Below are 69,542 nucleotides of genomic sequence, written 5' to 3'. Positions count from 1 at the left end.
ACTGCCCGACCTCACTAATGCTCTTGTGGCTGAATGGATGCAAAACCCAACAGCGATGTTCTAAAATCTGGCGGAAAGACTTCCCAGAAGAAGAGTGGAGGCTGTTATATCAAAAGGGGGAGGGGGGGCAACTCCATATTAATGCCCATGGTTTTCGAATGAGATGTTCAACAAGCGCATATGTATGTATTCAGGTGTCCATATACTTTTGCCCATGTACTGTATATTCCCAGTAATTTTGTTTAAAGAGACTCGTGATTTTTTTTTTTTAAAGAATAAATACCCCACCTCCAACAAGCATGTGACCCCCATCATTAGGGAGAAACTCGCCCCTGCCAGCTTCTGCATTATGCGCCAGGGTTCACAGTCTGTAGTTTAAATGTAACTTACTGCAAATGCAGGTTGCAACTTATCTCATTTTGTCTCATGCTGCTTAATTTATACAAAAGAAATTCAAAGAAATAAGGTTGAATATACAGCATAAGACATGCCCATACTTATTCTTTGGCAAAAATTATTTTGGTATGCACATGTACCGTCATGTACAGTGCAGTCTTTTGGAAGATATGGGGAACCAATATAAACATGCCTCTGAATGTTATAAACCTTTTTAAAGTGCAATTTATAGTTTATGATGTTGTTTGTAAGTGTGAATATCACATACTAGGAAGCTAGATGGCAGTGTTTATCACTTTAAAGTCAGCCTTACTTTGTTTTATTCTACCCACATACAGTAACTTTACACCAGAACAAAAAGAAAGTTGTCAGCGCTTATCCTTTAATCTGCATATCTGTGTGTATCTAGCAAAATGAAAACATGAGGTATTAGTTCATATTTTGATCAAAAGACTTAAGCCTGTATCCCAACGTCAAGGGTACCTCATTATATGCAGTAATAAGCCCGCGCTCGGTATATCCCATATTGGGCCTTTATATTGTCACATACAATATGGGATATACCGAGCGCAGGCTTATTGCCAAGCAGCTGGTACCATATATAATGTGGGATATACCGAGCGGGGGCTTATTTTTCTCTGGTTTTGTTTCAAAATATTGCCTTTTTGTCATAGCAGCTGTCCATCAAGCCTATTTAAGGCACATTTGGGTGTGGCTCACAAGCCAGCCTTTGCTAGATGTAAACCCCTATACCTGGGAGGTGAGTGCATCTGATTTTAACTGCATTTTAATAGTGTTTAAAGCAAATAGGTCAGTGTAGGACCTGCATATAATGAGGTACCCTTGACGTTGGGGTGCAGGCTTAAGTCTTTTGATCAAAATATGAACTAATACCTCATGTTTTCATTTTGCTAGATACACACAGATATGCAGTTTAAAGGATAAGCGCTGACAACTTTCTTTTTGTTTTGTATACATAAATGGGCATTTATATTGCCACGCAGCTGGTACCACATACAATATGGGATATACCGAGCGCGGGCTTATTGCATATTAAAACACAATCAGAGCAGACGGGCAGCACACTGTCACTGCTGAACGGACCTGCACAGTGTGCAGCTGTCAGCAGCAAGTCCCTGGTAGGGAGGGGCGATCGCCCCCACCTGGATCTGCCACTGTGTAGGTATGGCCCATTCACTGCTGACAGCAGAGCAGCGGTGGATTGGTGCTACGTGCACCTGAGTTTGGTGTGTATGGCTCTGCATGTGAGAATTAGGGGATGTGAGGAGGGCCAGGGTTGGCCTAGCACTTCAGAAGTACTATGTCCGCATCCATGAATAAAGATAATACACTCATAGCTTCCCCCTTGCCTTTCACGCCAAGCTAACATGCTGTGGGTAAAAACAACTCTTCCTTAGTTTAAAATCCTTCATCTCTCCCACCAATGTTTATGTTCCCATGTTTTCAATACCCAGCTCCGCTTGGTTTTTTACAAGGGTCACAGCAATCTTTGTCACTCATTTAGTTTTTATAAAAATCAGAGCTATATATGAAGTGAAGGCATGAACAAGCTCTATTGAGGGTGACAATGTGGCGGTGGATGGGGCTGTCAGTCTGTACCTGTCACTATCCTTGTCACTTCTACTCCCTTATCCTCGAGCGCCCGCACAAGTATGACTCATTGTCTTCAGTCTTTAAATGGGAACACATAAAGATTAAAACCTTAACATTTTCTTTCATGTTTTCTTTTTACTTTGGTGAACAATTATTCTCTTATTTTTAAAATGACTCAGATTATAACTCTCCATGTCACAATTTTGCACCCCCAAAAAGTTTGCGCCCCCCAAACGCCTTTCAGCCTAGGCTGCAGCCTAGTCAAGCTATTGGATAATCAGGCTCTGCCCATAGTGAAAGAGAAGAAAGCTCGCATCTTTAAATTAATGAAATGTGTACAAATAAATGAAATCATTTGAGACGGCAGCCAAGGACAATTGAGACCAATGTGCATGTGCAAACAAAAGAAAAATGTTGGCCAGCGCTCAAAAACAATATATAAATCGCTATGTGTCAGTATATACATAAAGGAGAATTATGTGCACAATATTGGGAGTTAAGCTCACCTGTCATGTCAAGGTATCTCCTCTAGGTGAGTCCCTAAGCCTGTGAAACAAATATATATTCAGTGTGTCACATTTAAAACCTTCCCTGAATCTCCATTTTCTAAAGCATGCAGCACCTGGAGGGGGTGGTCAGCTCCCAAAAAAACTGTTTTTGAGCGTCGGACAACATTTTTCTTTTGTTTGCACATGCACATTTGTCTCTATTCTCCTTAGCTTCCATCTCAAATGATGTATTCACTTGTGCCCACGGTGGTATGGTAACACCGCATTGTGAAGGTGCCATGCCCTTTGTCATACATGTACCATCACTTTGCACTACCTCCCAATGTGAGCATATTAATAGCTGGGAGGTATGAGAATCTAGATCCTTATTTTTAATTTGCAATTAGTGATCTTTCTTTTTGAAATAACAAAAACATTTTTATTAAATGATAATACTGGTTAAAGATCATATATTATTATTACAGCAGTTAAGAAAAATAAATAGAAAACAAAGTTTTCATAAGTTAAAGAGACTATACAGTATTGAACTTTTGTTATTTAATACAGTGGTCGCCATGGAAAGTAGAAGTGGTGGTATGGAAAATGAATATTTTACAATGCATGCAGTAGAAGAAGTGTCAGTATGACATACCACCATATACACCTCCACTTCTACCACTGTATATATAATGTAAGTGAATGGAATGTGATAGTGTTACAATGAAGGCAGTAGAAGAAGTGTCGGTATGACATACCACCATATACACCTCCACTTCTACCACTGTATATATAATGTAAGTGACTGGAATGTGATAGTGTTACAATGAAGGCAGTATGAGAAGTGTCAGTATGACATACCACCATATACACCCCACTTCTACCACTGTATATATAATGTAAGTGAATGGAATGTGATAGTGTTACAATGAAGGCAGTATGAGAAGTGTCAGTATGACATACCACCATATACACCTCCACTTCTACCACTGTATATATAATGTAAGTGAATGGAATGTGATAGTGTTACAATGAAGGCAGTAGAAGAAGTGTCGGTATGACATACCACCGTATACACCCCACTTCTACCACTGTATATATAATGTAAGTGAATGGAATGTGATAGTGTTACAATGATGGCAGTATGAGAAGTGTCAGTATGACATACCACTGTATACACCCCACTTCTACCACTGTGTATATAATGTAAGTGAATGGAATGTGATAGTGTTACAATGATGGCAGTATGAGAAGTGTCAGTATGACATACCACTGTATACACCCCACTTCTACCACTGTGTATATAATGTAAGTGAATGGAATGTGATAGTGTTACAATGAAGGCAGTATGAGAAGTGTCAGTATGACATACCACCGTATACACCCCACTTATACCACTGTGTATATAATGTAAGTGAATGGAATGTGATAGTGTTACAATGAAGGCAGTATGAGAAGTGTCGGTATGACATACCACCGTATACACCTCCACTTCTACCACTGTATATATAATGTAAGTGAATGGAATGTGATAGTGTTACAATGAAGGCAGTATGAGAAGTGTCAGTATGACATACCACCGTATACACCTCCACTTCTACCACTGTATATATAATGTAAGTGGATGGAATGTGATAGTGTTACAATGATGGCAGTATGAGAAGTGTCAGTATGACATACCACCGTATACACCTCCACTTCTACCACTGTATATATAATGTAAGTGAATGGAATGTGATAGTGTTACAATGAAGGCAGTATGAGAAGTGTCGGTATGACATACCACCGTATACACCCCACTTCTACCACTGTATATATAATGTAAGTGAATGGAATGTGATAGTGTTACAATGAAGGCAGTATGAAAAGTGTCGGTATGACATACCACCGTATACACCCCACTTCTACCACTGTATATATAATGTAAGTGAATGGAATGTGATAGTGTTACAATGAAGGCAGTATGAGAAGTGTCGGTATGACATACCACCGTATACACCCCACTTCTACCACTGTATATATAATGTAAGTGAATGGAATGTGATAGTGTTACAATGAAGGCAGTATGAGAAGTGTCGGTATGACATACCACCGTATACACCTCACTTCTACCACTGTATATATATAATGTAAGTGAATGGAATGTGATAGTGTTACAATGCATGCAGTAGAAGAAGTGTCGGTATAGCATACCACCGTATACACCCCCACTTCTACCACTGTATATATATAATGTAAGTGAATGGAATGTGATAGTGTTACAATGAAGGCAGTATGAGAAGTGGCAGTATGACATACCACCGTATACACCCCACTTCTACCACTGTGTATATAATGTAAGTGAATGGAATGTGATAGTGTTACAATGAAGGCAGTATGAGAAGTGTCAGTATGACATACCACTGTATACACCCCACTTCTACCACTGTGTATATAATGTAAGTGAATGGAATGTGATAGTGTTACAATGAAGGCAGTATGAGAAGTGTCAGTATGACATACCACCGTATACCAGTCCACTTCCACCACTGTATATCTAATGTAAGTGAATAGAATGTGATAGTGTTACAATGAAGGCAGTAGGAGAAGTGTCAGTATGACATACCACCGTATACACCCCCACTTCTACCACTGTATATATATAATGTAAGTGAATGGAATGTGATAGTATTACAATGAAGGCAGTATGAGAAGTGTCAGTATGACATACCACCGTATACACCCCCACTTCTACCATTGTATATATAATGTAAGTGAATGGAATGTGATAGTGTTACAATGAAGGCAGTATGAGAAGTGTCGGTATGACATACCACCGTATACACCTCACTTCTACCACTGTATATATATAATGTAAGTGAATGGAATGTGATAGTGTTACAATGCATGCAGTAGAAGAAGTGTCGGTATAGCATACCACCGTATACACCCCCACTTCTACCACTGTATATATATAATGTAAGTGAATGGAATGTGATAGTGTTACAATGAAGGCAGTATGAGAAGTGTCGGTATGACATACCACCGTATACACCCCACTTCTACCACTGTATATATAATGTAAGTGAATGGAATGTGATAGTGTTACAATGAAGGCAGTATGAGAAGTGTCGGTATGACATACCACCGTATACACCTCACTTCTACCACTGTATATATATAATGTAAGTGAATGGAATGTGATAGTGTTACAATGCATGCAGTAGAAGAAGTGTCGGTATAGCATACCACCGTATACACCCCCACTTCTACCACTGTATATATATAATGTAAGTGAATGGAATGTGATAGTGTTACAATGAAGGCAGTAGGAGAAGTGTCAATATGACATACCACCGTATACACCCCCACTTCTACCACTGTATATATATAATGTAAGTGAATGGAATGTGATAGTGTTACAATGCATGCAGTAGAAGTAGTGGCGGTATGACATACCACCGTATACCAGTCCACTTCCACCACTGATTTTAAGAATGGGGACGGAGGGAACAGCATGTCTTATTCAGTGAAGAGAACTAAGAGGAGAGAGATTTAAATATGCAGCACTGCAAATGTGACAAATTCATTTATTGAGATATTTTGGGCACCCAGTGAAAGAGTGACATTAATGTCAGTGGTAGTTCTTATTAATTTTTTTCTGTCAGATGAAGGGGTCTATTTATCATAGGATGAAGAGCCCTAGGCTTCTCCCTATTTACCAAGCCTTGAAGCTGTCAATAGCTATTACGTGGTGTGAGGATACGGAGGCCTTTAGATCACTCAGACCGATACCAGATGCAGGTTCAACACCATTTTATTAGTACTGAAGGTGTACTTTAACATGGCATGGCAAAACAGCAACTTTCCAAATAGAACGAGACCTTGGATATCGTAGCGTTTCATACAATAGTTCCACACAGTGAATAATAATTAAATTAAATCCACACGGGAAGATGAAGAGCAAATCCACACAGGAATAGTGATGTATTTAAGGAAATTGTCCTGAGGCAATGAAACGCGTCAGTCTGTGGAACTATATGCCTTAAAGCAGGTGATATTGGCCTGAATTTACCTTGTCCTGGTTTGATTTGCCAATCGATATCTGCTACTACTACTGCTAAACATTATGCTGTGGAATTTACAGCAGTAATCGAACATCTGCTAACAATTGCTGAGGAACTTATGTGCTGATTATCGCATACATCATATTCTCTATGAGTTAGAGGAACCATTATATGCAGGATGCGTTTGAGGAGGGAGGAAATTTATCGTTGCACACGTAGGAATGGCTAAGGACGGCCAGTGCGGCTTTAACACTCCGAAGACGGTGAGAATGAAACTAACTATTCCAGTAGGCTGGTAAGAAGCCATTACCTCCACATTAATATAAGTGGTCATACCAAGAACTGCTCATAAGAATATCCATTTGATTACCAGCTCCATTTGAGTTTGTGCAGCGATCAGTAGCCGAATTGAGCTGAGATCATTCACTGAGTGGGGCTGTCCTTTCTATATACTCCCTTCAGTATTTTGGGATTTAAGGAACATTTTTGTGGCCATTCATTCAAAATATAGTTTCCATTAGACAACAAAATAATTCATAACAGAATATCATTACATATTACATCATATTAATACCAATATATATTGAAGAGTATATGTTATATTCCTTGCACTTTTTTCTATGATGGTTTTTCTGCTGAATTATTGTATTGTGTTTCCTCAATGTATTTGAGATGCCTTATGGCACCCATTCTTTTCTGTTTGGGGTGGTTACTGCTGCAGCCACTGTGGGCTCTTCCATTGCCGCCATTAAATCCCTGGGTTCATGGGAGTCTGATGCCTACAAATTTATGCAAGGCTGTAGAAATAATGGGTGCACGCCCAGTCTTTCCTTCCCTCCTCGGTACCCAAGGGCTTTGCTGCTTGTCGCTTTTAGCGAGGGAATGAAGGGATTTTTCCTATTTTCTTCCTGTATAAAGGCCTGATTAGCTACGTGCCTCTGGGTTTTTTATGTTTTTTTTTTACCTTCATATGGGTTGACTACACCCACCCCAATTTGTTTCCAGTCGCACCTTGGTTGCCGTGGTGGCTGGCATCTGGACGACTGTGGCCTGCATTGATGTGCAATTGCTTTGTTTTGCTTCTAGGTACACGCATGGAAAAGATAAGGATATGGGTGGTCGGTCACTCATACGTGTACTGACCATGCAGGCACCAAATGACACACAACTGGGACTCACTTGCACATCTTGTAGTCGTGAGATGGTTGAGTAGAAGGGGTTTGGGGGTGTTCGTCCCTCATTCCTTTATTGTGTTCAGAGGTAGAGATGGTTGGTCCACCTAAAATTCTGTTCATCCATCTAGGGGATAACAATCTGGGTCAGAGTAAGTCCCTGAAATTGGTAATCTCCATCAGGGAGGATTAGAGGATCATCAAGGCTCTCTGGCCAGTGGTAACTCTGTGCTGGATGTGATGCACTTGTATACGGGAGAGTGTCTGTGATTTTTCATAAAGCAGTGGTAGCACTTCTGCCTCACAGCACTGGGGTCATGAGTTCAATTTCCAACCATGGCCTTATCTGTGTGGAGTTTGTATGTTCTCCCTGTGTTTGCGTGGGTTTCCTCCGGGTGCTCCGGTTTCCTCCCACACTCCAAAAACATACTAGTAGGTTAATTGGCTACTATCAAAACTGACCCTAGTCTCTACCTGTCTGTCTGTCTCCCTCTCTGTCTGTGTGTGTGAGTGTGTGTCTATATTAGGGAATTTAGACTGTGAGCTCCAGTGGGACAGGGACAGATGTGAATGAGTTCTCTGTACAGCGCTGCGGAATCAGTGGCGCTATATAAATAAATGGTGATGATGATGATGATGAACATTGGCATACTGTATATCCACAACTTTAAAACACATGTACAGTATTAAAACACATTGAACCACTAGATAACGTAGGCGTTAGTAATGCCCAAAAGTCCTGAGCTTAGAGGCACCACTTTAATCAAGGTCCACTGGTATAGTGGTGGAGCGGGACCAGGGCTATAAAAGTCCATCAGCCCTCCATTAACCCATGGTTTCCTCACATGGGGTAATTCTGGCAATTGCCTTTGCTGACTGCCTCCTACTGGGGGATGGAGATTACAGTATCAATAGAGGATAAATGTTTTATTTAATTAAATTAATAAAGAATTCTATTTTTTAAAATTATCTTTGAATCTGCTACTCGAAATCTGACACCACATGGGCAGAAGGGACTCTGACTGGCCAGCAACCAGGTAAGTCTCTGCTTACTCCTGCCAGGCAATGTTTCCGGGGAGCTGAGCATCGCTCTGCTGCCACAGAGACATTATAATGATAAATAGCGGTGATGCGACAATAAAGAATTTCCTCTACTGCCATTTTTTGTTAAATAGACCCCCAAAATTTTACCAATTTAGGCAGCTCCACCATATGAGCAAAATTATCAATCTGAGAACACTGTCGCCAACAGAAGTCCGAAGATTATGGAGAAAAGGCATGAATCCTGGAGCGAAAGATATATATAATATAACTTATATGAGTATTCCTTGATGTAGATGCATATTGAAGGTAATATTTGATGCCTTCAAAAGTGTGTGAACTGATCTTGCATTGGGAGAAGGACATCAGCTGCACAATGTAGCAAATCTAGATGATTATTTGGTAGTTGCATTCATTTTGTACTATAAATTTGGCATCTCATATCTGAAAAATAGCTTATTTAAGGAATCTTCTGGTGGGCAAAGCTTTTTGCATTAATTTGTTTTTATTCTGAGACTTTATTGGGGGAACATGTATGATAGGGTAATACAAGTGGTGAGAGGGAAGGTCATCCATCAGTGTTCATGTGAACATTGTAAGCGGAGGTGCAATTCCCGACCAAGGACTTATCTGTGAGGAGTTTGTATGTTCTCCCTGTGTTTGAATGGGTTTCCTCCGGGTGCTCCGGTTTCCTCCCACACTCCAAAAACATATTGGTAGGTTAATTGGCTGCTATCAAATTGACCCTAGTCTGTGTGAAATAGATGATGATGATGAGTGCACAAACGCCTTGATGGAAAGCCCAGTATCATCATCATCACCATTTATATAGTGCCACTAATTCCGCAGCGCTGTACAGAGAACTCACTCACATCAGTCCCTGCCCCATTGGGCTTACAGTCTAAATTCCCTAACACACACACACACACACAGACACATAGACTAGGGTCAATTTGTTAGCAGCCAATTAACCTACCTGTATATTTTTGGAGTGTGGGAGGAAACCGGAGCAAACCCACACAAACACAGGGAGAACATACAAACTCCTCTCAGATAAGGCCATGGTCGGGAATTGAACTCATGACCCCAGTGCTGTAAGGCAGAAGTGCTAGCCACTTAGCCATCGTGCTGCCCCAGTACAGTTTATTATCACCTACTAGACGCACACAGACCCCTGCCTCACAGAACCATGTTTATTCCTGGAGCGAACATCAGTCAGGCCACTGGAAGACTACGGATAAAAAGTATAAGTTTATATATAAAAGAAAATTCAGTAAACTTTCAGCTACTTTACAATATACTAAAGAAAGGGAGATGTTACAGATGTTAGACTTATGTTTGGCACCACCTTGTTGTGCAATGTTATTATTCTTATGTATTGCCTGTACCTTTGACCCGGATGTTGTTAGCGTTGTTTTGATTAACATGGCTACTGTTAACTAAGGCTGGAAACACACTACAGAAAATTTCTCCCAATGCAATATAATTAAAGATTTTAAAGATTTTACTAATGACTCAAAGTCTCGATCAGCATGCCGGTTAATGTGTACACACTATATCCTTTTTACCATACATGCCAACTCTCCCGGAAAGTCCGGGAGACCCCCGACATTCGGGTCAGTCTCCCGGGCTCCCGAGCAAGCTGGCATTTCTCTCGCATCCCAATCTCACCAAGAATCGCGTCATTAGGGAGGGCGGGAGGGGGCGGGACGAGGCCAATCGCGTCATTTTGGCCTCGTCCCGTCCCCTCCCGCCCTCCAGTCACACCCCCTCTCCCGGAAGTTGGTAAGTATGCTTTTTACACGATTTACCTCACATCTGTCATAACCATAACCATCGAAAAGATTGTGACTCTGTAAACTCTATGGAGATCTGCCTACACTACTGGTTATAAGTGTATACACACTGCAGAACTGGAATAACATTGTTCCATAGTTTTACAGAGATTTTTAGTCCGTTTATAAAATCAAACCAAACAATACAATGTGCTTTGGAATGAAAATTGTTGATCTTTGGTGCGTACACACTAATACAATATCAGGTTGAATTGTTGTATATCATGTGAGAGGCCCGATAATCAGATGAAAACCCTGTAGTGTGTAACCAGCCTAACATTCTGGGCCTGATTCGTGTTCAGACGCAACCTGCACCTAATTTACGTTTGAAAAAAGAACTTGAGAGTAGTTCCCACCATATTAAAATCCAAACGGATCTCAAGATACATTTCCATTTGAATCTGGTTGGAAGTACGCTCTAAAGAGAAAAAGTATCCACCGCACCAGGCAATCGCTCACCCTGTATGTTATATATAATATATAATTAAATTATAAAATTCCAGAAATTACTTGGGTGATGCTCCCCTACCATGTATAGCTCATAGAAATTAACAAAAGACAAAGAAAGGAAGAATGGAATGTAAATGGGGCACTCTAGTGATAGAGTAATATTTTAAAATTAAAAAACTTTATTGGATATATATTAAAATAATCCCTAAATGGCCAATAAGCCACCAGTAGCAAAATATTTAAAAACAAAAATGAACAGTGACAAAAGTGCAAAATGTGTGATTAAAATAATCACAGTTATAAATTATTATGAGATCCTAAATTGTTAATCTCTCAATAAAGATTATATAATCTCTTTTAATGTCCTAATTGATACAATATAACAATAGCTATTTATAATTTGAAGACATTCCATGCTTTCTTTCTTTTTCTTTTGTTAATTTCTGGAGGTACACTCTGCCTAAACTTTACAGACTGCAGTATACGCACAAGTATCTGTTCACTAAAAGGTCACATCAGTGCACATATATAAAAAGTTAATTATAAAATAAATTAACAACTCTTAACAGTATAATCATTAATAAAAAATATGGATTTTTTTTTTTTTACATAAAATACATAAATCATGATGCTTTAAATGTGCAGTGTACATACAATTTGTTTATATAGTCAATATTCCTTGCATAAACATTTTCTTTGCTACCTAGTAGCACGCATACATGTTTTAATACAAAGATCAAGCCATGACAGTCATCCCTACCAGTCGGCACGTACACCTGCCCTGGGTGTGATCTGTCTAGGCGTGATCCTTGACTCAAGGCTATCCTTTGTTCCCCACATGGACTCTATATTTAAATCATGTTACATACATTTTAAAAACATTTCCAGAATACGCACAATTCTTGCACAAGACACTGCAAAAACTTTAATTCATGCACTTATCCGCATTGACTATTGCAATTCTCTCCTTACTGGTCTTCCCCGAATCAAACTTGAACCCCTACAATCTATTTTGCATGCAGTGGTTACATTGATTTTCCTTTCTCTGCTGATTCACTACATTGGTTGTTACATCTTTACATTGGTTGCCTCTTTTTCACCAAATCAAATATAAAATACTTCTATTAACATACAAGATCATCAATAAAACTGCACCAACCATCTCCGCACTTGTCTCAAAATATCTCCCAACTCAACTCCTCCGTTCTACGTCATCCACTCTCATTTCATCCTCCCATTCCCAGGTATAGGACTTTTTTCGGGCTGCACCCACTTTGTGGAATTTCCTCCCTTGCACAATAAGACTCTCCTCTGGTCTTCAAACATTCCCTGAAAACCCACCTCTGCAGGCAAGCTTATAAAATTCCTCAACCATCCTCTTAACCTAACTAGGTTACCCTGTTACCACCTTTTACACAGTTCACAAAAGATTACAACCCTCTGGCCCCCTGACCAACATTGCTGTGTGACTGGATCATATAGCCCACTAAGCACTTTTTTACCTTTGCATTCTGGCTGGACCAATATGCAATATGTAGCACTTAACCTCATGTATCAAACTCCCATTGTCCTATGGAGTGTTAGCTTGCGAGCAGGGTATTACTATGTTCCCAATTGTAAAGCGCTACGGAGTTTGCTGGCACCATATAAATAAATATTGATGATGTTGATGATGTAGTTGGTGCAAATAATACAGCTAAAAAAAAAACGTACTTTAATGAAACTGAAGACTTGAATCGGCCACATCTGCATTGGCATGCCCTTACTGTACATTGCTTACGTTCATCCGCCCCTTCACTGTTCTGCCCTTCAAGATGTAGGCAGTAGTAAGTGTCATTTGTGTTCAGACATGAATTGCATGCAATTGCGCTCATTGACGCAAGGTCCATTTCTGAGCATGAGCAGAGCTATTTCAAGAAAGATACAGCACGCAAAGGGACTTCCATGAATCAAATATTCTGTGTCTGTCCTTATTACATGCATCTGAAGCAGTTTGTACATAGCCTTAGAGCTACATTAAAGATCTTCTCAATGTGCCCACCCCCTGGCCGCAGCCCCGGGGGCTGCTCGATGCAGCAGTTTTTCCTGTGATTCCTCCAATAACATCAGTTGAAATATACAGCTTGTGATTGGTCCTCCCGATCCCCCCTCTTCAACAACATTTAAAGTTGGTGAAATGAATTGATTTGCTGGTTCTGTAATACAGAAGGCCCGGGAAGGGGTATGTTTGTAAAAACTTGTATATAGGTGGTAGTGCAGCTTTAAGCCAATGTTAGTTTAGTAAAGTTTACTATACTATAAACCAACCAGTGTCACAAGCTATTCATGATTCAACCTTTACACTCATATTGCCTCTCTGACTCTGCACTATGAGTCATCTGGTCTTTCTTCTACTGCAATAAACAGTTTTCAGAGTACTTAAAAATAGACTGTCCAGTAACTTTCCCAAAAGACAATTAGAGTCTACAGAGAATTTTACCATAAGTAATTAGAAGACAGCACTACCTTCATTTGTAAACCATAATTAAAACATTTACATTAATCAAAAGAATATCTTGTAACACAGATTTTTTTGAGGTATAAACATAGAGATACAAGCATAGAACAGCTTAGTGACTGACGTTACATTTGTCTAAGTGTCTCTATGAGGAGTGTACATAATCCAAAGGATCTTTGCTCCTGCTCCCCTGGCACTAGCTGGGGGTTTAGGGATAATCATGGCTGTTGATATTACATTAGACTGCAGAGGAAAGAGTAGATAAGCCTGTTGACGGGATATACCGTGGACACCAACCAAGGCAGGGGTATAACTAGAGATTTGTGGACCCCACAGCAATACTTGTAGGGCCCTCATATACCTCACAAGGGTAAAAAAATAACACATAAATACATGGGGCTTTGTCAGGAGAGGAGGGCCCCCAAGCTGTGGACCTGTAGCATCTGCTGCTACTGTGCACTTATGACTCTGCACCTTGGTGCACTTATTATTTGATGCATGCTATCTTCCAAGAGTGGAGGGTAGGCATGCACTTTGTGTTATATTGGGCAGAAAATTCAGATGCACCAGTGTCAAACCAAAGTGTTATCTTGTACTCATTAACTGCGCTTCCTTAATTACCTCCACTTGTGCAGAAGATGGGTACCTTTTAAAATCTGCTGGTGCTACCACTCTTGCTGTATGTAGAAAGTGCTGTAGTCAGTGACTGTATGACTCCAATAAGCTGTAATAGCAAAACAAAGTTATTTCAAGTAAGTTTAACTCAGTCAAAAGTATAGATGCAGCTTGAAGTTAATGAATTTAATGATGTATTGCCTTTTAATCAAAATGTTTTTCCTAAAATAGAAAGTGTATAATCAGTTCCTAATCCTAACAACTAATAAAAGGGAGTAATTAGCCACACATTGCTTATTAACAGGTGTGTCATGGAAGCCTTATGACTATAATAATTCATGTAGCAGATGTACTCTGTAACCTTCACATTCTCCTACGCATTCTCTGCTCAGTAATCTTAGCATCCAAGATCACACTTCAATAAAATTCCCTGTCCTAACTTGACCCTCAGCCAGCCTGCTGCACTTGAGCCACAGTGATCATGATTCAATATTGTGCCCTATTATGTCATAGGAATCAAAATCCTAGCATTGCAAGCTCTTCAGACTGGGTTTCTGTTATAAAGACAAAGTGTGAGCATTGATTTTATCAAAGACGACCTGTTCTTTGCTAGGGTTGATGTTTGATGGCTTTTCCCACTTTCAAACTGTTCCTAAACGATGTTTGTCAATATACCAATCACCATTTAATGTAAATTTCCTTTAATATAACAGGTTTAGACATGTAAATCGGAAGGCTACTTAAAGATATTTTATCTGCCAATAAGATGTACTTTTAGGACGTCAAAACACTCTGCCACCACTCATACAGATGAAGCCAAAGTTAAATACACCTGTGCATTTAATGGTATTAAGGCCATTTTGTAAACAAGTGACAGATTGCCTATATGTTAACAGAAAAACCTTCTTAGTGGTTTCCCTGTTCAAAACAAATTAAATATCATATATCAAACTGCAAAAATAATAGTGCTTATACAGACAGCAAAATAATAGCTTTTAAAACAAAAAACAGTCTCTCATCCAATTCTGTGTTCAACCAAAAACAAATAAATATATTTGAATCCTAATGTGCATATTAAATTGTCCCATTTATTTCATTCTTTTTCCCCCGTTGTTAATGCACTTACGATTCAATGTCTTGATTTGCATTTTGTATATTATATATTTTAGCAGCAGGAAGATCTGTAGGCCAAAAGATGATCTTCTCTATTTCAAATGGCAAGATCTTTCACGGGAGAAGGTGGTTTGGGAGCTCTTACTCCAATTCTCAATGATTGTAGCACTTGTTAGCTGCTGATTTTCTTTCATTGTGTTGATCTTCCTCTCACAGGGGTAAATTTATCAAGCTGCGGGTTTGAAAAAGTGGAGATGTTGCCTATAGCAACTAATCAGATTCTAGTTATCATTTATTTAGTACAATCTACAAAAATTGCAGCTAGAATCTGATTGGTTGCTATAGGCAACATCTCCACTTTTTCAATCCCGCAACTAGTTGTTAGAGAGATAAAAAGGAAAGAAAAAACGAAAAGTCTAGTGATTTACATTTTTTGGGATTAATTAGTAAACTCACAAAATATTAGAAAAAAATATTGTAAAACAAGTTTACAGACAAAGACAAGAATTCTGCATATATCATTAAAAGTTACTCCCTACCAAAACATAAAGAATAACAAATATTAAATTGCACTTCAGAATACACAGGATCAGGTGCAACAAACGAAACCCAGATTCATTCACTATAAAAAGAAGCTCAGAACAGATTGACCAATGGAGGAGCGCCCAGACAAGAGACCCCACAGACAGCCAACCAGTCTTGACTCAAAGGAATCGAACATAACCCCCTGAAAATTACCTCCCGCATTCACATATAAATACTGTCATGAAACAGAATGGGCTATTGTTTTCAAATAACCCTGCTTTAGCTATATGTCTATCACCATAAATGTGTGGGGAAATACATCCAGACAAATAGGCCTAAAATCCTAATATGGAATATGAAAAATTGAGTTTTGAGGACACCTAAAATGAAAAGGCAGAAAGACATTCAGTATCACAAGACCACACACAAATGGTAAGAGATCCGGAGAGGATAGACAACTTTGGGTATTATTCACATAGAGATGATACTGGCAGCAAAACAAGCTTAATCATTTTCCAAGAAGAGTGATATAGATAGAGAAGTGCAGAGGACACAAGACTGAGCCTTATGATACTCCAACTGATAAAGGAAGGGTAGAGGAGCTGGATCCAGGGAAACAATCACTGAATATATGATTTGACAAGTAGGATGAAAACCAGGCTGGAACAGTATCCTGAATACCTAGGGAATGTAGTGTTTGTATGGAGAGAGTGGTCAACAGTGTCAAATGCAGCAGAGAGATCCAGGAGAATTAAAAGTTAGTAATGGCCTTTAGATTTATCAGTGATCAAATCATTGACATTTTAGTCAGTGCACTCTCTGTGGACTATTGAATACAAAGGAGAGGCTGTCCCTAAACCCCACAAAACATGTAAAACGGAAAAAAATATTCATCTCAAAGGGCACTACACAATATCAACACAATATATACTGAGAACAAATGAATTTATGGAACTTTCAGCGTGAATTCATATATCAGTCTGTATAACTTCTATGGAATTTCATCCAGGCAGAAACTTCAGAACATGTGTAAAAATAGAGAAAAAAATATATAAAGTGTAGTAATTCAGGACAATTTTAAATCCAAATAGACTGAAGAGGGTCCAACAGGTTGTGTGAGAAAATAAAAGCGTGTAAGATGAGCGTAGCATGTGAGGCAAGTGATCTGGTCAGAAATTGTTGTTTTCCAGAATAGGAGTAATCACTACACAGGAGACAAGGATCAACTGATTTGTGAGATTATGGTCAAGTGGACAGGTAGTAGAGATAGTCAAGAATAGAGTAGATACTTCATCTTAATTTGTGGGATCAAGTGAAGAAAAGGTGCTAGAGGATACAGATAATGAATTAAACAGGTTGTTTGTCAAGAAGGAGGATACCATTTCATGTCCGATCTTATGAATTTGTCCTTGAAGTAGGTAACAAGATCTTGGGCATTGTTGGTAGTTGGATTGGTTGCTTTGGGAGGGTTGAGAAGATACTTAAATGTGTAAAAAATGCATTTGGGGTTACAAGTCTGAGCGGAGATGAGAAATAGGTAAAAGTAAAACTTTATTTGGATCTAATGGATTTGATGACATTATTTTTTCCGATTTCTAAACTTTTTCGAGCTGACCAATTGCTTTTTTGCCAAAGTAAATTTTTAGCTCTGCTTTTTGGTGTAACCTTGTTGCTAGCCAAGTACCATACATAAAATTTTAAGATCTCCACATATTAACCAGTTGTGTCTTGCATATCCAATCAGTTCCAAAACAGTTTTCAAATTTTCATATGTTTCATTAAGATAGACTGAACGTGTTAATGGTATTGACGTGTATGTGTTGCCATCGTGCAATAAAACAGCTTTTAAACTTCTTTTTGAAGAATCTATGAATGTATATGTACTGTGTGTGTGTGTGTGGTAGGCAGGGGTTAAAATGAGCCAGCACAGGGCAAAACTGTGTTACATCTGTTGTATTTGGTTCCACCTTAGGCAGCTCACCTTGTAGTTGTAGTTGTTGTATGTGTGCAATGTTCCTTTAGACAGTATGGGGTTTAGGCCCTTTGTAAATTTCAGCTCCAGGCCCATGTGGACATTAATCTGGCACTGGGCGGGGGGAAGTTTTATGACGAGAACTGAATTGCAACGTTCTATACTACCGACTGTATTCATTTAAGACAATGTTTTATAATAAATGCAGGCAAAATATATTTATTATTTTAAGGAATATGAAAAAAATGACTTATTCATAAATACACGTTTTGCAGAAAACGTGATGTGATATGCAGAATCAGTAGTCATTTTCGTGTTCAGAAGCCAAAAATCTATAAGTATCACATAAATTAGTTAAAAAAGCTTTTTCATCGCAGACCTGTGTAATTAATAGAACTGAGAACTGTGTGTATGTTGAGGCTTAGTAGAGTTCAACAATGGAGAGGTTAAAGTACTGGAAAAGAGTGGTAAGGTGATGATCTGAAATCTGAGAGGGGAAAAGGAGTGTTAAAGTAATCAGAGACAGAACATAGTCTAGATCAAGGCGGTGGCTGTAACCCAAAGAATCAGTCCACAGTGAGAGGCTGATAGAGCAGTTAGAGAGAGCAGTTTGGAGACACAAGGAGAATGTGGATATTCAATGGGGATGTTGAAATCACCCAAGATGATGGTGGGATGTCAATAGATAAGAAATGAGGGAGTCAGGCAGAGCAGTGAAGAAATGTTTAAGAAATTATTGGGGTGAACCAGGGAGATTGCAGCAACACGCAGAGAGAATAGTTTAAAAAAGATCTGGATAATATGTGAATGTAGAACTTTGATTGAGCAAATGGGTCAAAGGAGTAGTCCAACCACGATTCCTTGTTTGCTTTCCGGTCTGGAGGTCTGGGTGAAGTCGAGACAATTGTGTGAAAGGGCTACAGGTGAGTCCGTGCCTGATTGTGTGAGCTATGTTTCTGTTATTGTGAGAAGGTGGTTGTTTGAGAGGAAGATAACATGGGTGAAGTTTAGTTTGTGACAAACAGAGCAGGCATTCAATGGAGATCATTGAAAGGATTTTGAAAGTGATGTTAGACATATGATGTATTTTAGGTTTACTGAATTTCTTTAGTGTTCTGCATCAGAATGACATGGGAGATCTCCCTGTGAAAAAGGTGAATCGGAGTCTAATCCAGGGTACTTTATAACATTGACCTTGTTAAAAAGGTTGATAGTATTATATCTGCATATACTAATTGTTTAACCCAGACCTATTGTTCTCTTTTATCCCTGATTAAAGTCTCCACCTGGCAACATTTAAGAATAACTTGTCTAATTTATAGAACAATCAACATAAATACGCACGGCATACAATAACATATGTTAACCATTGCATAGGAACAACAAATGACAATAAACAGTAAAGCTAGGTGCACACTGCAGAAAGTTTCTCCTAATGCAAAATCATTAATGATTTTACCAACAACTGAATTCCCGATCAGCATGCCGATTCATGTACACACTGTACACGTGTTACATGATTTAACTTCAGATTTGTGTTTTTTGTTTCTGTCATAATCATCTTTTCAAACGATCATGACTCCGTACACACACTGTATATATAGATACATGCCTCCCAGCAGCACTATGCTACATTTATTTAAAAGGCTGAACCTCAGCGCACACAACACTCACAAACATACACCCAGAAACAGGAAATATCATCATCACCATTCATTCCATTGTTCAGCTTTGTGTATAGTTTACATTTGGCAACTCCGCTCACAACTGTACACTTATTACGATTTTTTTTAAATATAATGTTCACCCCTTCAAACGAAAAGCTTGTGCTTTGCTGCTTCTCCCCTTGGCAAGAACACTGCAAACACTGAACATGAGAGAAAGAAGAAGAAAGAATTGGATTTGTTGGACCAAGGAGCAGTTCCAGAGACTCCTATTCACATATGTCACTTCTACAGGAGATACGGGACAACAATCCTGATGACTTCAGGAATTTCCTGAAGCTGTATGATCCCACATTCCAGGAGCTGCTCCAGCTTGTCACCCCACACGTCCAGAAGCAGAACACCCATTTAAGGAGACCCATATCTGCAGAGCAGAGGCTGGTCACTGCCCTACAATTTTTGGCCACAGGGAGGACACTGGCTGATCTCAAGTACAGCACAGCAATGTCACTGCAAGCTCTGGGTTGATCATACCTGAGACCTGTGAGCTATCGTACAAGTTCCCCAGGAACAATATATGTAAAAGAAATAGTCTGACTTTAAAAACAAAATGTTTTTTTAATTGAAATAAAAACTAACCACTTTAACACATCAAAAACAATACCAAATAAATATATATATATATATATATATATATATATATCAGTGGCGAATCCAGGGGCTTGCTGCCGGCGGCTGCACACTGTGCAGGTCCGTTCAGCAGTGACAGTGTGCTGCCCGGCAGCTCTGATTGTGTTTTAAATACAATCAGAGCAGCGGGGCAGCACACTGTCACTGCCAAGCGGACCTGCACATACTGTGCAGCCGCCGGCAGCCTTAGAAATTAGAAAGGGGGCGAGGCCTAAATTGCCCCCCCCTAAAATCGCCCAGGGTATAGCAAAAGTCAGGATCCGCCCCTGATATATATATATATATATATATATATATATATATATATATTGAAAACTTAAAGGGATTAAACTCAATTAAAGGCAAGGGGTATAGGACCCATATCTGCACAGCAGAGACTGGTTACCACATTTTCCCAGCAGGAGGCACCTTAGCTGTATGCCAGCAGACACTGGAAGCACTGCTTGGTACCCTAAATATAATATATGAAGGTTTTAGACATAAATTACTTTTATTAAAATTTAAACTAACTGGTTTTACTTCCCATCGTGTAATATTGCCTGTGGGGATGGAGCGGCTGAAATATATGGGATGGGGCAAGCCATAATATACCTTGCTCATGTGTGGGGGGACAGTCTGTCAATCTAGTGTGTTGTATAATCCCCCCCCCCCCCTCAGCACCCTATAGAGCACCTCATTAACTAAATGCTCTACCTCCAGTCTGGTGTCAACCGGCAGCCGTTTCATTTTTTCGGTTACTGACGCTCCCAACAGTTCACAATCGTCAGCCTTCAGTCGCATAAATTGGTATTATTATTATCGATAATATAAAAGCCTAGTGGCGTGTGTTAGTCTGTGTGTGTGTGTGTAGAAAAAAAACAAACCAAGCTGCAGCGCCACCTGCTGGGCAGAGTTATACACTGACCTACAAAATTCCTAGTGTGTGTGGAAAAAAAACTCAGAAAGGGCTGAAATTTGGTATACTAAGATGTTTTTAATTTATTAATTTAATTTGTTAATTGTTAAAAGTGTTTATAAAGATTTAAAATATATATATATATATTTCTTGAAGGAGAAGTGACAGTTGGGAGTGGTTGGTGGTTGCCGGGGGTGACAGTTGGGAGTGGTTGGTGGTTCAAGGGGTGACAGTTGGGAGTGGTTGGTGGTTGCCGGGGGTGACAGTTGGGAGTGGTTGGTGGTTGCCAGGGGTGACAGTTGGGAGTGGTTGGTGGTTGCCGGGGGTGACAGTTGGGAGTGGTTGGTGGTTCAAGGGGTGACAGTGGGGAGTGGTTGGTGGTTGCCGGAGGTGACAGAGCGAGAGGAGTGTGATACTTGGGACCGCTGAGAGAGATCCCTGTGTCTGGATAGACATCTGGATAGATGTGGCGATAAAGATGAAGGATGAGGCGATGGAGAAAAATGATGAGGTGGTGACATGTGGACAAAACCACGTTAAAAAAGGGCGCTTGCGTCAGGAAGTAACGCTCTTCCCCTGAGGAGGCCTGGGCTAGGCCCAAATGCATGACAAGAACCTTTTTAACAGCTTAAGTAGCTTGATTTGACTAGAATGCATGAGTATCATGCACGGGTTAACTTGTTGTTATATATTTATATGGCGCCACAAGGTTTCTGAAGCGCTGTACAAAATACAAAATTCAGTACAAACAGTAGACAAGCAGGGTACAACAGTACAGAGTAAAATGAGTATAACCAAGGCTTCAATAGCTCCAAGCATAGCAAGTACAGTATGAGAAGAAGAAATGGTATTGAGACAGAAGAGCTTACATACTAAGTGGAAGGAAAACAGACAGCAGGCAGGAGAGGAGTCAGTGGAGGGGATCAAGCATAGAAGGAGACAGGGAAGTGGGAGGTGAGGAGAACAAGGATGGAGAAGGTTATGTGGCTTGAGGAACAGATGGGTTATGCAGATTCTATTATCTTGCGAGTCAGGATATTGCTTTGTTCGGGTTCACATCCCCTTTTCTTTATACTCCTGCCAGGTTGTTTTGTTGCTGGATGGCTTGCTCAGTGTCCTGCGTGGATTGCTGTGTGTTTGGCTATATGGGTTGCTGTGTGGTTGGCTGTTTTGTGCTGGCTGTATTCTGTCTGCTGGGTGAAAGGCGGCGTTGTAACAGATTCCTCTGCTGCATTACTTAATCCTGCCTAAGTGAAGACAGATGGCTTTGTAATGAAAACACAAATGTAAATAGTTAGTGTGATAATAGTTGCATGTATTGATTTAACATTACAACGACCTTTGTTTTGCAGTTCCCATCGACGGTCGAGGAATGGCAAATTACTGCTTAAAATTTTGACAAATTGTGGAATTTCCCAAACTGTGGTGAGGCAATAGATGGCAAAGATGTCAGAATTATGCCACCTTGTAAAAGTGGATCCTATTTCTATAACTACAAGGGATTTTTCAGCATTATCATGATGGCCATAGTGGATGCCAAATATGAATTTAAACTTTGGTACAGAATGGAAAAGTGTCAGATGGTGAAGCATTGGCGCAGACCCCATTCCATGACAAACTTATAAACAAAGCATTTGATTAGCCACCCACCACGCACCCAAACCACATTGGGGCTCAATTTTGTATTTGCAGCTGATGAAGCATTTGCAGCGCAAAGTAATATTTTAAAAACTTACCCCCAAAACACTCTCCCACCTGAAAGGAGAATCTGTAATTACAGATTGGCAAGAGCAAGGCTAGTATTGGAAAATGCTTTCAGTATATTAATAGATTTAGGATTGTCCATAGCACCAAAACTCTGCACCTTGACAAAATTGATACAGTGGTGATGGCTTGTTGTGTCCTACACAACTTTCTGATGATGGAAAAGCCCCAGCGTGCGCAGTACAGCTTCTACTATGGAGCATACTGTAGAAACTGAGGACGTGGTGGGGTTGAGACCACTGGAGTCTTATAGGTATAGATACCGTCACACAAGATTTTATTCAATTAAAATCTTTTATTCCAGATCATCTCCCCTTTGAGTTGGTAGTACTATGTTTTATAGAAAAAAATTGTAACAATTTATTGTTAACACAATAAATTCATATAGAAAGAAGAAACAAGAATGTTTATTCTAGAAAGGTGCACTAATCTTATTGATACCTAGATCATATAATACACCAATTATGCAACACACTATCATAATGTCAACACATAGTTAAGAAATAATTGGTATACCATATATTTTTCAGATTTGATATATCAAGCCAATAAACCATTACTATATAATTATTAATTATTGAGGTCTCATTGTTTCTTAGAATAATAATGCTAATAGTGCATTAGTGTGAAGATTTATACTAAATCAAATCAATATGTGTAGATGGATGAAGTGAAGTGATGTGAAAAATAAATATATAAATGTATAGAAATAATTGATATTTATGGAATGTTATGTAAAGTAGATTATCAATAATATTTAAAATAATTATTGTAAGCTTATAGTAAACGATTAAAGTGACTTATGATTAGTACAATAACATGCCAATTAATGTGACATATAGGTAAATTATAACGTGCTAAAGGTTGTGCTAATTATGAAATGTTTGAATTTCAAACACACGTGCGGTTAAATGTTAACTATTGGTGATGTGAATTAGTGATAAACAAAATTGTGTGTGTGAAAAATTATAAATCCCCAAACTAACTATAGTAGGTGAAGGTTAAGGTGAAAATTATTATCAAAAATGAAATGTAAACTATAAATAAACCATAGATTTATTGGAGAATGGTTCTGTAAAGCGCTTCACTGGTGAAAGCAGCTAAAAGCCTATCTTACACTAACTATACACAAGTTAAATAAATTGTAAAATGCCCAAAAATTGTGTAAGAGATTTAAAGCGCTAAGTTTCTCCCTTCAATCTGTGTTAGAGTGTGTTCAAAGGAGATTCAGGATGTGACATAAAGAAAAAACAATACTTATATTAAATCAGTTGATTCGTTCAACAGTGGAATCCAAACAAGCAAAACAAAATTTATAAAATAATAGTGCAATGTTGTCTAAATCAAACACTATTCAAATACAAAATCTAAGTGTTTCCAATAATCCAGTTCATCAATCCAAATCGTGTGTCCCCTCTTGTGAGTAAATTTACAAACTCCAAGCTTGCAAAGCGCACATCATAAGGTGTAGATTAATGAATCACACTCCACCGTGAATATCCCCTCCAGGTCACACACGTGCTAGACTCAGAATTGGGGTTTTTCATATATCAAAATTCTTTATCAATTCCTATTGGAGTTTCCATAGATATTCAGACAGAAATAGAATTGTCTCAGATGGAACATGCAGAAAAAAATAAATACAAATATCTAGTGCAATACGTTTTTGTGAAACGGCTGCAATGCCAACACTAAGAACCATCAGGTCACTCTGGCATTGGCCTCTTTATTTACCTGCCTCCATTTTAATGGTGCATGGTCTGTCACCAGGGTAAACTCCTTACCCAAGAGGTAGTAGCGGAGGGTTTCCACAGCCCATTTGATCGGGAGGAATTCCTGTTCAACAGCCGCATACTCTTCTCCCTAGGTAAGAGCATGCGACTGAGGAGACAGGATGGGTTTCTCCTATCCATCCACCATGTATGACAGCACCACGCCCAGACCTACTTCTGAGGCATCTTTCTGCAAACAAAGTTTTTTTAGTGAAATTGGGTTCTTATAGCACTGGCTCTGTACATAAAGCCATCCTTAGGTCCTCCCAGGCAGCTTCTGCTGACTCAGATCAGTTCAGCTTGTCTGGACAGGCTTTCTTCAGAAGCTGTCAGTGGAGTAGCCTGAGTGACAAAGTTCTCTATGAACTGGTGGTAGTATCCTACCAAGCCAAGAAATGTCCTCAGTTGGGTTTTTCTCTCTATCTTGGGCCAGTTTACGGCTTCCACTCTACCGTCCTGGGGTTTGACCTTCCCCCATCCAACTACATATCCCAGGTATTTTGCCTCTGGAAAATGCACATTTATCGAGATTGGCCAGAAGAACATGTGCCCTCAAAGGTTCCTAGACGACATCCACTTTGGAAAGATGTGACTCCCAATCCCAGGTATAATGACTATGTCATCCAAATACGCACTTAAGAGTATAATCTTTAATAAAAATATGCATTTGAAAAAAATATATATTTTTCTTTAACATTAAATACATAAATAAATATGCTTTTAATGCATACTGTACATACAATACCTTTTTATGATCTATCTTACTTACATACACATGTTCTGTGCCATCTAGTGTAGTTTTTTTTAAACAAAGACTATGCAGTGCCAGTCATCACTATCAGTCGGCACAAACCTGACCTGTAGCAGGTGCAAATGATACAGTTAAAACCAAACCTAGAATTTGGATTGGCCACATCTGCATCAGAATGCCCCGAGCTCTCCCTTACTGGATATTGCCTATGTTAGTCCTCCCTCCACTGTTCCGCCCCTCAAGTTGTAGGCAGTTATGTCATCTGCGTTCAAATGTGAATTGTATTCATTGACGTAAGATCTGTATCTGAGCATGCACAGAGCTATTTCACGCAAAATACGCTATGCAAGTGAACATACATGCGACCATGAATTAGACCTAGGTGTAAATGTATCAAGCTGAGAGTTTTCCGGCGGGTTTGAAAAGTGGAGATGTTGCCTATAGCAACCAATCAGATTCTAGCTGTCATTTTGTAGAATGTACTAAATAAATGATAGCTAGAATCTGATTGGTTTTTCAAACCCGCCGGAAACTTTCAGCTTGATACATTTACCCCGTAGTGTTGATGGTTTCTGCATATTTCAGTCTTAAATATATAGAAACAAAGAAAAATAGTATATATTTTTTTGGCTCTGTACCCAAGGCCTATATAGGACCAGACCAATTCAGTGTGTCTGCTCGCGGCAAATTGCAATAATAAATATATACTGTAAAGAGAAATAGTAATATTTTATCTCTTTATTACAATGCACATATAAGGGCGTATTTAAAAAAAGGACAAAGATGTGAAGTTTCAAAAAGTATTGAAAATCTTTCCCATGTAATTGATTGAAATCAAATATACCACCCACAATTTCAGTTTTATAGTTTTAACTAGTAAGCATATACTCACTTATTTTTCAGCAAAGATGTCCCGGATCTGTGAATGTATACAGGAGACTAGCAGGGGCAAACGCATGATTTGTAGAGAAGGGTTTCCACACCACGCCGCCAGTGGGCGTGACCAGCATGCATGGGGGCGTGGCTATAATTTTAGACAGTGCTTGGCTGCTCTCCAACTCTTCCTATGACCATCATATACACAGGCAATTCCTATCCCCATCATATACACGGGGCAAGCCACCTCAAGCATACAGTGCCCCATGCTGGGAAGGGATTTCCAGACTCTAGGAAACCCCCCTCGGTTTGCTTATGACTAGTATGGCCGATAGTAGTATACCCATGAGTAGAGAGAATTAAGATAGAGCAGACGCAATAGCTGACACAGAGGGCCTGAGTCATTAAATCGCACATAAATCGGCTCTGCATAATCCTGAAGTCAACATGGTACGAATCTAAAGATTTGTGTGGTGTTGACTACGTGAGTAGATGTACTCTGCTCTACTAGACCAGACACTGCAGGATAAGTACAATACCTATGTGGAATGTAAAATCTCAAAAGAAAGGACAGGGAAAAAAAAGAGCAAATAATGTTACCTATCAATAATATAGGCATTTATGATTATAAATGGAATTTCTTTACAAATTTTTTCTTTCTTTATATTTTTTTTTACCTTTTAAAAACATTTATTAGGCTGCCCTTAATATCTGCTGTCCATAAAATAAATTTTTACAGTTGCTCCTGACTGCAAACACGTTTTCGCATACTCAGGCGTCAGCACTGGTATTCAGAACTTAAACTGGCCCCCCAGCTGGAGCAAGAGATACAACAGAAAACCAGCGTACTTCAGTGTGCGCCTGAGTCTGACTCAGACGTGGCTGCAGGGTGTCGCCGTTACTGTATATTGCCTACGTGAGTCATTTTAACGCTGTTTTTTTTATCATTTTCGAGCGGGTTAACTTTACCCGCAATTCAATTCCATTTTTAACGCTACGTTAAAAGCTATTCAATTGTTTTTTAACACGGTGGGTAAAACAGGAAAATATGCTGTTTTATCTCGCACCTCCTTGGGGTGTGTTAAAAATAAAACACCTCTGAAAAGTATTTGAAATCATGTAACAATGTGGAAAAAAAGTTAAACTTATGTTTATCACTAATGCCTAACTTGTGTAAGTTGATTTGCTTGTAAAAAAATAATGAAATAAAAAAAATAACAAAATAAAAAAAATAAAAAATCACTAATTAATTATATTTATTTATGTTTTTGGTACACATATGAATGTAGTAATGTGTTTTGACATGGTATAGATGATTGTATGGTAAAAAATAGTTCAATTAAAAAATATGCTAAAGAAAGTACTGTATCAATGTGTAATGCAATTTAATTTATGGAAATTTATGCAAAATCTTTTTTTGTGTTATACATGACCGCGTTAAAACTCCCCTTCCCTCCCCTAAAATCTTGCAAACACAAATTTTAATGCTCGGGGGCAGTGTTCCCTCTTTTTCAATTGATTTGCACGAGTTTTCAGGCTGCGCTAACTCAAAACGGTTGCTATTGCCGTCAAAAACCCACAGGAGATTTTTTTTTTTTTTTACACGGCGGGGTAAAAAAAAACTCGCTAACAATTGAATACCCCCCAAAATCTCTATAAAAGATGGAACAACGTTGTTCCAATTCTGCAGTTTGTTCACACACGGCCAGCAGTGTAGGCAGATCTCGACAGAGTTTACAGTGTCACAATCTTTTCAGCCAATGGTTATGACAGATGAAGAGCACAGATCTGAAGGTAAATCGTGTAGGTGTGTACACATGAATCGGCATGGTCATCAGGACTTTCAATCTTTGGTAAAATCGCTAAAGATATCGCATCGGAAGAAATTTTGTGTAGTGTGTACCCAGCTTTAAAGTAGACTTAAAACATTCTTTCATTGATTTTCTTCTGTTATAGCCATCCTGAGATGCTGACAACAGAACAATGTAGTGTTAAATTGGCTTATCTTATCTCTGGCAAATGTTATCAGTGCTAACACCAGAAGTGTCCCCTTGGTGTATAGACTCTTTCACCATATAATAAATAGGCCCCATAGTCCTTATCACTGTAACCACTAGAGAAGCCTATTATCAGATTACTGTATTTAGCTCAGACTGATTTCAGGAGCTGCAAGTATAATATTTTACTATTGTGGAATATTATTGTGTACACTCTTTATTTGAATAACTGCAATAACTGAAACACTGCCTTTTACTGTGTATTTGTATGTAGTTATGTTGCTACAATGGAACTAATTTATGAAGCGCACTTGATGCACAGCTGAATCCGCTTTTGCACATGTACAATTAGGTGATCCATCCCAGGAAACCACTCTGCAAACCAGAAATGTGCTTTTGTGCACTCTGCAAATGTCACATCAACAGTCCAACCTCCTACCACTAGACCCACCCCTTTCATTACATAAAACATCTCAGTTGTATCCTAAAAGAATGTTTGGTTTAGCCTCATTCATGGCTTGAATTAAACTGGGTACACACTACTTGGTTTTCGTCCAATAATCGGCTCAAACAGCCGACATACGACCGCTTGTTCAAAAGTCGGGTCAGTGCGTGCAGTGACATGATGGTCGAAAGTCTGCCCAAATGGACGATTATGGCCTCATTTGGTTGGTCGTACCGTTTAATATTTTCGTTCCAATCTCGTTTCCGCTGTGTAGTGTGTATAAACTTCCGACTGACCCACAACAGTAAGTATGAAATTACAGTCACTGCTCACGACAACATGGCTGTAAAAAGTCGCTAAAGGGACGTCTGCTCTTCCCTTTATCGTCCTAAACAAGGCTAGTGTGTATGCAGTCCATGGACCGAGCAATCAGACCATCAATCGCATGTAAAATCGCTCTGCATAAAAAGTTGGTCGAAATTTCTGTAGTGTGTACCCAGCTATAGTGAGGGAACATCAGGACTGTCTTTATCACATATGACATTTCTGTGTGTTTGAAGCTTAGTTTTACGTTGTGCGAGGTGATGAGAAATGTGCTTCTCTGCCACGTGTACCTGGTAGGTACAAGATGTGTCCCATTAAAATTATATTACGAGTCCATATCGCCACTAGCTCAGAACTAGTGCAAACCTGAAGTTTTTTTCTACAGGGAGAAAAGGCTGTACGCTTCTCCACACAGGAAGGAATACTGGGACAAATGCACTCTCTGCACACCTTTATCCCATTGTAATAACCTTGCTACAACAACTGAAATCTCATTGACAAGGATTTATAATTCTACTCAGTGTCATGGATTACATGGCAACCACAGTCACATGGAGCATGATGCAGTGAGCAGAGAGGCTTTGGAAAATCCCTCTGAGCTCTTTCAATTATTGCAAAAGCTGAAAAACTGCTTCTATTGAGTAAGTATTTATGTTGCTACAATAGAACTAATTTATGAAACACACTTGATACACGGCTCAAAGTGCTTTTTGCTAACTACAATTGTACACACGTCTCCTACACTGATCTAAAGTAATCTCAATATCTCTCTCAAACTAACTGATTGCCAACGCAGTTACTTAGATATTCCCATCACAATTAGTGATATAGTGCAGGCAATTGGAACCGTCCCTCAATAAAACACCTGGACAATATTTTTTTGTGGATCATGTTTTTGTTACATTTATATTAAAAAATATTCTTTTCATTAATGATTGGATGTTTTTAAAATACTTGTAACATGAGCATGTTGTACAGGCCCATTTTAAGTCATTATATGCCTTAATTCAATTCCCCTCCTTGGAAGACCTATTAAGCTGTGACTCTCTAAAATATTAAATATGCCCATGATAAGTGTTGTGCATATTTTAGTGAACTTGGGCAGACATTCTTGCTTAATATTATATTTGGAGCATGACGTTTGATGTATATATTAACACACGTAGGATGAAGGGCTTCACACTTACTGTTATGAAAAGTTAAGCTCAACGGTGGTCAGTAGGGGATATTAAAAAATGATAAGAGGCACAAAAAAGTGTGTAACCAGCATCTACTGCCAGAGAACGTCCCGGAGCCAAAGGTAGATTTAATCCACTGCTGATCAAAAAAATGTACTTTTACCTTTTTTGGAATTGTGTAGGTGCTTTTTCCTGTAGCTCTTTTATCACTAAGCACAATGGACCTTTTAAGAGCTCAAGCTCAAGTACAGATTTGTGTTTAATGTGTATATGTCTGATGTAGATCAGCTTTATTACATTGGAGGGAGGGGGATTAATTGCTTTGTCTTGTGATTTTTTTTGTACTTTTCTGGTGTTTCTGTTTAAAATTGGTATTTAATTGTAATGATCTAAATAAATAGGGCAGTCAGAATAAGAGGTTTAGGGGCAATATTTATTAACTAGCCCATTTTTGACATGATCATTTTCATTCCTTATCGTAATGAAGATAATGTGAGCATTTATTAAAAGTGTTCTGCTGGAGCAGCAGTCACAATAAACTGCTGTCCCTGCGAACACACAAGTGTACCCCTATCCTATTATCTCTATGAGAAAATAGGATATGGGAACACTATCGGAAAGGTGGGCACTTTGCGATAGTAACCGGAGGGGAGAGCAGGTAAAATGCAGTGACGGATCCCTTTACCGCAATGCTCTCCGCATAGGCTACCATGGCTAATGCTATCAGATGGCATTAGACATTGGGCACAAGTTCAGAAAATCTTTGATTTGCAGAACTTGTTAAATCACGAAATATAGCAGACCCCATATGGGGAATGCTATTGTGTAAGATAACAGTGGGACCACATCAGGGGGTAAATGTATCAATATGCGGGTTCTTCAACACCCGCGTGTTCAGCCTCTTCCGCGATTAAATTTCAAGCGGCGCTGCATTGTAAAGGGAAGTTAACCCTTTACAATGCAGCGCCGCTTGAAATTTAATCGCGGAAGAGGCTGAACACGCGGGTGTTAAAGAACCCGCATATTGATACATTTACCCCCAGATATCTCTGATATCTGCTGCGATCTCCTAGTTATAGAGGATCCTTAAACTTGTGCAGATTAGGAGTTTGTTAACCCTAAAGTAACACAGGATTTATTTAAAAAAGGTGTTGTTTGAAGCATAGATTATTTATTATTATTATAGACCACATTAAATGTGTTTTTTTTTCTATCCAAATAACAAGTGATATCTATTTTCTGTTTAAGCCATGTTCAAAAAAGTGACTTTATTCTGTAAATCCAGTATGCCTCTAGAGTACTGGTGATGTATATACATACATTAGAGATAAACGGGTCAGATTAGGTGAAATCCAACATAACTTAGTTTTGGGGTTCCGAGTTGAAGCAAAACATGAACCAGTTACTTGCGCTAAAATATGAAAACGGGGTAAGACGTCATTTCTGGGAAAATTTTGGATCGATATCTTTCATATTTAGCCCTTCTTCGTGTTCTCATCTGACATTTTAGAAGAGAGAGCGTGTGGGGAGAAAGGTAACTGGCAGGCTGTGATGTGAAAATCACATGTAGAGAGTGACTAGAGTGTTAGACAGGGTGAAAGAAAGAATATACAGAGAAAACAATAGCTGTTATTATTTTAATGCAGTTTATTATATAGTACTATATATATAGTACATCATTCTGAACTAGTATTTAGTGGAGAAAACCAGGTTGATGTTGCTGTATGACTCTGAGCAGCACACCCCAAAAAACGTTTGTTTATTTCTTTTAAATTGCAGAGTGTTTCTAGTGAAAGAAATTTTGTGAGGGGCAGTCTCTGTGACAGCTTAAGTAAACGGTCAAAAAACAGGGTGTTGTTTGAGTGTGTGTAGCACCCACCAAAAATCAAATTTGTTTATTTCTTTTAAAATCTAAAGAATTTTCTGAGTATTTTTCTTTTCTAGTCTAAATAATTTTGTGAGGAGCAGTTTAAGTGGGTGTTCTTTGACTCTGAGCAGCAGCACAGCCCCCCGACAAAATTTTTTTTTTTTATTAAGAACAGATTGTAAATTTGAATTATATTGTGGAGCAGTGTCAGAAGTATTATAAGAATTCCCTCCTTTTCCTATCTCATTGGGCGTTCCCCTAATGTGTATAGTAAGGATATTGCATTGGGAGAAATTTGTGCAGTGTGTACCACCCTTAATCCTAACCCACAAGCCTTATCTGTGTGGAGTTTGTATGTTTTCCCCATGTTTGCGTGGGGTGCTCCGGTTTTATCCCACACTCCAAAACCTTACTGATAGGTTAATTGGCTGCTATCAAATCTCTGTGTGTCTGTGTATATTAGGGAATTTAGACTGTAAGCTCCAATGGGTCAGGGACGGATGTGAGTGCGTTCTCTGTACAGCGTTGCGGAATTAGTGGCGCTATATAAATAAATGATGATGATGATCTAAAATATGCATTGTGTGTAATTTATAAACTCACTGTAGGCAGATAATGAAGGGTTTATTTTGCTTTGCTGAAATATCAACAGACCATTTGCCAGACACCCTAATGTTCATTATGTTCGGTGTTAGAGCAGGAGACTATAGCTAGTGGACGTCTCTATAGCACGGTCTCAGATCACATAGATCAGATAGATATTTATGACCTCCATACTGAATTCAGAGCACATAGTCAAATCAATCATTTCAAATCAGAAATGTTCACAATAAAACAAGTCATTTGATCATTCCTATGAAGAACACCTCATGCGTCAAAGAAGGAAGATTTACCTTGTTGGAAAACGATAGAATGGAGTATTGCCCCAAATAATCAATCTTTTATAGTAATTTTTCATGTCTCCACGTATGTAAATTTATAGTTTGTTGATTGTATGTATTTTTATGATTGCGTTATATTTAAGAGGAAACATATCCCCTGTATAAGTTATGGCTATTCATGTATATACTGTTTTGCAGTCCCATATGTGAATTTTCCCCATATTAGCATATACACTGATTTTCTGATGGACCACAGAAGGGAGAGAACTAGGGGGAAAGGATTTGGCGTTAAAAAAACAGTCAATGGGGTGACTTAGTTAATGAGGTTGTGTACAACTGCCTGCTTTCCCCAGCACGTAAATCAAGGAATTCGCTTAATATTACTGTATGCCACTTTCTTATCTTATTTTGAATACCTTAAGCATTGTGGTTATTCTGGTGAATTCTGTGTAAACAAATTTATATGCAAGTTAAGCTTGGTCATTTGTAAACACTTCATAACTGAAGTACAGGGTATTATTTGGTTATCATTATTAATGATAGCTCTGGTTGATTTAAAGTTTACTGCAGTAGGATATACATTGTGATGGTATTTTGAGTTAAGGGGAGTAACAAAATGCTTCTTCAAAGTGGGATCTTTAAAAATAAATAATGGTGGCAGTTTTGAATTAATAGTGAGCGTGAAAATATGAAGAGGGGGGATTTCTTCATTGTTAGACAGACCAGGTTGTCGGGCCTGATTCATTAAGGACAGTTAAGTAAAAAAAATTGAGTAAGTAGTCTGCTGGACAAAAAAATGTTACAATGCAAGGGGTGCAAATTAGTTTTCTATTTTGCACTTAAGTAAAATACTGTCTTTTTTCCCATGTAGCAATAGGTTTTTGGACGGGGAGGGGATGGGGGTGAATCTGAGCACCCAGATAAACCCCACAGAAACATGGCAGGATCTAGACAGCCACATTATACAGCCACAATGGTTAGCATTGCTGGAGCACAGCGTTTGTCTGCGCTTCTGGGCTGTTTCCTCCAGTTCCCGACCTCAGAAACATTGTGCTGAGAATTGACACTGTAAACTCCACTGGAACATGGAATGGTTGATTTAATGGTTCAATATTCTATGTATAGCCCTGTATAACCTGTTAGCACTATATAAATACAAACTAATAATCACATTTTCATGTTATGTATTTTAGTTTGGCATATTAGTCTAACTTCCTTTACTTCTTTTTAAATATAGCTTTAAGGTAAGGAACCTGTGTGTTCTGCAGCTGCAGAGGGACTACAGGTCAATGCATGTCTAATGCTGGGACTTGTAGTTGTACAGATAAAGTGTTCCTAAGCCTCACTTAGATGAATGACATCCTGCAGCCACTTGGGCGCAGAGACATAAAGTTACAGCGCAGGGTACAAGCCCCGGACATAGATGGACAGTGATCCGCCCGCTGCGGGCACCACTCACACACGGACGTCTATCTATAACCGTACGCGGTTTATAATCCCCTCGCTGCCTCTAACAACACCGACAAGATGGCGGGCGAGGAGGACTCGGAAGACACAGCACTTACCCTGGGCTGTCCTACGTCACAGCCCTGCCCTTCTCGGAGACCCGCCCGGCGGCGATGGGGGCCGTGCTGACCTATAGTCTGCGAAGTGCGCGGGTGGCAGAGCAGCAGTGATGTCTCCGGTACTGAAGACCCAGGTTGGGAACCAGCTGCAAGCAGCACCCTGGAGGTTACCCCGCAGCGTCGGTAAGAGCCGCACCCGGCAGCTCTGGGGAACTTACACCAACTCTGTCCTGGGTTTAGTATAAGCTCCCTGACCCCATTCATCCTGCACAGGTCTTGTTAGCTGTGTGTGTGTGTGTCATTATTATTATTGTGTCATTATTATTATTACTTCCAGCGGCGCAGTGTTCTATCCTGTCAGAGTACTGCAAACCTTATGTTCTGTCAGAGTCCTGCCTGTGTGTTCTGTCAATCTCCATTCTTAAGCTGGGTACACACTACAGAAATTTGGACCAACTTTTTATACCGATCGATTTTACATGCGATCGATGGTCCGATCGCTCGGTCCATGGACTGCATACACACTAGCCTTGTTTAGGACGATAAAGGGAAGAGCGGACGTCCCTTTAGCGACTTTTTACAGCCATGTTGTCGTGAGCAATGACTGTAATTTCGTACTCACTGTTGTGGATCGGTCGGAAGTTTATACACACTACACAGCGGAAACGAGATTGGAACGAAAATATTAAACGGTACGACCAACCAAATGAGGCGACAATCGTCCATTTGGGCAGACTTTCGACCATAGTGTCACTGCACACACTGACCCGACTTTTTAACAAGCGGTCGTATGTCAGCTGATTGAGCCGATTATTGGATGAAAACTGTGTAGTGTGTACCCAGCTTTAGTCTGCAGACTTTTCACTGTGTTTTCTGATTGTCTAAGAACTTTGTCTGCAGTCTCATTTTTACAACACCCTTCCCAATTAGGGAGGATCAAGGAAACATCTGCTATACATAGATTATTTACCCCCTTTTCCAGACAATGGTAAGATGTGTTGAGCAGAATTCTTTTTAATAATGCAGGAGTTATGTTTGTTGGATGTGACACTGAATAGCAGGAGACATCTCTGACACATGTAAAGCTGATTGTAGATGGTGCTCTATAAAAAGAACACAGGAAAACACTATAATATGTTCCACCATAGGTGGTTTAGAAGGCGAACGCAAGAAAGTATCATGGTCCATTCATTATTGGTAGTTTCTTCATGGCGTGGCTTCCCAGTAGTGGCAGCATTCCTCAAAACATTAATGACAGCACATTAACTGCATGGAATTAAAACCTGTTTTCATGCAGTATTTTTTTTTTTATATCATATTTCAAAATTATATTGTCATAAGGTTTTGTGGATCAAGAAGTTGTTTTTTTAAAATATAATTTGGCCCCAACATTCAGGTGTCTGAGTTTGTGGCCGAAGTCTTGAGATTCCTTCAAGTAGATCTGCTGATGTCTAAATTTTTACTTTCCAAGAACAATTGCTCATATTGGAATTATATTACTTGCTGTAGATTTTCTACACAATGTAGGCAGGTTTTACAAGCTATTTGCTTACACTGATAAAGGGAGTCTCGAAAGCTTCTCAAAGAGTAAATTAAGCTGGGTACACACCTATGCAATTATTGTGCAAATCACGTGATATATTGCTGTCTAATGCTGCAAAAGTGTGTACGCTCCCACAATCATGTTATATCCTACCAAAACATCCTTTGATTTTGCTTTATAAACTTCCTAAAAATCACGAAGAACGATGGCGGACAAAAATGTGTGTACGCACTCGCGATTGTCTGTCCAACACTTCTGTCGATGGTTCCTCTGTATATCTGTAGAGTGTGTACTATCTTTTCGGGAGATGGTTATGAGAGATGCAGGTCTCATATGACAGTAAATCGTGTAGGTGTGTATGCATGAATCTGCATGCTCATCTGGACTTTCACTCATTGGTGAAATTGTTACAGAAATCACACCTGAAGTAGGATTCATTAGGTGTGTACCCAGCTTTACTGCAAAGTTTAGAAGTGGGTGAATGTAGCTATCTGTAGATTCTGCATTTAAGTAAGCTATATTTATTGTGTATTTCTGTGTCCTGCAGATCAGCCTGATGTACTTTATTGACCTTTGCAGAAGATGTTTTATATACCAGTACAAATATTTAGCAAATTGTATAGCATGTTGTCTACAAAGCAGATAATTTAATAGACTTCATAAATTTGTCTGAATGAATTGTAGATGGTTATGATGAGGATAATCTAGTTAGTTTGTAGTTAGTTCCTGTATTGTCATTTTCTCATATCTACTCTTCTGCTTCTGTCTGTTTACATTTTTGATGTGGGTTTGGCTATCTCTTCCTCTGCCTACTTCAGCTATATCTCCTGCACATAACTCTGCTTCAAGACTAAAGGTACCGTGATACACATATTGTGGTGTCAGGCATACACGTGGAATTGTAATCCTGTGCCTTAATCCATAAACACATCTGCACTGTACATGATGTATTACAATTCCAATGTTACAAACATTCGCTGAGCTACAGCAAATTAAGATTGGGCATACATTATCTCTCAGGTCTGATCTTGTATAGTTTTACAGCAACAGGTTGGTCACAACTATGCCATGATCTTGTGCATATATATCTCTCTATAGCAAGCAGTGTATGCCCAGTCACCTCTCTAATTGCAACAGATGTAGAATGTCCATATGAAGTGTTAACTTTGTTTGCTCAAACTGACAGGCCAGATTTGCCTATTGATCTGTTTGTACCTGACTGTACACTGGTACAGTTTTACATAGAAATTTCTCAAGTGTTCTTTGTTTTTTTTGTTTTTTACTTGATTTTGTGTTTGCTTTCCTGTTTTTCCTTGTGTGCTAATGATGTACTTGATTTTGTACGTTTTTTTTTTATGTGAATATATTAAATATTATTGGGTGGTAGCTCTATGGCACAATGGTTAGCATTGCTGCCACATAGTGCTGGGGTAATTGGTTTGATTATAACCAAGGCCCTATCTGCATGGAGTTTTTGTTCTTCCCGTGTTTGTGTGTGCTTCCTCCAAGTGCAGTGGTTTCCTCTCGCACTCCAAAAACATACTGATTAATTAATTGGCTTCGGACAGAAAAGAGCACCCTAGTGTGTTTGTGTGTGTTTTAGGGAATTAGGAACGTAAGCTCAGCGGGAAAGGGCTTGCTGTAAATGTTTACATATTCTCTGTATAGCGCTGCGTAATATGATTGGCCCTGCATTCAAGGCCAAATATATTGGCACCCTTACAGGGTTTTTTTTTTAAGAAATGCACCTTATGTTTTACTTTTGTTTGCAGTGGTATAAAACATCTACTAGTATTTTAAGTCGTATCTTATTCCACACAGAAATCCTCAAAAGGGTCGGACAAAATTGACACCTTTTAGAAGAAGTTAAAATTAATTTAATTTCAGACAGGTCATTCTCCTTCACTTTCAAACTGAACTCGTCTGTGGTGGGTAGCAGGTGCATGCAATATAAAAATCGCTCATTAAGTGACCTCTAATTAGGAAAATGAATAATTCTGTTTTTTTTATGTGCCACTGTGGGGCATATTCAATTGTTGGCGTTGCAGCCAAATTTAACGTGCCCCGCACACTATTATTGTCATTACGCTAATAGTGCGCGTAAATACGGTACTTTTCTCGCTGGATCAGGCAGCTGCGAGCTGAAATCCGGCTTACTATTACCGTAATACAGTTCTGCGGCAGAAACCGCGGACAATTGAATATGCCCCAGTGCGTACTACAATGAGCATGGAGAGAATTAAAGCCAGATAATTGTCTGAGGAGGTTAGACAGAAGCTTTTAGCCAAGCCTGGACAATATAATTCTTCAATTCCATCTCCAGAGGTCTTATTGTTCCCATTTCCATCATATGTAACATTATTAGGAAGTTCAAGGCCCAAGGCACTAGGCAGCTTCCCTGAAAAGAGAAAACTTGGTTGAAAATTGCAGCGTAGGATTGTCCAAATGGTGGAGAAAGCAGCTTGATGAGCTGGCAAATAGATTCAAGCTTCAGACACTGGTACGTCAGTTCAACACACACCATTCGTTGTCATCAAAGGGGTGGTATATGGTAGGAGGTCCACTGCCGAGTGAGAGAGACATAAGAAAGCCAGACTCGCTTTATGTTTACAGAAAGCAAAATGAAAAGAATATCTTCCCTACAGTCAAGCATGGAGGCGGTTCACTGATGTTTTGGGGTTGGGGTGCTGCATCTGGCACTGGGTGCCTTGAACGTATTCATGGCATTGTGAGATCTGGAAACTACCAGGCTATTTTGGAGCACAATATTGAACCCAGTATCAGAAAGCTGGGTTTCAAAGGTCATAGGTCAGGGTTTCCCAAACCCAGTCCTCAGGGCTCCCTAACAGTGCAGGTTTTCCATATCTCCTTGCTGGAGCACAGGTGTAGTCATTACTGACTGACACATTGTAACAGATCCACAGGTGGTCCTAATTATGTCACATGGGATCCAGAAAACCTGCACTGTTGGGGAGGACTGAGGACTGGGTTTGGGAAACTCTGTCATAGGTTATTCCAGCAGGACAATGACCCCCAAGACACTTCAAAAAAACAACCAGGAGTGATTCAAGACACTGGATTGTTCTGAAGTGGGCAGCAATGAGTCCAGGTCTAAATCCTATAGAACACTAATGGAGAGATCTGAAAACAGCAATTGGGAGAAGACACCCCTCAAATCTGGGGGAACTGGAGCAGTTTGCACAAGTAGACAGGACCACCCTGCAGTAGAGAGGCTCATCCATGGCTACAGAAATCATTTTAAACAAAGGATGCCCTACCAAATATTAAGCCTAGGATATCAATGTTGTCAATGCCTTTTCCTAACATTGTCTGATTTAAAAGAATATACCGTATTCATTTCAGAATTAAAAACAAAGGTTCTGTGATATCAACAGAGAAATAATTGTGGGAGACCAAATAATGTTGTTAATTTTACCTTATGTGTAGCTGTGCACGAGTAATAATATTTTTGTCCATAACTGTATATTAATAACAGCAATAATAATATACTTTTTGTGCCAACATGTAATACAGCACCGTACAGTCATATAAAACACACACTGTTTGTTACCCATACGAGAAGACCTGATGATTCCTTCTTCAGGTCTTCTCGTACAAAAATAATATTTTCATCCTTTGAAAGCATTGGTTTACATAACGAATGCCTTTCCTGAGAAAAGAATGTGTTCATATTTACGGTGACATTTAGTTTAGTTTTTTTATAGTAATCTTCTCATTAGCCTGTAGCAGTGTTGCAGTTATTTGCTTACTAGAATGTCTTTTTTTTTTTTATTATTTTATTTTCTTCTTTCAATACAACATACATAACTGCACACAATGAGAGAGGGGAAAGATATCAGTTTTGGTGATTGGAAAATATCCCTTATTTGACAAAGTGAAAGTGGATATTGAATTCTTATAGTGTGGGAATGTAAATAACTTGGAGCACAGCTAACTGCAGAGAGTTGCTATTGGCAGAACATTTCTAAATACTGTCATCACTGCGTTTTATTTTAGGGCTACATGCGGTCCTCAGACCCTTCACCTGTGACCCCCAGCTCCTACCAGATTTGTCAGACTTGTTTGTTAACACTTGTTGAAAATACCTGCTGATATGTTATTACAAATAGGCGTCTCTTTTTGATAAAAATGTATTGTTTTGACGTATTACCGAGTGTGGCATCGCAGTGTATCAGATTGTCCAACACTGATGTGAAACGTCTCTCGCATAGGATAAAAAGGTGGCTCCTCACAAAATATAAAATTTGGTATTGGGTTGAGTTCCTTGAGTTAAAATAAACAACAAAGTCCCCGTTTGAACATTATAACATAGTTTCCGATGTCTTTGCCTGTTCCGCGCAGTACTCCTTTTGGTCAGCCTATTTGAAACTAGCCGAGTGACCCTTGATGTCCCTTTACAGTTGTAAGCCTTTCCATTCATGCTTCCCATTGTTTTAGTCGATCAAATAAATATATACCGTATATATATTTTTTCAGAAATTGTTATTTTTATTATGTGTTTTATAATATCAGGTATTATCTTATCTACAATCCGGAAAGGAAAAAAAAATGATGGTATTAATTGACAGGATTGCTTAGTGTTTCTTGCTACAGTTACTATGAGGAGTTTACTATACAATATAACGAGGAATGGAAATACAATGGTCCTATTTAAACATATATCTTACAATATTTTAGGTGTGGTTATCCTAATGATGGGATAATCATGTCTGTGATTATTATATAATCATATGTATGCATGGGCAGGTGAGTCTAGTGCTTGGATCACTGTGATGGCAGTCACAGCACAAGAATTATAGTTGTATTGTTTTGTACACACAAATGTATTAACTGCAGAATAGCTGCTATGTGAATAGTCCATTAACAATGGATAAGTCAGTGGCTCCAGATGATATACATCCAAGGGGAATTCAATTAGAAGCGGAGTGCCTCCGAAACGGTCGTGAAGGCACTTCACGGCGATGGTACATCATGGATCTCCCCTCGCACCCCTAGAAAGCCGTGATGTTGAGGTACCTGAAAATGTGTACAGCAGCGATGTTCGGAACATTGTGGCTAATTAAATCCCCCCCCCCCCCCCCCCCAGTACTTAAAAAGCAGCACTATTAACCACATTTTTTAAACAATCGTCTGGAAGGCAAAGTATAATACTTGTCTATACAGGAAAAGGCATTTTTAGCAGGAGGAGAGGGGTTATACTTCCACTTTATTCAGGACACAGGTTAGACGTTAACTTCAGTGTTTACAATTCTGCGGGGCATATTCAATTACCCGCAGGGCGATGGAGGCATTATATGGTGATGTATCATCGCGGATTTCTATTCGCCCCTCATAGGGGTGCGAGAAGCAACCCTCGATGTTGCGGTGCGTAGTACTGGGAGAAGTGTGTAGCCACGATGTTTGGAGAAACATCGCCACTAGTTGAATATGCCCCTGAATGTCATATTTCTAAAAAGGCACTAGTGAAATTGAAAAACCATTCAGAGAAGGGCTACTAAACAGTGCATGAGCTGCATAACAAAACTTACCAGGAAAGACATCAACCTGAACAACTTATGTTTTGTTGCCAGTTGTTTAGGATGTCCAGAATCATGTTGGTTGTAAACTAATGGTATTGATTGACCTTGTTGGCTGTAGAATAGTTTTGTTCTTTCAGTTAGTATTGTTTTTGTGTTTTGTTTTTAAGTCTTATTTTAGCTTTTTTTATTATTATTTGCAGTTTGTTAAAATACAGGAAATGCCAGTTGGTTGCTATGAGTTTGTATACAATTAGCTTTGATCCATCTAGTGCAATTTAGATAATCAGAGAAAATCTCCAGTTGCTATGTGTAAATGAATGACTTCACCTGGCTGAGTTTGTTCTGCAATCCTCAGGCAATGGTCTGTTTGCTGTTGTAGTGTGCATATCACACTGAACTATTGATCCTTCTTAATGACTGGTCTTCTTTGGGAGATTAAGTACTATAGAATGTGTTTATTACATAGTCTATACCATATGATTGAAGGAAAAAATATGAGACTGTCTATAGCTCCATATAATATTATGGCTGATACCCTGAAATCTGATATTCTGCTAATTGGTCTGAGGACTATTTGCTCTAAATACTATGACAGTGATTGCAGTAATAGATTAATCCCGGATTCCAAACTATTCTTTCTCCCTCTCACTCTCCCCACTTCAAATTAAGTGTGTGTTCAAATATACACATACATAAAATTACATTTCAGTCATTATTTCAATAAATGACATCCATAAATACTTAAACAGATTTGTTCTGGGTTTGATTATTTCCATCAAGAGGATATCTGGTGCAGCTTGATAAATGTAGGAGCTGTACAGAAAGGAAGCAGAGAGTAGGACCGTGGTGTAGTTCACATTTGGAACTCTCTGAAGTTCACACATTATTTCTAAAATTCTAAGCATCATACTAACTTACACACTCATGATGAATGAATCACCCTTTGTTCATGTGAGTTCCTTTTCCATTACGATATTTGACACCTCCCTTTGTGTTTTACTCCTTATTGTGTTGTATGGTCATCTGACTCGGATTTTTTTTTTAAAGTTACTACTTTTAAATTAAGTAGGCATACAAGTAATATTTAGAAACATTACTTATATATAATATACTAGAAGGTAATATTAATAGCAAGACCAATAGTGTAGATAATCTTTAGTTATATGCAGGCTTGCTACATAATAGTGTGTGAGATATATATATATATATATATATATTCTACATCTCATCAATGATACTTATCAAATCCTTGTCATCATTTATTTATATAGCGCCACTGGTTCCGCAGCGCTGTACAGAGAACTCACTCACATCAGTCCCTGCCCCACTGGAGCTTACAGTCTAAATTCCCTAACACACACACACACACACACACACACATATATACACACACACACAGTGAGATTAGGGTCAATTTTGGTAGCAACCAATTAACCTACTAGTATGTTTTTGGCGTGTGGGAGGAAACCGGAGCACCCGGAGGAAACCCACGCAAACACGGGGAGAACGTACAAACTCCACACAGATAAGGCCATGGTCGGGAATTGAACTCGTGACCCCAGTGCTGTGAGGCAGAAGTGCTAACCACTTAGCCGTGCTACCCAACAGGATGGACCTCCTATGCCACTCTGTTGTGTTGCTGGGGACCTTGCTGCCGTCCCCTTTCTTTATCCCAAATGTGCCCTCTAACTGCAGTAGAAGGGCTTTTGCTGCTGCCACCACTAGGCTCCTTAGTGGCACCTAGAACCGCGTCCCTCTGGGTAATTCTCCCTGCTAGGGTACACCCTTGCTAGTACCTCTGACCTATTCCTATAGATCAGGGGTGCAGTGAATGGTTCCCACTGGTCTGTCACACTGGCAGAGCTGCATAGTAGCGGGCAGAGCGTTGGTACTAGATACAGGGTTCCAAACTCCGAACAGCCGGATAAGAGATTAGATTTGGTCTAATCTGCAGGTCACAGGAATTACAGCAGGGTAAGTAGCCGTCAAAGCAGATTCTTGAAGCAGTGATGTTTATTAGCTCGTGTCCTAATGAGGACCGTTACATACACTAGTTTAAGGTACCAGCGATCCTTCCAGAAGTTACAGATGGTATAATGATACTAAATGGTCAAACAGTGCTTGGTTTTTATACAGTTTTGGACACAGCCTGACACGGGGTAAACCAGCCCCCTTTTCTGACCAGGTCCAAAATGTCCTTTCATTCAAAGTCTGAGATATGGATGTGAGATGTTCTTAAATCTTGGATGTTAAATGCAATCTATACTAACAAAATTTACACTAATCTGTGATATCCTAAATCACATTGTACACATGTTCCCTTTCACTGTAACAAGGCAGGATAACAGGTAACGACTCCCTGCTGTGCTTTCAGGCTAAAAAGATGTGTTGGTCACTTCACATGAAAATAATATTTATTTAACATGAGGCGTCCTTTAGAAAAGTTGTGCAAATCCAAATTCCTCCCCTGGCACTGTCTCAGAAATAAATACATTTCCTATACCGGAATACAACACAATATAAGCAAATCGGTACATTTGCAATTACATAAACTTGCGCTCTGTGCTATTAATTTAAATAAATTTATACAATAAGTTATTTAGAAGTGATCCAGCCACAAGTGCATTTATAATGTATACACACTTTTTACATGTTTTGATGTGATGAGCACGTTTGCTGTTATGATTCACCTAAAAAAGTAGGAAACTCTGCCTTATCTATATAGACACTAAGATATATGTTTGGGCACCCCAGAGAATCTCTCTCCTCTGATCTTTCTGCCTGGCTAAGCCTAACTTCTCTGCATACACAAACTGCTCAGAGATCTGTCTCATGGCCTGGCTAGTTTAAATAGACCGTTGACACTTGCCTAGGTCAGACTCTGGTCAGTTAACAAAATACACTTTGAAAGGTTACATAAAATATTCAGAGTGTTTTATACATAAATTCAACATAAAATAACAATCAGTCATTAGATATAGTACATAATTTCCACAATCCTTTATTGTCAGATTTGTTCATTCTAGCTTGTAGTACTTGTTTAAAATGCCCTTTGTTATTACAGATAGGAGTCTCTTTTAAATGTATTGTTTTACCTAAATACTGAGATTAAGTGGAATGTTAGGGGGGTTCCATGCAGCCCTGAAGTGTATCAGTTTATGTCTGATCTAACTACACGCAATATCCCACAGAAATACTGTGACATATAGAATTTGCTTCAGAGGAAAGACTAGCCACTGACATTAACAGAACGTTTTTATTTGGTGCATCGTTGTGAAAATGCTTATCACAGGTTTTCGTAGTGAAAAACAAATTCAGTTGCTTTATTGATATAAGCTGCAAATTTACATATGTGAATGAAAAATAGCTGCTTGTGTTATTTTCCAGAGTATTTGTGCTATACTATATCATAAGATAGTTAAGTTTTCCTTGAGAGACCTCATCCCTCTTTGCCTATACATGTTGTAAGGAAGTTCCACCTTCCAGCACGTAGCTGACATGTGTTCACTGATGTCTGCCAATTAGAGCTTTATCTCGTCATCACTTGCTCCCTTCAGACATTTGCCTTTAAAGATATAAATATTTAGATGCCTCCCGTGTTTAAGCTCCAGAGTCTGTTGTTTTTTTTTTTTTTTTACATAGTTTAGTCTCTAAAGCTTATTAAAATATGTCTGCACTTTAGATATACTTCTACAAGATATATAAGTAACATGCATGTAAGTAAAATTACCCTATAAAATATATAATAATTTTTATTGTGCAATGATGCCATCCCTTGTATTTGCTGAGCAGCGATGCTGTCCATACTGTTGGTAGCATGTCAGAATAAAGATCTTATTTCATTTTATTTGATATAGTTAAAATGCAGAAAATTATTTAATAATCCACAAATATGTTTGTTTTTTCTCAAGAGCCACAGGTTGTCTGCAGAAGACTAAAGCAATAAGAAGTATGACCAGTCTTCGACAACCTGTGGCACTTGTAGCTCACACCTCTCTAATAGGCCTGGCTGTACCTCTCCAGCTCTTTCCATTACTCCCAGCTGTATTACCAACTCCTGTCTGCCACTTGGTCCCAGAGCCTTCCGCTAGGGAACTCTCTCCCCCTCTCTCTCTCTCTCGTGTTCTGGAGCCTTCCTCTGATTTTTTCCGTTACCCACCACTTTATTCTATATTTACATAAAATAACACTTAGACGTTGGTGAATATTTTCTCACTGTTCTCACTTTTCCTCTTCCTCAAGTACTCCAACTGAAGCCCAGATAATGTGTATTGGTGCTGCTAAAAGGGAAACAATATAGGAAAGTAAAACCCTGTCTTGTAATCGGTGCTATACTTTGTTTTTAATGTTCAGCATCCGGAGCTCGGGTTATAAACGCGATGTTGAGCAGTAATCTTTTCCTTTAGCTCGAACTTCTGTCCTTCCTGAGCTCAGACTGGAGAACGGTAAACGCACAAAGCTTAAATAAAAAGACTAAAATCAGTTTAGAACACTTAAGTATAACTGGTGGGATGATTAACTGATGGCAGAAGTTGTGTTGGAGAACTGAGCTTCAGATGGACATAATACAGTTGAGGTGAAGTGAATGGGTCCCTCATAAGCAAAATAATCCTGAAAATGCTCCTCTGAAAGCATCTTACACGCGATACCTTTTTGTTCAGCACTAATGCTCTTAAAAACGTATTTTATTTCCATCATAAGTACTTATGACTTTTTTTTTCAGAAAAACAGTCTTAGCTGTTTATATTTTTGTGTGTGTGTGTGTGTGTGTGTGTGTGTGTGTGTGTGTGTGTGTACATATAATCTCCCTTGATGTAGCAGCGACTGTGACACATGTCAGGATTTGATGATTACATATTTCTTGCTTTTACATTGTGTATATATGCTAAGGTTCACAATAAGATTTATTCCTTGCTACTCATGCTATAAGTTCTATATGACCATGCATATAATAGTCATATATTGACCAAATTATTTTGTATAATCTGCAAAATCTGAATTATCAGTTAAATTGCTCTATAAAGCCTTAAAGGGTATACTTAAAGTACTATTTTGCTCATGGTGTAGTAAGTGCTGTATTAGTTACTGATTTGTTTTATGTATTGTCATGTTGAATTATTGACTTCAACCAGCTGAATTTATAAGCTTTAGATGTTACTGTTACAGTGATAGAAAAACCCTTGTTGCAACATTTATTGCAATGCAGTCAACTAAGATGTCAGCTGATCAAGTGATCTTCATACACCCTGGGATGACCTCTTTGGTCAGATACGTCCCAGATCCAGGCTACATTGCAATAAATGTGATACCCCTGGGGTTCCGGCACTACCACTAACACGCCCCTCACCTGGCTGGAACCCTGGGATCTCTTGTTCTTCTTGACTTGCTTGTGCTCTGTTTCAGAACCAGCAGACCGAAGGAAAAAACTACATGGAACAGCTCCTGGGGGCTCCAATTTAGGGGGAGGAGCACATTGTTAAAATGTTATACTTGGCAATAGTGTAACTTTAAGAATGTTTTATACGTGCTGCATTGGTGGGTTTATGTGTCGTATTCATAATATACATGTATAATATACGTTTTGTATGATTAGTTATATAGAGTTTTTGATGTGTTACATATTACATAAACATGTAATTGAGATGCTCCTGCCTTGTTAACTTTTAATTTTACATTTGCTTTTGCTTTCTTATTTTGTGATCACACAATCAAAATCATATCAGTTCTATTTTAATGTTTATATTCCTTCCCTCTACTTCTACTGCAAATCTGTCTTACTGAACCCACATTTCTCATTCCGTTAATCCTCATAGAAATACAAATTGAAATATTATATACATTCCTCCAAAATGAGGAAATGTATTATAAGTTGAACATTTTCAATTAAAAAAATCTTGGCAATCAAATAGTGTTTGTCTTCTGTATGAAAGCTTGTGTTGGTTTACCTGGTTTTGTTCTTTTCCACCTCTAGTTAAGCAGACTACGGACCATATGCCAAGTCCTGGTGACAAAGTGGATTCCGGTGGAGGTGGTCACCCAGAATATGTTGCCTTCTACTTGGTTCCAGTTTTCTTCATCATGGGCCTATCGGGAGTACTGATCTGTCATTTTCTCAAGAAGAAAGGCTATCGCTGTACTACCGCAGAGCCGGCGGTGGAGGAGGAGAAAATTACTGGGGAAAAGATCGGTAAGGCGATATAATCAATAAGCCTAGTAAACAGTCTCTGATGCTGGGTTCCACAACATAATGGACTCCCATTTGGTAATGTATCATGGAGTTCTATGGAAGTTCTCATTAAGTACATAGTACTAGGTTTTGTCTATGCTTCCAGTTGTTTTGATCTGTTGTTTGTTGGAGCCCTTACTGTTAATCCTGGTTGTCAGGGAGACCCGACTCTGCCGGCTCCCTGATTTAGCAACTTATCAAATACTGAAACAGTCAAACAATATATAACCTCTATTTTGTCAGGAAACCGCTCCTGACTTCCTTTACTTGTCACAAACCGCACTCTGCGCCCTCGTGACTTGGAGGTTTACTTATGGGGACACACAGGATTCCAGTCTAATTCTTGCGCTCACCTATGCCTTAGTTTACAGATTTAACTGGTCCCATCCCCCACACACTTCTACACCTCTCCCCAACTTCCACCATCTATGTATAAGGCCCATAGAACGTCTGACTTAATTATCTAGTTATGCACACTCTGTGCTCTTATAGCGAAAAGAGTTAACGCTTCCCACACTGGTATTTAAAGGGTTAGCACAGAGATAGGTCAAGTGTATTAGTTGAGCTGATTCCTCCTTTCCTCCCATTCCCTGCGTGACAGATGGCTTTATTTGACATATGGGCTGCCCTCCATTATACTATTTAGGAATATGGGGTGATCACTAATTAGATTGATTGTAAGTGGTATTTTGGAAATATAATTATATTTGCCTACATAAAATATTGCAAGACATCATATGGTCACAGCCTATGTCTCTTGGTGTAAGACCCCCATGCTGACAGAGTTTCCGAAAGTCTCTTTAGTTGCCAAAAACCACTCCTATACAGGACATAGCTCACCCCATGAGGTCCTTGAAGCTGTTCAGTTCCCCTTAAAGGTGACAATGCAGAGCCACTACATAAACACAGGACAGTATTTCTGGCCTCACATTTACACATTGATTTAGGTCATTAACCCTGTGAGAGAAGGCTTTGCTTTGAAGTCATTTACATTACCCTCTAGCTTACTAAATGGATTCATTTGATATACAGTGTTTACAATGTAGTCCCTTATGATTGCTTTATTCACCACAGTTTATTATGGGTTAAACCTTTATAAATAATTCCTCCCTTGTCACTACACTGTTTATCATATAGTTCACGCTCACATTCCCAAATGCCTGCAAATATTTATGTGCCGTACCTTAACCTGTCGGGCCTTGAAATCAATCTTGTGTTGGTCACGCTCAGGTTGAATGTTGTTTGACTCTCCATGTGATGTTTCTGTTAGCGTTCAAGCCTTGGCTTCCTGTGTGTGGCATTTTTCCTGCAAAATAGACACGCTTCAGAAAACATACAAAAGTTTCCGTGGAAGATTACGTTTTAGTAATCTGTAGTCCGCAATTTTCTGCAATTACGTGGTCACACCGTTGCAGAATGTTTAATGTATACACACTGACTATTCATCTCCTGGAATTCTAATTGTCAACTAATGCAGAATGTCAACAAAGATTCCAAATAAGTAATAGTTTCATTATTAGCAACCCAGTCATCTAAGTGGGTGTCAAATGCTGACAAATATCTGATTTTAATATTGTAATGTGCAAACTCCTTAATTTAATAATAATAGGTGCAACTCAAAATACAATGACAACTAATAATACATCTGTAATTGGAGTCTGCATTGCTTGTGATACTAAACTGCATCTCGCATGGTGCTCAATTGTTATGGGACAGTTACCAGGGGATAGTTCTCCCTACATCAAATAGTATCCTGCATGAAATACAGCACTCTGCATGTTTAACTAGACGCGGCTGTTATCTCATGATCAGGCCACCAGCAATGATCAAATCACATGCTTCAGTTCTGTGGGTAAATACTGGACTAGAGTCATAGAAAAGACATTTTTTCTTGTGGCATACATAAATTATCTGTCAACTGAAAGCGCACATTAAGGCTTGCTTGTTATATCCGCTTCAACTGAAAGAATGCTGGACACATCCCCACTTCCACTCCCCCTGCTGGCAGAGTACAGTACATGCGTCCTACCTTTATAAGATTGTTGTTGTTTAATATCCTTTTTTACACTTCTGAACCATAATTTCTGAAACATGAATTCATATTTTCTAACTTGTTGGGTTTTTTTTTATCTATAAAGCACAAATATATTCTGAAGCCCAAATAAAACCAAACATACATTGATAGCAATTGGCAATATAACTTCTTGCTGGAATGTACAGTATAATCTAAAAGGAAATAAGGTGGGTGATAAACCCATAGGCGTGTATATTGTTAGGCAGTCCGTAATACTACATGTAGCCCTAGTCATGCTAGCTTCCTATGTTCTGTAAGATGCTTACTTTATGTTATTTACCTTCTTGCTTTCTCCATCTCCTTTCCCAGGTTTGTATACAAATGAGAGGTTGTGAGAGAAGATAGATTGGTATAAATAGTAGTATAAATAGAAAGATAGGCTGTACTTCTGTGGTGTTAGGGAGAGGAATGTAAACAATATTATTAAAGCTCATTCGTGTTTGCTGCACACAGTAAACTGGTTTTATGTGGGGATGACAAGTGCCGGATGTTGAAATTCACAAACGTTTGATTAGAGCACATTATTTTATAATACTCCTTAATTGAATATGTAAATCTGCTTGTTTTCTCTTGGCAACAACTTACTGATGTGTAGGATCGGTAAATCGGAGTGTTTTTAAATGGATTATAACTTTATTAGTTATTTTTTATAAGTCGTACTCCGCATATATATGTTTTATAAATTTATTTTTGGTGCTTTAGACGTGCATCTGTTAAGATCATTCTTCAAAACTGTGGGGACTTGGATGAGCAAGAGATGAAGTTAGCAGGATTAGAACAGGAGCAATAGATGAAGTTAGCAGGATTAGAACAGTTTGTACCCAGAGTATTAGCATGATAACCACAGCACGGAGTATTGCAGCTAAGCCCTGCATGTCCATGTGTAAACCAGCCTGGAGTTGGAGGTGCTAGAGAACATAATATGTATTGTTATAAATGATCACATTTCCTCGTAATAATCATTGCTTGATTTTGTTTTGTTTTTTTCAGAGATGCAAGATAGCCTCGGAGACACACACAATGATACTGTTGGACAAATTGTAAGCTACATAATGAAAAATGAAGGTATGTGTCCCCTTATTAGTGTGTAAGTGCAGGTTACGTTCTAGTACATCCTATTATTTGCGAACTATATTTCTCTCCAAAATCAGCAGCTAATTGATGATGTATTTTGCGGTGCTCATAGACCTGTTGGCCATGCAGAGCTAAGAGCTACATTTACATCAGGTTGTAGGATTACATGTGTGCCGCTGAGCTTGTTGTGCTGGGATTGTGAAACAGTTGACAGAGTCCCAGTTATGTAAGGATCTATGTATTAACATAGGGCGTGTTTTAGGTAATACGGTGCCCTGGGTAGAGATCATGGTGTGCACCTAAAGCCCACCCACCTCCACGGTATGAGTTTTGGATCCATTGAGCATCATCATTTCTCATTAATAGCTGTATTGTATAGTCTATTTTCCTGCCACCTTAAAGAGGTGTCATTGCACAGCTAAGTATAGCAGTTCACACTTGCAGTATGAGACGGTCTTATTTATATATGTACACAATGTAAGAGACTGTTAGAAGCCAGCATATGCTGAGGCATATCTGATGCCAGGTATAATACAATGAACTATATTGGCTGTATACAGAAGGCTAAAACATATGTGGTACTTTGTATAATGGGCTTGGTTATGTTTATGATAACTAGTATAATGATGTACTTACCTGCCAGTAAAGGTGCTCTCTCCCCTTCTGTAGAGGGGATCACATGCTTTAGTCCTCACGTAGGGTCCCGATCACAGCAGTTATCATCCAGTCAGTTCAGTGTAGGACAAACCCAACTACATTTACTATACAATGAGCCGGAGTTTAAATCTTGTCTGGTTTTCATTCCCGGCAGTGATTGACTGCTCTGTTCTCCAAGCTGTCGCTACATGACAGTGTGGTTCTTGGGGTTGTAGTGGGGGACAACACCCCCCTTTAAATGGTATATACGTTGGAGTGGGGCTTATCCCTAAATAGCAGGGATTTGGAAAGTCTATAAATGTAATGATGCACTTGTGTTTTACTATTATTAATCTTATTATTTGTATTTTACTATTACTGTTTACAAGCACTTGCATGTTTTCCTACCTTAATTTCACTTTAATGATCTATAATAATTCATTGAGCTCTTTAATTGACATGTAAGATTATTAGTTAAATTATTTATAGGACCTATCTGTATTTATAATATTTACAAGTTTAAAAAATTTGTAAAAGTTTCCCAATTGGTTTTTGTGGCACATCCTCAAGCAAAATGAAGCAACTAGTTCGGGGACCCCTTACTTTTTCAAAATACAGCCCCCTCAAATGTACATGTGTGTGTTTAAAAGTAACTTCATGCAACATCTAAAATGGGGTATTAAGGGGTGTTTCACTAACGTAACAGAACATGTAAAGCTTGTAGTGGGCTGTTCTCTTGTACTGCCGGGGTCCCTGAGGCCTTTAGTGGTCCAGTACTAGTTCCACGCTGGCTTTATTCAGCCACATAGTGGAATTTCCCGATTAATGTGTCTGAACATGTGACTTGACGTTTCAGAATAACAATAACGGTTGACTTGTCTCTGCAGCAAATGCTGATGTCTTGAAAGCCATGGTCGCTGACAGTTCCATGGTGGCAGATAACAGCCTGTATGACCCAGAGAGGTAAGTCTGGCACTAGAGTAGTTTAGACTTTGTCCTTTGCATTCAATGGTTTCTATCTTTCCCAGAGCACCAGTAATTCATATATACTGAATACAGACAGCCTAATATCCTGCTATGATGCATTACATCTAATTTGTTTTTAATAATAATATTTTGTATCTAACGTATTTTGTCTACAACAGTAAAGTAACCAAAAAGGAAACACATCATTGATTTGAAACAGACTACCAGACTTTCCTGTGGTGTCAACAATATAGATATAATGGGCTCCGAACAACCTTTGTAATAAGCAGTGCTTGTCTAAGCTGCAGCTCTCACTAACAGGATCTGCAACCTGTAACATCAAAAGAGCACCAAACAAAACAGGAGAGCGCTAAGCTCTTCTGTATTTATTAAAATATATTAATAAAATATTAAAGCATTTATTGCACTCCTCGTGGAGTCCGATCTATAGATATCTTAAAGTACATTAGTATCTTAAAGTACATCAAAATATAGGCTGTAAGGATCTGAGAAACTGTATAATTCACAGTCCAGGTATCCAAATATTACATATCATAGTTCTGTAACTCAAACGCCACCATCCAGAGGAAAAAGTATGTATAATAATCACCGACAATGTGGGGCACTAGATGTATCAATGGTCTCCTAGGCTGACACAGCAATCTACTCACAGCTGTGTGTGAGTGAGCCATCCGATAATTGGAGACATAGAATAATATACGTAGAGTGGATTTTGCAGATTACATGAGTGATACTTATCTGTTTCTTCTTTCCTATTGTCTGTTTCTTAATGAGTGAGTCCTATATATCATGCTATGATAAAGAACATAACAAATGTCTCCAAACTTGTGGTTACATTGTAACCTCCTGGTATTAAAACTTATTAAACCTTGAACTTACTTCATATTGGTTTCCAGGACAGCTCCCTTTTTTCTTTAATGCTAATGACATAGCAAGAAAGTAACGCTAGAGGACCTGGTGACTGGACCTTTTATTTTGTATCTTGTGCATTCTACATTTGCATAGATAGGGTTTGTGATATGTGGTACAAATATTTACATTTTTCATGCTGACTGGAAACACACTGAATGAAAAGGTCTAAAATGTGTAGGCAATTTCTGAGGAGCTGTTTCTTTGTGGCGGGTGCAGGAGAAATAACATGGACATCTATGATGCCCTTGCTAACACTAATAAATGCTGCAGGCAACTTTTTAAAAGTGGTTAGAGCAGGTAATCTGCTTGATTCACATCATTTTTTAATTAGGAAAGCATGTTTTAACAAAGCCCTGCTTTTTTCTGAAGGAGCACTCAACAGAGAAACTTCTTGTGTGAAACTACCCAAAAGTTTTATTATGGAAATATAAATAATCTAGCTACATAGTTTAGCATCTTACGACAATTCACTTTCTGGACATCTATGTGTGTTTCATGTTCAGCTTTTTTGGCCAGGCCTGTTTCTACCTAAAGGTAGACAGGTTACATGTCATGAGCGATTTTAAACATGATCCCCCTTCCCCTTTGTCCGTGACATGGTGGCTCTTTCAGTACAGGTTCATTAGAATAGTTTTATTTTCTATTTTATTTTCTTGTTTAGAATATGGTTTTTACAGACTTTGAGAGTTCTAATAAAGATACTTTGAAAGCGAGTGTAAATACAATGTCTGATTATGGCAATTACTGACTTTTCCCTATAAAAGTAGTAGGGTAGCAACGTGGTTTAGATGAATATGCTGATAATGAATAATAATGATTTAATTTTGCATTATTTTCTCTTTGCTGTCCTTCTGGAAGCTTTGGTGAGTGTCTTTCCTTTTTGGAGGGCTTAGGTGGTGTCTTGATGTTGGTATGGATTGTGCTTGCAAGGGGGAAAACAAGGTACCTGGTCAGATGCTGGAATTGCTCACTGCTATGGGTTTGAAGGACTTCTGTATTTCTGTGGATTTATTTATTTCTGTAGTTTCGCATATGACCAATGGCCTCCCTATAGATGTCATTGCTGGCTTAAACCAGCTTCGATTCCCGATGTGGATTATGTGCTCCCACCATTTGGAGAAAATGTATTACTGCTGATAAAACACACTAACAAAGAAAGTGACAAATATCACATTTTTGTTACATGGTTAGGTTGACAAATAACACAGGTCCTTTGAGCTCAACCAATTCTGATTACATGATCCAGAGGAAGGCAAAATAAAACCCCTAATCCTGTGATAATTGCCAAAAAAAATCCTTTCTGACCTTTAAAATGTCAATTGGTTAAATCCCTCCTATAATGTCTCTAGTACTCCTAGCTACATGTGCCATTCCCTGTAAGAGACGTCCAATCCAGGTTTACATTCTGTGAATTTGCCATGACACCTCATGTAGTAAGGAAAGCATCAGCCAGTTTGTGTTTGAGAATTTAGAATGTAAGCTCCAATGGACCAGGGACTGGTGTAGATGAGTAAGTACTCTCTGTAAAGCCCTGTGTCATATGTGGTGCTACATACATTTAAGAATGATAATAATTTACTCACGGCACCTGTTAAAAACCATTCCAGAAGAACAGTTAGGAAATCAATACCGCTGTACAGCAGCCAGTGGTGCTCTAGTATTTATTTTTTTAAGAAGAGTTTCTGATTTCTGAGTATATATAGTCAGTGCACGGGTTATCTACACCTGCAGTAGCCTATATCTTAGCTGTGAACCTCACCGGGGCTCTAGTGGATTGGTAGGCTGCTTTCTCATGAATATTAGAAGCTGCCATCATGTGGACTGAACTGTGTGTCCCGATGATGGCGCATTGTAATATACAGGCTCTATAGCTGGCATGTCCTGTAAAATACATAATGATTTCCACCTCATCTTAAGCTAGTCCCCGTCCCTGCCCATGCTCGGTCAGTTGTGCTTCACTGAGAAGCATGGATGTGATACATCATTACAGGACTTAGTGTGGTTTCTGGAGAAGCTCTGGAAGCTGCTGCTACATTGCAGTCTTCCTGGCTCATTTTGTCACCTTGCTCATCTGTCTAAATAAGAGTCCTGTCTCCCCAGTGTGGACTTTAAATGAAGAGAGAGAGTAGAAATGAGAAGCAATCCCAGATGTTTGTAGACAATGAAATAAGCCCACAACTTGTTTCCATTAGGGAAGAGCAGGCTTAGGTCATCTGTGGCTCTCCAGCTCTTGTGAAACAATGGGGGAGGTTCAATTGGTTGCAAAGTGTCTCTGGAACATCTGTGAGGCACTTTGTGGTGGAAATTTGGCAGAAATCTCTGCTCATTTTTCCTTGCACCCGTTAGAGGAGGTGAGAGGAAAAAATGAGTGGAGATCTCTACCGTAATTGACGGCAGTGTGCATAGTGCAATGTCCGTGCGCCACATCGCCAGCAATTGAATCTCTCCAAGTTTACCATGTTACAGTCATGGCCAAAAGTTCTGAGAATGACACAAATATTATTTTTCACAAAGTCTGCTGCCTCAGTTTTTATGATGGCAATTTGCAAATACTCCAGAATGTCATGAAGAGTGATCAGATGAATTGCAATTCATTTAAAAGTACCTCTTTGCCATGACAATGAACTTATCCAAAAAACAGCTTTTCCACTGCATGTCAGCCCTGCCACAAAAGGAGCTGCTGACATCAGGTCAGTGATTCTCTCGTTAATACAGATGAGAGTATTGGTGACGATGACAAGGCTGGAGATCAGTCTGTCATACTGATTGAGTTAGAATAACAGACTGATAATCTGTTAACCATGGTTACCTGCAAAGAAACATGTGCAGTCATCATTGCTTTGCACAAAAAGGGCTTTACAGGCAAGGATATTGCTGCTCGTAAGATTGCACCTAAATCAGCCATTTATCAGATCATCAAGAACTTCAAGGAGAGAAGTTCAATAGTTGTGAAGAAGACTTCATGGCGCCCAAGAACGTCCAACAAGCACCAGGACCCGTCTCCTAAAGTTGATTCAGCGGGATCGGGGCACCACCAGTGCAGAGCTTGCTCAGGAATGGCAGCAGGCAGGTGTGAGTGCATCTGCACGCACAGTGAGGTGTAGGCTTTTGGAGAATGGCCTGGTGTCAAGAAGGCCAGCAAAGAAGCCACTTCTCTCCACAAAAAAAACATCAGGGACAGACTAATATCCTGCAAAACGTACAGGGATTGGACTGCTGGGTAAAGTCTGCTGCCGCTGACTAGGGTAAAGTAATTTTCTCTGATGAATCCCCTTTTCAGATTGTTTGGGGCATCTGGAAAAACACTTGTCCGGAGAAGGAAAGGTGAGCGCTACCATCAGTCCTGTGTCATGCCAACAGTAAAGCATCCTGAGACGATTCATGTGTGGAATTGCTTTTCAGCCAAGGGAATTGGCTCACTCTTAATTTTGACTAAGAACACAGTCATGAATAAAGAATGGTACCAAAACATCCTCCATGAGCAACTTCTCCGAACCATTCAAGAACAGTTTGGTGACGAACAATGCCTTTTCCAGCATGATGGAGCACCTTGCCATAAGGCAAAAGTGATAATTAAGTGGCTCAGAGATCAACATCAAAATTTTGGGTCCATGGCCAGGAAACTCCCCAGACCTTAATCACATTAAGAACTTGTGGTCAATCCTCAGGATGCAGCTGGACAAACAAAAAAGCTCAAATTCTGACAACTCCAAGCATTGATTAGGTAAGAATGGGCGGCCATCAGTCAGTATGTGGCCCAGAAGATGATTGACAGCATGCCAGGGCAAATTGCAAAGGTCTTCAAAAAGAAGGAATACAAATATTAATAAAATACAAATAAAAAGAATACACTGCAAATATTGACTCTTTGCATAAACTTAATGTATTTGTCAATAAAAGCCTTTGACATTTATGAAATGCTTGTAATATTACTTCAGTATACCATAGCAACATCTGACAAAAAGGTCTAAAAACACTGAAGCAGCAAACTTTGTTAACACCAATATTTGTGTTCTTCTCAAAACTTTTGGCCATGACTGTAGAGGCTCCCCATCTGTGCTACAGGCAAAACATTACCAGTATGTGGAACAGTAGAATTTCTAGGACATCTGTTCTAATAAATGTAATATATTAAAGGAACTATAGAAAACACTAATATGTTGATATAATCGCAGCCTGTTTAATAGAAGCAGGGACACAGAGCATGTGTTTTGTAAAGCTATACAAGCTCATTTTGATTGTTTGTGAAACTCCAATGTACCCACATTTATTAAAGTAATAATTATCATTTATTTATGTAGCGCCATCAATTCCGCAGCATTGTCATTCACATCAGCGGAGCTTATAGTCTATGTACACACACACAATTAACCTACCAGTATGTTTTTGGACTGTGGGTGGAAACCAGAGCGCCTGGAGGAAACCCACACAAACACGGGGAGAACATACAAACTGCACACACAGAAAGCTGTGGTCGGCTATTGAACTCATGACCCCAGTGCTGTGAGACAGAAGTGCTAACCACGGAGCCACTATGAGGAAGAGTTAACCAAAACATTCACTATAATCAGTATAGTTAACATGTGCTATGGCAGTAGCTAAAGGTGCTAATTGGTATTGCAATTGAGCCATATTTTTTTTGTTTTTTGTTTTTTTTTTAAGTCAGACTTAATCCAGATTTATAATTAACATTATGATCAACAATTATGTTTTAGAAGATAAAATCATTCGCTGTGTTTATCATTATTACTCTAAGGCTCAGTCCTTGATTCTGTGTGTGTGTAATCATCATCATTTATTTATTTATATAGCGCCACTAATTCCGCAGTGCTGTACAGAGAACTCCTTCACATCAGTCCCTGCCCCATTGGAGCTTACAGTCTAAATTCCCTAATATAGACACAGACAGACAGACAGACAGACAGACAGAGAGGGAGACAGAGACTAGGATCAATTTTTGATAGCAGCCAATTAACCTACCAGTATGTTTTTGGAGTGTGGGAGGAAACCGGAGCACCCGGAGGAAACCCACGCAAACACAGGGAGAACATACAAACACATGACCCCAGTGCTGTGAGGCAGAAGTGCTAACCACTAGGCCACTGTGCTGCCCAAATTTACTTTCTCTAGTAAGCAAACATGCATGCTACACAGCACATTCTGCAGGTTTATCTGTTTATACTGCGCTAGTTGTGAACAAATGGAAAGTGGAAAACAAGGGATTCCTGCTGGCTAGCATTACCTTGTGACATCCTCTCATAGAGCATATCAGGATCACTGTCACTCAGCGCTCTCTGAGCATCTGCTGTGTAACTAAATTCCAGGTCTGTGCAAGAAAGCAGCGTGGGAAGGCCGAGATCCAAAATTAAATATATCATTGCTTGTCTTTTACCTCAGAAATAGAGTAGTCTGTGGACAGGTTTTGTTTTATGTATTGCGATATACGTTTGATACTCCTTAACTTAACATAGAACACTATTTTTGTTTTGCTGTAGCCCTAAAACACCAGATACTCCCTTGAGTCCTACAAGTCCATCCTCGCCAGGCGGAACCCCATCTAAACACTCCTGCCACGGGCACCATCTGCACACTGTCGGGGGCGTGGTGGAGAAAAATGTGTGCAGCCGATGCAGCAACAAGCGCTGGAACTTGATTAAGTCGCCACAAAAGCACAAAGAGCCAAAGAAGAACCGTCAAGGAGCTGTCACAGTCCTGGCTGTAGGAAGGTAATATCACCTTAACTGATATTTGTTTTTGTCTACCCTCAGGCTTTATGTGGCGAATAGTGATGTCTCTAAATAGAAAAGAAGGATGTTTTTGCTACAATTAAGTTTGCTTGACCTTCTCTAAAATAAGTGTTCAGTTTACCAGGATAACAATAATTGTTGTATTTTACAATGTTGTAATGATTAATTTTCTTTTAGGCTAAATCCATACAAGCATTTTCTTCCTTTTGTGAAAAATGTCATTTTGTCCAGGAGTGTGTAAAATTATTGTTTACTTCTAAACTTGACATTTTCCCCTTAGAAACCCAAGTGTCAAAATGCTTGTAATAGGCCACCACCTCTAAAAAACATGACATGTCGTACTGCTGTGCTGATTGCCATGGTTTTCTCCCTACAGTTACTTTGTGAGGAGCACTGCTAAACAGGGCAATGCTGTAAAATTACTATGGTTATTTTTAAATGTATATTAGTAGATTTTAGGCATGGTGCTCCAAATGACTGAAGAGCCTACTACCTGGATTGCTTGACATCTGGACTTTTGCAGATGTCAGACAATCCAGGTAATAGGTCTTGTAACAGTGCTACGAATCCACTGCTTTGCAGTACAGTGTTAGAATAAACTGGAAGACCTTGGTGTGTTTCTCAATCTCGCTGACCACAAGGAGAGCCTTCAGGTAAGACACAATAAATTCAGATAATTGTCTGGACAGCATGGGTTCTGCTGTGAACTACTCTATTGGCCTGCCAACCAGATTTGGCCAATCCCCCCCCCTCGTGTTTATGACCACAAGTCCGATTGTTCTGTAGTCTGGTTGCCAGATCTGCATGTCTTGTTTATGTCTGTTTTCATGTGCTTATATTTTACTCTACAAGTCCTACATACTCTCTTCATTTCACTTACAGGTTCAGAGTCACAAAGGTAGAGCCAAAGTCCAAAGAAAGAAAACGCTTAATGTCCGACGGAACAGAAGTGACAAATGGCGAGGTACCCGGCACCCCAGTCAGCGTGAATACCAGGCATAGGAGTGGCACAGAAGCAGAGGTACGTAACCCTAGATGTTGGCTGGTATATGACTGGATTGGGGTATGTAAATGATGTTTGTGTGCACATGATTGTTGTGTCCTTTAGTGCTGCATGTAATGTACGCGTGACTGCTCCACACTGCCATATTTCCATGGCTGAGGTTTATGCTTGTGGTATAATTTAGATGCAATTTCCAATGATGGAGACTGACACAATCACACTATCTGTTCTTATAGTTCGTCTTACACATTCTTTGGGCACAAATATAACTAAAAATGGACATGCACAATGCAATTCTACCAAGCAGTTAGGTGATTTTATTACTTCGTGACCAGAAGTCTCTGCAAATATAAGTCTAAAACTTACAATGTGTTCTGCTAAATGTTGGTTGGGGCTGGCAGGAAATGTAGTCAGACAAAGACTGATCAGTGAATGGTTTTGTGGCCATAATTCTACTTTGCTCTTTGTGGCCTATAGGTTTCTATTTTTCAATCACGCGATAAATGAACGTTCGGCCTGATATCGCACTAGTGTGTGGGCTGCAACAATGCGACTATATTTCCAAAGCCCATCGTATTGTTTGATTGTTTTTTAAAACCGGACTAAAAATCTCGTTCAACGATGGAACAGTGTTGTTCCAATTATACAATGTGCATGTACTTACAACCGCTAGTGTGCAGAGTTGTGATCTTTTCAGCCAATGGTTATGACAGGTGAAGAGCAGAGATCTGAAGGTAAAATGTGTTTGGTGTGTACACATGAATTTACTATATAAAAAACACTGATCAAATCGCATCGGAAGAAATTTTTTATAGTGTGTACTCAGCCTAATTACTGAAAGTGGATATAGCTCTGGACACTGAGGCTGGATCTGGCAGTGTGGCGGCCTTAACAGCTTTGTGCGGCCTTCTATTAGACTGGAAATGTATTCCTTGACATATTCTGTCAATAAGTCTTCCAAACTGTACAGTTAATGTTGGGTAACTATATCCCCCAGAACCTTAAGCTATATCTGTTGGTCACATTACAATATCATAAGTGTTACTTTCCGGCCCTCTGCACCCCTGTCAATAGAAATTGTCCTACAATGTTTGAAAACATTTTAGTAGCTTGAATATGAATCCTTTTACAGTGAGGACGGTTAGGTGTGGCTGTGCAGTAAGTCTATGAAATGACTTCTACAGCATAGACATGCAATGGTCATAGGATACCAGACACCTAGCATCTTGTGCTTCCTGTATCCATATTTAGTGTCTCCTAGTATAAATGTATTACAGGCAGGTACACTAGGTTACACTGTGGCACCATTTAATGTTCATATTGTCACCTCTCATAGTAGTAATATGCTGAATGTCCTGTTTTTTTCTGATCAGGTGAAGTAAAGAACCTTGTTTTTGCTTTCGTTTTAGAATCAAAACTCAGTGGACACATGACGTGTGAGGGTATGTATTGTATTGTGCTGTATTATGCCTCCATTTCTTCCGTCTCACTATACAATTAAACAGGTTGGTTGTAGTAACCCAAACAGCCATTCAGCTTTTACTGGTCTAGTACAGGCTGGGCAGTTAAAGCAAATGGCACAGGTGTGTGGGTGCACACAGGTTGCGGTGGGCACAGGTGTGTTGGTGCACACAGGTTGGGGGCGGGCACAGGTGTGTGGGTGCACACAGGTTGGGGGCGGGCACAGGTGTGTTGGTGCACACAGGTCGGGGGTGGGCACAGGTGTGTGGGTGCACACAGGTGTGTGGGTGCACACAAGTCAGGGGCGGGCAAAGGTGTGTGTGGGTGCACACAAGTCAGGGGCGGGCAAAGGTGTGTGTGGGTGCACACAAGTCAGGGGCGGGCAAAGGTGTGTGTGGGTGCACACAAGTCAGGGGCGGGCACAGGTGTGTGGGTGCACACAAGTCAGGGGCGGGCACAGGTGTGTGGGTGCACACAAGTCAGGGGCGGGCACAGGTGTGTGGGTGCACACAAGTCAGGGGCGGGCACAGGTGTGTGGGTGCACACAAGTCAGGGGCGGGCACAGGTGTGTGGGTGCACACAAGTCAGGGGCGGGCACAGGTGTGTGGGTGCACACAAGTCAGGGGCGGGCGCAGGTGGTCAGGTACTGTTTTAGGACTAGCCTCATTAATTACGTTATATTAGTATGTAATTTTAGATAGCCTGGCAAACATACTTCAGGATTATGTTCCCGGGTTGGCACTGAGGGATCACAACTTTTGGAATCTGGTGGGATTCCAGTGATCTGACCTTATTTGGCAATCTCATTATGAGTGCTGCACAAGTATGTGCTAGGATTATATGGCCCTTTACTGTAACTGGGCTCTGAGTATTAAAACAGGGAAGTGCGGGGGAAGTGCATGACGTCACTTCAGTTACACATTGTTACCGACACAAACTATTTTTACTAGGTGCCAGCAACAAACTTTTTTAGTGTATATTCTCTCTTTCAGCCCTATCCTTAACTTTTTAACAACTTCTCTTCTCTCTGACACAGTTACTTTTAAGTCATGTTCTGTCAAACTCGTTTTCTCATTTAAATATTTCTGAAGATAACAAGAAAAAGAAATAGTTTCATGACAATGCCGTTAATATCACAACTAAGAGAAGTATTTATATCACCCATTAAGCCTATGCTGTTGGTATTTTCTTCTTTCCCCTGTCCAGCCAATCAGCACAATGTTGTACTTTCATTCATTGAAGTCCAGCTCTTCTCCTTTTTCACCTAGAGTACTCATTTTTTGCATGTTCTTTTGACCTTCACTTACCAAGTATAGTAATGGCCCTCCCTTTCTCTACGGAGGACTCTTCTGCCCCCACCCCCAACATATAGGCTGACTCTGCCACTCACGTAAGGAGATGAAATCCAGGCGCTCCGCTCCCCCTTTGGACCGATAATCCAAATCACTTCTTGGCTCATTGCTGTCTTTAAATGTGATCGCAAGATAACAACACAAAGATTGAAGCCTGTCACCTCTGACCACCTTTTGTGATCCCCGTTAATGATCCTGATCATTATTGGGCACCGCTGAGGATATAAAAGGGGGTTCTGTGGTACTCCCACCTTCCTTATTTGTCACTAAATTAGTTCATCCTTGTATCACTATGATCATACTAGTTTTTCCTTGTACTTCTTTGCAGCAGAATGTCTGAGTCCTTCCATCTGTGAAATCAACAAACATGTTTTGTCTCTGCTCTGTTAAATCCAACTAGTCCCCAGACCCTCAGTAGTTTTCCCATCCCCACTAACAAGTTTAACGGTTTACAGCCTTTTAATAGTACAGTAGAGTGCCCAGGAATGCAGTCTAATAAAACAGTGTATTCCCCATACATCATGCAGCTCTGTTCCACTTACTGCAGATATCTGACATAAAGTAAATGCTCCCAGTGGTCTCATACAACACCGTTAATACACTAATAAAAATGTTCAAGGCTTTAGTGTAATGTATTACAGATCTGTACGGGGCTTGGGGGACACGTGCATATTCTACAAATGGGAGACATCATGTGAACGTCGCTGGTTGACTGTTGGCTAACACTACGCTTTTTCCTCCTTGCAGATTCTCAGCGCAAGCCGCAACAGCGTCCCATTCCTTTTGGGTCTTGACAAGATTTTAGAAAGCATATTTAAGAAGAGATGTTCTGATGTACCGCCTGCATACAGAAAGCATGGGTCTTCTCTTTTTAGAAACACAGAAATGTAAAAAAAGCCAAAAGGAAAAAAAAAGTATTTCTGTTTATTTTTTTTTAGCAGTGTGCCTCTGTAGAGGAAACCTACTTTTATACTAAAGAGAAGTTTATGTGACCCACTACATCTAAAATACAAGTTAACCTAGACGTTACTAATAACAGTCAAGGTGATGAATGTCTGTCATAGTGTTATGATTTATTTAGAGCACTATATGCATACATAAAGGCATTTGTCATGTTATTTAGTGTATATTAACTTTCTGGACTAATATATAGTATTTTTAAAAGTAGAAGCGTCTCTGTCTACGGAACAGGCTTCTCATTCTGAAGTGGCTGCGGTGCTATACATTGTTGGCCCTACTTTTAATTGTGTATGGAATAAAGCTGTATAGTTAAATGATGTGAAATAGGAACTCAATAATATGTCATATGAGAAGAGTCATGGGACCAGTCTATAAAATTAAGGGTAGGTGATTGGCAAAAATAAGATGTGAAATGTACTTTACACTTGTTTGTTCTTTTTTTATTACTGATTTTGTATAGTTTATCGAACTACTTTGAAATACATTCACATTGATGGCTAGGTTTGTACTTTTTTCCTCGCTTTTAGTGTTGTTTTATACATATGTCCAGCAATGTCTTTTGTGTGATGGCATGTATGGAATCAGGCTTTTCTTCACCCATAGTATCTAATAAGATATATATTTTTATCAGATAATATTTGGTTGTTTGAGGTTATTTGTTCATCATGTTATTAAATAGGCCTTTTAGGAGTCTAATGTATGGCCTCGATCTGTCCTCGATCTCTGCCAAATAGCTCGCACTCATTTCTACAAAGCTCACATGGTCAGTCCATTTGCCATGTATCTCACTATGTTCATATGTCTGTCTTAATTCTTAAGCCCTGTCAAAGAAAGAGAGACGTTTGAATGACCCACTCAACCTAAAATACAAGTTCATCTAAGCTCCACTAATAACATTAATAGCTTTAAGAGCTTATCTAAACGTGCGATATTGAAGATAAAATTATGTCAAAAGATAATGTTTCTATGCACCAAAGACTCCTTGCATTTGGGTCTAGTGGAGAACATTGTAGCCTGTCTCTTTTAACCACAACATGGCTGAGAATAGAGATCTATAGTGTACACTCAACCACATAGCGAATGGTATGATGTCAAACCTCTGCATTTCATTGGGAACCTTTACATTAATATTTGTGAATGATGATAGGTGCTTTTTAAGTTTGGATGAAATTTTAGTTTTCGTTTAGCGGTTCTTGAACAAACGTCTGTATATTTTTTATTTACTTAATTATGCAAATAAATTATTTTATATAGATACTACAAGCTACAGCAAAAAAAAACATATTGACTTAATGACATGACTATATGGGGGATTGTGCACATTGGTAATTGTTTTCAAACTTTTTTCACTTGATGATTTGATCTTGCTTATTCTCGCCTGATTTCAGCTCTCCGCACTTTGAAGTTTGTAGAACTGTGATATGAAAAGGCAGCAATATGATATATACCATTGTAAAATGATGCATATTTGGCTTCAGGGCTACTGTGATGTTGGTGCAAGATTATGAAATATATGGTGGTGTAAACATGGGGATAAGACAGTCGCAGGCAGTATAGCATGTAGCTGCTTTATTATCTATTTATTTTATCATATTATGGTCACTTAACATTCATCCTGCTCAGCATACTTTGTGATTACACAGAGCGTGTGGGCGGGAATCAATGTAATAGCATATTCGCAATAATTGTCTTCATCAACCAAAGACATTAATGTAATCTCTGGGCTGTTACAGCTGAGGAAAGATTGGAGGGTAAGTAATACTCCAAAGTGCAATAAGAAAATTCACATTTACACCTGAAAAATCTTCATACATATATATCTATTACTATGTCCAGTTTATTGTGTGGCTGAAGATGTAATGTAGAAATGTTCAATTATGCATTTTAATCTGAGTAGTACATATTTTATATTCACATATGGGAATAGACCAAAGTAAGAGAACTAAAACTGCTTCTCTCCATTGGAGCACCTGATGTAGAGAGTTGCAGCACTGGAGTGCAATGTCCGGCCTAGTACCAGTTGTGTAATACCATTGTTGCTGTTTACCAATAAGGTTTAAAAGTGCCAGTGCCAATAGTTACACTTGGTGGTCCAGGCATTATACTTCTTTGGGGAATGGTGCCCTCGCAGTAAGGGGACACCACTGTTTTGGGGTGGGTTGCTAAGTACATTTATCCAAAGGGCTTATTTCAAAGTTGAGCTTTCCGTTGAATTTCTATTAAGGGCTCAATGTATTGTGAGTATGGAAAGTATATGTGCAGTGATATGAAGATAGACGTATCGCTTAACAAAAAGTGTTTGTAATTGCTGTCTCGGCTTTATGGATTTGATTGCATATTGCTGGAAGTGGAAAACTTCAATTTACTCTTATTTTTTTAATCTGTGCAATATGTACTTTCATTTGTTTGTACACTCACTATGACAGAAATAAATGTCAAATGTTTGTTTCATGTTAAGTGTTTTATTTGATGACTTAGTACTTTTACTCCCTTTTCTTCCTCTGTGTACCTGCCGTCTGCCATTCATTGATTTGCTCCATTGCAATATGGAACAGATTTGGAGAGGTCTTCTAAAAACATGGAAGAGATGCAGAATTTGTTTCCGCATAACTAGCACTTGTACCACGCAGTCATGTTTATTCAAGTTAGAAATTTGTCAACATATTAACATATGTAAAGGAAACCGGTTTATCATGCGGTGAACATGTTTCTTGTCTCCAAAGAACAAACATAATCACTCTGCAAAATTCTTGAGCTCCGAATATGATTTATGTCCCTGGTGTTACACATGTTATAATTGTCCCTATTGCATGTACATGCTATACATAGATTTATGCTATCCTCAGACCGAACCGCTGCAACTAGTCGACGGACCCAGGTTGTGAGAAGATTATCACACATGAATAAGATAGGGCGCAGAGAAGGAAATCATGTCACTGTGCTTTTGGTTTACTTTACCTAGTTTTAGTTTACACCTAGCTTCTACAAAAGGTGTTGAGGTGTCATAAAAATTTAATTATCAAATATCTCCATTACACAAACAAAAAATAGATGCTTGGGGTGTCTAATGTATTTACTGGCTTTGTTACAATGGCACATGCAAAGTACAGTAGCTCTAGCCAAAAATACAGCATATATAGCAGAGTCAATTTTATAACCACAGGGAGATTAGACAAACCCATAACAAATGAACACCATTGATTATTTTACAATTTATGTTGGGTTGAATAAACAAGCACCATCTATCATTTATTGAACCCATGCCTCAAATCACAGTGGTATACTAAACCCATGTAAACACCATTTCAGAACTCCACTTTAGTCTTAAAGAGAAAGTAAACCCAATATTGGACATTAATGTATGTGTAGTAAATAACAGGGGAGAGGTAAGGCTGAAGTTTCTCCTTTTAAGATTACTCTGCAATGGAGTAAGGAGAGGTGCACAGAAAACGTAAATATTAAGATGGGCCCCATACAAGCTGTTCCCGTGGTTTGATTGAGCAGGATTATATTTCCGTTTGACCACAAACGGTGGCCAAACCATTTGTGATGTGGCCTTTCTGAACCTTGAATTGTGCAGACAGGATACTTCTGGCTTCACTGTACGGGAAGAGGTGGCTCCTTCCACCGTTTGCAGCACGCCCTCTGCATATGCTGGAAGGATCACCCACAGATTTGGATAATGAAGGTGTCAATGTTGTACACCAGGAGGAGGATATTGATGTAGCTGGCGCTGAGGAGGGACTTGACGAGGAGGATGCTGATGTGGTTTTCTTAAATGAGGCACCAGGGGGGGAAACAGCTGATGTCCATGGGATGAAAAAGCCCATCGTCATGCCTGGCCAGAAGACCAATAAATCCACCTCTTCGGTCTGGAATTATTTCTATCCCAATCCGGACAACAAATGTATTGCTATATGTACCTTATATAAAGCTCAAATAAGCAGTGGTAAGGATCTTGGCCACCTACGGACATCCTCCCTTATACGTCACCTGAAGAACCTTCATAAATATGTGTTTAGTTCAGGAATTGTGGCTAGGACCGTCAGCAGTCCACGGACACCTAAATCCCTTGGCGCCGTTGTATCCACACCAGCAACATCCTCCTCGTCCATTTCCTCCTCGATCTGGGTGGGAGATAGTCCTGCAGGCCATGTCACCGGCATGACTGAGTCCTCTTCAATCCGGGGTTCTTCCGGAGGATCCTGCAGCGGTACGCCTACTACTGCCGCTGCTGCTGTTGGGAGTCGGTCATCTTCCCAGAGGGGAAGTCGTAAGACTGCTACGTCTTTCACTAAGTAATTGACCGTACAACAGTCGTTTGCCATGAGCACGAAGTACGACAGCAGTTATCCTATAGCAAAGTGGATAACTGCAGCCTTGACAGCTATGTTGGTGTTAGAAGTGCGTCCGGTGTCCGCCATCAGTGGAGTGGGATTTAGAAGGTTGATGGAGGTATTGTGTCCCCGGTACCAAATCCCGTCTAGATTCCACTTCACTAGGCAGGCGATACCTGGGATGTACAGAGAAGTACGAAAAAGTGTCCTCAGTGCTCTGAAAAATGCGGTTGTACCCACTGTCCACTAAACCACGGACATGTGGACAAGTGGTTCAGGGCAAACTAAGGACTATATGACTGTGACAGCTCACTGGGTAGATGCATCGCCTTCCGCAGCAGCAGCAGCATCTCCGAAACGCCTGCTCCTTCCAAGACAGGCAACGTTGTGTATCACCGGTTTCAGTAAGAGGCACAACGCCGACAACCTCATAGAGAAACTGAGGGAAATCATCTCGCAGTGGTTTACCCGACTTACACTCTCCTGGGGATTTGTGGTGTCGGACAACACCAGTAACATTTGTGCGGGCATTACATATGGGCAATTTCCAGCATGTGCCATGTTTTGCCCACACAATAAACTTGGTGGTGCAGCATTATCTGAAAAGTGACAGGGGTGTGCAGGATATGCTTGCGGTGGCCCGCAAAATTGCTGGACACTTTCGCCATTCTGCCACTGCCTACCGAAGACTGGAGCACCATCAAAAAAAGCCTGAACCTGCCCTGCCCTGCCATCACCTCAAACAAGAGGTTGTGACGCACTGGAACTCCACCTTCTATATGCTTTGGAGGATGGAGGAGCAGCAAAAGGCCATTCAAGCCTACACAGCCACCTACGACATAGGCGCATCCCCACTCCTTTGCCTGAGTCAAGCGCAGTGGAGACTGATTTCCGTGTTGTGCAAGGTTCTCCAGCCGTTTGAACTTGCCACACAAGAAGTCCGTTCCGACCCTGCCAGCTTGAGTCAGGTGATTCCCCTGATCAGGCTGTTGCAGAAGCAGCTGGAGAAAGTGAGGGAGGAGCTGGTAAAGCATTGCGATTCCACAAAGCATGTAGCTCTTGTGGATGAAGCCCTTCGTACGCTTTGCCAGGATCCGAGGGTGGTCACTCTTTTAAAGTCAGAGGAATACATTCTGGCCACCGTGCTGGATCCTTGGTTTAAAGCGTATGTTGTGTGTCTGTTTCTGGCGGACACAAGTCTACAGCGGTGCAAAGACCTGCTGGTCAGGAGATTGTCCTCTGAAGAGGACCGTGACATGC

The 69,542-nt window shown here is 39.5% G+C and overlaps 1 protein-coding gene across 2 annotated transcripts; it reads left to right on the top strand.

Moving 5' to 3' along the window:
• Positions 1–34,462: 34,462 nt before the first annotated feature.
• Positions 34,463–66,396, top strand: RELL1 (RELT like 1). Of its 2 annotated transcripts, XM_075194781.1 has the most exons (9): positions 34,585–34,613; positions 36,792–36,829; positions 47,485–47,700; positions 50,804–50,878; positions 52,411–52,486; positions 58,918–59,148; positions 60,052–60,190; positions 61,582–61,614; positions 63,733–66,396. In XM_075194781.1, the coding sequence occupies exons 3-8, from the start codon at positions 47,505–47,507 to the stop codon at positions 61,603–61,605; spliced, it is 741 nt and encodes a 246-aa protein (XP_075050882.1). In that variant the 5' UTR covers positions 34,585–34,613; positions 36,792–36,829; positions 47,485–47,504; the 3' UTR covers positions 61,606–61,614; positions 63,733–66,396. The 2 variants fall into 2 exon arrangements, with proteins under 2 accessions (XP_075050881.1, XP_075050882.1); XM_075194780.1 differs by lacking the exon at positions 36,792–36,829 and having other exon boundaries at positions 34,463–34,613.
• The last annotated feature ends 3,146 nt before the right edge of the window (positions 66,397–69,542 follow it).

This window comes from Mixophyes fleayi, chromosome 1, assembly GCF_038048845.1.
Source record: "Mixophyes fleayi isolate aMixFle1 chromosome 1, aMixFle1.hap1, whole genome shotgun sequence".
Taxonomy (NCBI): Eukaryota; Metazoa; Chordata; class Amphibia; order Anura; family Limnodynastidae; genus Mixophyes; species Mixophyes fleayi.
This window is presented reverse-complemented; position numbering and strand designations above follow the sequence as displayed.

Excerpts from the sequence above, each read along its gene's own strand:
- RELL1 (XM_075194780.1), top strand. The coding sequence starts at position 34,541 with ATGTCTCCGGTACTGAAGACCCAGGTTGGGAACCAGCTGCAAGCAGCA. Across the intron at positions 47,701-50,803 it reads AATTACTGGGGAAAAGATCG|AGATGCAAGATAGCCTCGGA; the intron begins GTAAGGCGATAT and ends TGTTTTTTTCAG. Across the intron at positions 50,879-52,410 it reads CTACATAATGAAAAATGAAG|CAAATGCTGATGTCTTGAAA; the intron begins GTATGTGTCCCC and ends TTGTCTCTGCAG.